This window comes from Lutra lutra, chromosome 1 (genome assembly GCF_902655055.1).
Source record: "Lutra lutra chromosome 1, mLutLut1.2, whole genome shotgun sequence".
NCBI classification, from domain to species: domain Eukaryota; kingdom Metazoa; phylum Chordata; class Mammalia; order Carnivora; family Mustelidae; genus Lutra; species Lutra lutra.
The window spans coordinates 44,522,905-44,594,993 of record NC_062278.1 but is presented as its reverse complement, the minus strand read 5'-3'; the positions used below and the strand labels follow the sequence as shown (position 1 = coordinate 44,594,993).

Sequence of the window (72,089 nt, the reverse complement as noted above, 5' to 3'; positions counted from 1 at the left end):
TTTACAGTTATCAGAGCATTTGTTCAGCGTCCTTATTACCTGGCAGTTGTAGTACTTATGCCAGACTTTTAATTTTGAGCCAAAATAAACTCTACATATTTAATGATTAACTTGTGGCAAAACTTACCTTAAAATGCATATTTGACAAGTCATATGTTGTATATATTTTATATGTGTATATGTTTAACTGTATTCAAAACAAAAATCTATAAATTTTATTTTAAATATTTTATTTATTTACTTATTTAATTATTTAGTGACAGAGCACAAGTGTAGGTCAGGGCAGAGGGAGAGAGGGAGAGAGAACTTCAAGCAGAATCTATGCAGAATATGGAGCTGATATGGGGCTCCAAATCTCATGAACCTGATATCATGACCTGAGCCAAAATCGAGTCAGATACTTAACCAACTGAACCACCCAGGTGCCCTCAAAATCTATAATTTTAAATTAAATTAAGACACTACATTTAAAATGTATCACATTTTAAAAAAAGGTTTTATTTATTTGACAGAGATCACTAATAGGCAGAGAGGCAGAGAGAGGGAGGAGAAGCAGGCTCCCTGCTGAGCAGAGAGCCAGATGCAGAGCTCAATCCCAGGACCCTGAGATCATCACCCCACCTTAACCCAACTAGCCACCCAGGTGTCCCAAATTCATCATATTTTAAGGTTATTTGTTGTATTTTATTTTTCTTTATAGAATCCATAATGATATTGGTCATCCAGTTTAGTCCAAATATTTGTCTAGACAGAATAGATCATTTTAAATCTTTTTCATGATCTTAATATTGCATGTCATGAAAAAGATTTAAAATGGATAATCAATCTGTTACAAAATCTAAAACTACACTGCTTCTGGAAGAAAACATAGTGGAAAATCTGTCGAATTTTGAGCTAGACAAAAAGTTTGGTTTTATATACAACACCAAAAAATAACCATTAATAGGAAAAAAAACCCTATATGATAAATGGTAAATAAATTTTTTTCTGGTAAAGATAGAGGTAAGAACTTTAAAAAAGTAGTGTAGAGGGGAACCTGGGTGGTTCAATCATTAAGCATCTGCCTTTGGCTAAGGTTCTGATCCCAGAGTCCTGGGATTGAGCCCCAAATCAGGCTCCCTGCTCAGCAGGAAGCCCGCTTCTCCCTCTCCCACTCCCCATGTTTGTGTTACTTTTCTTGCTGTGTCTCTCTGTCAAATAAATAAATAAATAATCTTTTAAAAAAAGTGATGTAGACTTGGAGGAAAAAATTATAAATCATATTCTGAAAAACATATCCAGTATATACAGAGAATTCTCAAAATGTAACACCAGATCACATTTTAAAGAATGGAAACCACAATAGCATACTATGGCACACCTGTTGGAAAATCTAAAAAACTAGTAATAACAATTACTGCTGAGGCTGCATATCTACATGAATTCTTATTCATTGCTGGTAAATTCAAATTCAAAACAGTCACTTTTGATAACTGGAAGTTTCTTACAAATCTAAAAATACCTTTATCATGCAATCCTAGGAGGTATCATAATCCTAGGTATATCTACCCAACTGATTTAAAAACATATATCCCGGGGCACCTGGGTGGCTCAGCAGGTTAAAGCCTCTGCCTTCGGCTCAGGTCACGATCCCAGGGTCCTGGGATTGAGCCCCACATCGGTCTCTCTGCTCGGCGGGGAGTCTGCTTCCCCCTCTCTCTCTCTGCCTGTCTCTTTGCCTACTTGTGATCTCTGTCTGTCAAATAAATAAATAAAATCTTTAAAAAAAAAAAAAACATATATCCCAAAATATGCACATCAATATTTAGAGCAGCTTGATTCATAATTGCCCAAACTGGAAGTAACTAAGATACCCTTGGATAAATGAAAAAAAAAAAAAAATGTATGTACAATGGACTGTTATTCAATGATAGAAAGATATGGTATATTAAGCCAAAAAATGATATAGATGAAATCTTAAATGCATATTACTAAGTGAAAGAAAGCAGTCTAATGAGGCTAAGTATCTTATAATTTTAATTATATACAGTCCAGAAAAGCAAAAACATAGAGACAATGATAACATTAGTGAGTGCCAGTAGACTGGGAGGAGGGATGACTAGGCAAAGCACAGGTTTTTTTGTTTTTTTTTTTTTTCAGGTCATGAAACTATACCATATAGTATTGTAATGATAAATACATCACACTATTCCTCATACAGTTTTGCAGCACAAAGAATGGAACCATAATGTATACAAATACAAAAAAAAAAAAGGTCACTTAGGAGGCCAGAGGATTCCAGGAAAAAATGTGCAGTGTTGAGGGAAGCTACCTATATTACAAATGTATGAAGCAACCTCTGAAGGGTCTGGAAGAAAACATTTTAACCTAAGAAAACTTGGAAATAAACAGGGTCTGTAAGACTGAAGACAAAGGGAATTGCACATAAGCACTGTACTCTGATAAATTTGTTTCTCATGAGATACAGGTTAAAATTCTGAAACTGCTATACACATATATACTGGAATTGAACAATTAAGTAAACCTAAGGGGGAATAGTGGGAGCTAGTTTTCTTACTGTTGGAGTGGTAGTTTATAGGCAAACAAGGACGGAAATCTTGAATGATCCATGAGGTAATGGATTAAAATTAAAAACATAAGAAGTGAACTTATTTAACTTTAGATACGGATGATCACGCAAAGAAGATTGGTAGATGCATATACACAGGTTAGTATACACGCATATAGTTTCTTTCTCTCTCAACTGAAAGCATCTACATAAAATGACACTATGATAGTAATAAGGATACCTAGTGATCAGCTTCTGATTTCTTATGGGAAGAGTAAAAAGAACTTCCAGTAAAAACAACCAGGACTCTTGCAAAAATCGCTTGTTCTAGTAATGGGGCATAAATATGCAAGATGAATCTGGACAATTGTACAGTTCCAGAATGTAGGAAAGTATTTTAAAAAATACACAAATGCAATGATAGAGATATATTAAAGTGACACAGAAACCAACTGAAGCAGCTGTTAATGGCCAAAGTTGGAACTATTTATTCAGCATACAAGAGTGGGAAATATTTTACAGTGGAAATATTTAACCATACAAACTCAGTCAGGAGACCAAGGTCAACTTCAACAATGGCAAGCCATATTAATAGTACGTACCCTTGATATGATGCACTAAAATGACACTTTCACCTCTGTGATCTTCCTCACAAAATTCCACAAGCTTAATTTCAGTATGAGAAAAACATCATACAATTCCCAATTTGGGGACATTCTATAACATAGCTAAGATATATTTTTCATAACTATCAAAGTCATCAGAAATTAAGAAAGTCTAAGAAATTTTGCAAACAAGAGGAGCTTAAGGATATATAGAGACTAAATATAATGCAACATCCTGAATGAGATCCTAGAACAGAGAAAGTATAATAGATAAAAACTAAGGAAATTTAAATGGGTTGTAGAATCTGGGTAATAATCACGTACCAGTATTGCATCATTAATTATAACAAAAGTAACATTAATATAAGGTATTAATAATAGGGGCAACTAGGCACAGATGTATAAAATATCCTTTACCATATTTGATGCTTCAGTAAATCCAAAACAGTTTTTTAAAAAAACATTTTATAAAATTGTCCAAAAAATTTGGGCAAATACTTCAAAAAATAACCCCCCAATACAAAGTTACCCAAGATAAATCAAAACATATTCGCATGAAAATCTTTACATAAATGTTTAGAGAAGAACTTATCGATAATTACCCCAAACTAGGGGCGCCTGGGTGGCTCACTGGGTTAAGCCGCTGCCTTCGGCTCAGGTCATGATCCCAGGTCCTGGGTTCGAGCCCCACATCGGGCTTTCTGATCAACAGGGAGCCTGCTTCCTCCTCTCTCTCTGCCTGCCTCTCTGCCTACTTGTGATTTCTCTCTGTCAAATAAATAAATAAAATCTTAAAAAAAAAAAATTACCCCAAACTGGAAATGACCCAGCTATCCATCAACTGGTGAAATGATAAAACTTGGTATATACAATGGAATACTTCTCAACAATAAAATGAAACATGCTCCTGTTTCACAAAACATATGGTACATCTAAACTACATTTTACTAAGCCAAAGTAGTCAGATCCAAAAGCTTATATATTGTATGATTTAACTTATATGTCATATGGAAAAGATAAAATTACAGAGGTGAAATATATTTCAATAATTGCTAGAGAGTAGTGTTGGTCAAAGGGATGTGCTACCTAGAGACAACATGAACATTTCAGCCTAATGGGATGGATGTTATGATTGTGGTAGTGGATATACAGCTCCATGTCTTTTTTAAAACCCACTGAAGTCTACTACAAGAGGTGAATTTTAATGTATACCAATTTAAAATATCAACTGGGATATGTGTGAGGAAAACAATAGTCATAATGCATGCCATCATAATTTAACATCATTACAAGTGAATCACTTGAATATGATGGAGGTACAGCAGATAATTAACCTCAGTAATTTTGAAAAGACTATTTTGATGTCATACTGTAAAGCTAAAGACAAAAAGAGAGTTGGCAACCAACCCTATTAGAAATATAACCCTGTTAATATATACATATATGTCTAACAGGGTTGTGGGTCAACAATCTTGAAATAATTTTATGTGGATTCTAAAACTGAGCAGGTAAATAAATACTTTGCAGGTTATGAATAATAGAATTAGTAATAAAATGTTTCTTTCCTTTTGATTAATAAGGTCCATATGCAAATTCAATATATTAAATAATTTCTCCCTAAGTCTCAAGAGTACACAAAATATTTATAGAAAGAATTTATCTCAAAATCGATTTACTTTCAGCATCAATAACTTTAAATCAGATTTAATAGTTCTGATGATAATAAAATGTGTTGAGAAGTTGGTTACATTAGTGATCAAACAAGCAGCCAAATGGGCACATATCTACATATGGATTCATTAGGTGTCCTATTCTTCTGATTTAACTTGATGTGCAATAACTTGAGAGTCAGTAGAAATACTGAATTTAATTAGAAAGGCATTTTGTGACTGATTGTTTATTCATAGACTAAAACTGTATTTTTACTCTACTATTTTCACAACATAAACAAGGTTTGAAAGTCTCAGCAAAAAAATTATTGTCTGACTCAAGAAAATTAATTATTCTCAATACAATGTTTAGTAAAGAATAGGAAATAAAAGTAAAAGCCGGCTGCCAAGCATCAATGGACACAAAAAAGAAAGGAGATTAATAATGTTCAATTTTTCATGTTAACTACTACACAAGTTAATAAATGAAATATGAATCCAGCATGTTAATATTATTATTGACTAAAATATTAATAGTACTAAAAGAAGAGCTTTTAAGAAATATAATCATGGAAAGGAAATAGTTCCTACCATTATTTTTCTTTCATTTTCATTTCAAATATAGGTCTCATTTTAACTATGGGTAGCTCCACGCAAATGTGATGTGAGGAAATATAGCTATTGCTACCACTATCATGCATAGAAGAAACCACTATGTGTTTGTACTGAAATAATAGAATTTGCTAATCTAAAAGTTATAGGACAGACATCCAGATCCACCTAAGATAGAGTAAGCACATTCCACCCAATCTTTCCCAATGACTAAAACAACAGCAAAATCCTGACAGGAATATATAAGCAACTATCTACAGATCCTGAAAAGTAAATAATTGCAGGGGAACTTTGAAGAAAAATAAAAACTCAGAGCACAACCAATACAATGGTAAATTCCCTGTTTTAGCTTTCTTTGCTTTGTTTCATTTCTCTTCTTTGCTTTTCTCATCCCATATCTCATGCCAGTCAGCCTGAATCCCAGAAGTGCATAACTACATAGCTGATACAGACAGAAGTATCTCCAAGAAAACAAAACAAAAACAAACCCTCTATCTTCTTATTATGGAAATTAGGAATGGACATTTTCTGTGCTATGACAAAAATGAGAGGAAATCACATCCCTCTCATCTCTTTTTCTCCTCAGATCTTCCTATTCCCTAAGACACAACAATAAATTAGACCAATTAATTACCCTACAATGGCCTCTAAATGTTTAAGCCAAAGGAAGAATCACATGTCTCTCACTTTAAGTCGAAAGCTAGAAATGTTTAAGCTTAGTGAGAAAGGTATATTGAAAGCTGAGACAGGCTTCTTATGCTAAACACTTAGCCAAGTAGTGAATGCAAAGGAAAAGTCCTTGAAGGAATTTTAAAATTGCTTTTCAGTGAACACATGAATGATAAGAAAATCAAACAGCTGAGACAGAGAAAGTATTTCTGGTTTCAATAGAAGATCAAGCCAGGTACAGCATTTCCTTAACCCAAAGCTTAGTCCAGAACAAAATCCAAACTTTCTTTCAATTCTAGGAAGGCTGAAAGAGATGAGGAAGTTTCAGAAGAAAAGTTTGAAGCTAGCAGAGGTTAGCTCATAAAGTTCAAAGAAAGAAGCTGTATTGTAACACAAAAGTACAAGTGCTGATGTAGAAGCTGCAGGAAGTTATCTGGAAGATCTCGGTAAGATAATGAAGGTGGCTACACTAAATGGTGGATTTTCAATGCACACAAAACAGCCTTCTATTGATAGAAGATACCTTTCATGTATCTTTAGATATATTTTCATAGCTTGAGAGGAGAAGTCAGTGCCTGGCATCAAAGTTTCAAAGGACAGACTAACTCTCTTGTTAGGGGTTACTACAGCTGGTGATTTTAAGTTGAAGCCAATGTTCATTTACCATTCCAAAAATCCCAGGGCTGTTAAGAATTATGCTAAACCTACTTTGCTTATGCTCTATAAATGAAACAACAAAGATTGGATGGCAGGGCATCTGTTTACAACATAGTTTAAGCTCACTGTTGAGACCTGCTACTCAGAAAATATTTCTTCCAAGTATCGCTACTTATTGACAATGTACCAGGTCACCCAAGAGCTCTGATGGAGATGTGCAAGGAAATGAATGTTGTTGTTGCTTATATATCTTTTTTTTAAATTTTTTTATTAACATATAATGTATTATTAGCTGCAGGGGTACAGGTTTGTGAATCACCAGATTTACACACTTCACAGTACTCACCATAGCACATACCTTCCCCAATGTCCATAACCCAACCACCCTCTTCCTCCCCCGCCCCACCAACCCTCAAGTTTGTTTTGTGAGATTGAGTCTCTTATGGTTTGTCTCCCTCCCGATCCCATCCTGTTTCATTTATTCCTTTCCTACCCCCCAAGCACCCCACATTGCCTCTCAACTTCCTCATATCAGGGAGATCATATGATGAATTTTTTTTGCTTTGTTTTTAGATTTTTTTTATTTATTTATTTGACAGACCGAGATCACAAGTAGTCAGAGAGGCAGGCAGAAAGAGAGAGGAGGAAGCAGGTTCCCTGCCGAGCAGAGAGCCCGATGTGGGGCTCGATCCTAGGACCCTGGGATCATGATGTGAGCCGAAGGCAGAGGCTTTAACCCACTGAGCCACCCAGGCGCCCCATGGATGTTGTTCTTAACACAATATCCATTCAGTAGTCCATGGATCAAGGAGTAATTTTGACTTTCAAGTTTTTTTTTATACATTTAGTAAAATTATAGCTGCCATAGATAGTGATTTCTCTGATAGATGTGGGCAAAGAAAATTTAAAAGCTTATGGAAAGGATTTACCATTCTAGATATCATAAAAGCCATTTGTGATTAATGGGAAGAAATAAAAATGTCATCAAGAGGAGTTTGGAAGACATTGATTCCAATCCCCTTGGATAACTTTGAAGGGTTCAAGACTTCCATGGAGAAAGTAGTTGCAGATGTGATAGAAATAGCAAGAGAATTAGAAGTGGAGTCTGGAAATTTTTATCATCATTAGCCATCAAGGAGATTCAAATCAAAACCACATTGAGGTACCACCTTACACCAGTTAGAATGGCCAAAATCAACAAGACAATAAACAACAGTGTTGGAGAGGATGTGGATAAAGGGAAATCCTCTTACTCTGTTGGTGGGAATGCAAGTTGGTGTAGCCACTTTGGAAAACAGTGTGGAGATCCCTCAAAAAATTAAAAATAGAGCTACCAATGGCTCTGCAATTGCACTACTGGGTATTTACTCCAAAGATACAGATGTAGTGAAAAGAAGGGTCATCTGTATGTACCCCAATGTTCATAGCAACAATTGCCACAGTTGCCAAACTGTGGAAAGAACCAAGATGCCCTTCAACAGATGAATGGATAAAGAAGATATGGTCCATATATACAATAGAGTATTATGCCTCCATCATAAAGGATGAATACCCAACTTTTGTATCAACATGGATGGGACTGGAGAAGAACATGCTGAGTGAAATAAGTCAAGCAGAGAAAGTCAATTATCATATGGTTTCACTTACTTGTGGAGCATAAGGAATAACACGACATTAGGAGGAGGAACAGAAAAGTGAATTGGGGAAAATTGGAGGGGGAGAGGAAGCGTGAGAGACTGTGGATTCTGAAAAACAAACTGAGGGTTTTGGAGGGAAGGGGGATAGGAGGTTGGGTGAGTCTGATGATGGGTATTAAGGAGGGCACATATTGCATGGAGCACTGGGTGAGGTGCATAAACAATGAATTTTGGAAGACACACACACAAAAATTTAAAAAAAGGAGTCTGAAAATGTGACTGAATTGTTGCAATCTCATAACAAAACTTAATGAGTTGCTTTTTATGAATGAGCAAAGGTAGTGGCTTCTTGAGATGGAATATACTATGGGTGAAGATGCTGTGTAGATTTTTGAAATAACAACAAACATGTAGAATATTACATAAACTTAGTTGATAAAATAGCAGCAGGGTTGGAGAGGACTGACACCAATTTTGGAAGAGGTTCTGCTGTGATAAAAATATCATAAATGTCACTGTGGATAAAAATGCTATCATCATATATCACAGAGAAGTCATTAATAAAAAGAGGAGTAAATTGATACAACAAACTTCAATTGTTCTTATTTTTTTTAATTGCTACAGCTACCCCAACCTTTACCTATAACCACCCTGATCGGTCAGCAGCCATCAACACTGATGCAAGACCCTCTACCAATAGAAAGATGATGACTCTTAAAGCTCAGGTATGTACATTATTTTTTTTCAGACATAGTGCTATTACAAACTTAATAGACAACAGTATGATGTAAATATAACTTTCATATGCAATGGGAAACCAACATTTAAAAAAAAATTTTTTTAAGATTTTATTTATTCGAGAGAGAGAGGGAGAGAGAGTAAAAGAGAACATGAGAGGATAATCTGGGGAAGGGACAGAAGGAGAAGCAGACTCCCCACTGGGCAGGGAGCCCAATGCAGAGCTGGATCCAGGACCTGAGGTAAAGAAAGACACTTAAATGACTGAGCCACCCAGGTGCCCTTGGATTTTCTTAGAGAAAGAGAGCTTGCATGAGCACAAGCTGGGTAGGGGGGGACAATGGGGAGAGAGGAAACAGGCGCCCCACCAAGCAGAAAGAATCCCACAAGGGCTCCCTCCCAGGACCCTGAGATCATGACCTGAGCTGAAGTCAGATGCCCTCCAAAATTAATTTGACTCTCCTTATTGTGATAATCACTTTACTACTCTGAGATAAATTATGAAGTCGGTGGCAGCATGATCAAGAAGCATTCATAAAGAACTCCTCAAACTCAATACACACAAAACAGATAATCATATCAAAAAATGGGCAGAAGATATGAACAGACACTTCTCCAATGAAGACATACAAATGGCTATCAGACACATGAAAAAATGTTCATCATCACTAGCCATCAGGGAGATTCAAATTAAAACCACATTGAGATATCACCTTACACCAGTTAGAATGGCCAAAATTAGCAAGACAGGAAACAACATATGTTGGAGGGGATGTGGAGAAAGGGGAACCCTCTTACACTGTTGGTGGGAATGCAAGTTGGTGCAGCCTCTTTGGAGAACAATGTGGAGATTCCTCAAGAAATTAAAAATAGAACTTCCCTATGACCCTGCAATTGCACTACTGGGTATTTACCCCAAAGATACAGATGTAATGAAAAGAAGGGCCATCTGTACCCCAATGTTTATGGCAACAATGGCCACAGTTGCCAAACTGTGGAAAGAACCAAGATGCCCTTCAACGGACAAATGGATAAGGAAGATGTGGTCCATATACACTATGGAGTATTATGCCTCCATCAGAAAGGATGAATACCCAACTTTTGTAGCAACATGGATGGGACTGGAAGAGATTATGCTAAGTGAAATAAGTCAAGCAGAGAGAGTCAGTTATCATATGGTTTCACTTATTTGTGGAGCATAACAAATAGCATGGAGGACATGGGGAGTTAAGGGAAGGGAGTTGGGGGAAATTGGAATGGGAGGTGAACAATGAGAGACTATGGACTCTGAAAAACAATCTGAAGGGTTTGAAGAGGTAGGGGGGTGGGAAGTTGGGGGAACCAGGTGGTGGGTATTAGAGAGGGCACGGATTGCATGGAGCACTGGGTGTGGTACAAAAACAATGAATACTGTTATGCTGAAAATAAATTAAAAAAATGATTAATTAAAAAAAAAGCATTCACATATCACTTTATGAGGACCAAAGCGTCAATCTACCAAGAAGACAGCATTTCTAAATGTGTATGAACCAAACAACAAAGTTGAAACATATGTAGAGCAAAGCTGAAATAACTGGGGAAAACAAAACAAAACAAAACAAAAAAACAAACAAACTGTTATAACTGAAAGTAGTATACAAATCCAAATTTTAAGTTGAATAGTTCAGCACTTCCCTGTCAACAGTTAACTAAGCATAAAATTTGAGGAGTGTATTAGCCAGATTTTCCAGAGAAACAGAAATAACAGGTTATGTGTGTATAGATAAGATTAGATATAGATATGTGTGTATGCATATGTATATATACATAGATGTGTGTGTGTGTATGTGTGTGTGTGTGTTTGTGTATATATATATATATATATGTATAGACAGAGATTTATTTATTTCAATAAATTGTCTCAGCAATTATGGATGCTTGGAAAGTTATAAAATCTGTTAGGGTAGACCAAAAGACTAGCAACTCAGGAAAGAATTATAAGTCCAGTACAAAAACAGTCTGCTAGCAGAATTCCTTCTGGCTAGGAGATCAATCTTTGTTCTATTAAGTCTTAAAACTGATTGGATAAGGAACAGCCACAAAATGGGAAGTAATCTGTTTTACTCCAAGTCCACTTATGTCAATACTTGCAAATTAAAAAATACTTTCACAGAAATATCTACAATAATGTTTGTCTATATATATAGGTGTCATGGCCTGCACAAGCTGACACAAAAAATTAACCATCGCAAAGTGTGTAGGATAACAATTTTTGTTTTTATTTATTTGATTTGGTATTTGCAAATTATTTTAAATTGCTAATTAGTTTAAATCCCTTATGTAGGGGTGTCTGGGTGTCTCAGTGGGTTAAGCCTCTGCCTTCAGCTCAGGTCATGATTCCAGGGTCCTGCTTCCCCCTCTCTCTCTGCCTTTCTCTCTGCCTACTTATGATCTCTGTCTGTCAAATAAATAAATAAAATCTTAAAAAAAAAATAAATCCCTTATGTAATAGTCTAAAACTTACATCGTTCACAGCTTGTATGTATCTTCTTTTTTTTTAATATTTTATTTATTTATTTGTCAGAGAGAGAGAGAGTGTGTGAGAGGGCGAGCACAGGAAGACAGAGTGGCAGGCAGAAGCAGAGGTAGAAGCAGGCTCCCTGCCGAGCAAGGAGCCTGATGTGGGACTTGATCCCAGGAAGCTGGGATCATGACCTGAGCTGAAGGCAGCCACTTAACCAAATGAGCCACCCAGGCGTCACTTGTATGTATCTTCTGAAGTTCATGGTATTTAGATAATGGGGTTCAAGTGGAATGTAAGACTTACCTCCCCATAGGATATAAAATTAATACACAAAAATTGAAAAACAGATAAAAATAAAACATAAAAATAAATGCATAAATAAATATAAAAATAAATAAAAGAATAAAATAAAAATTAAAATAAAATATATAATAAAATAAGTAAAAATTATAAATAATAAAACCTTAAAAAAATAGAAAAACATTTCTATATCTTGAAAACAAAATATCAGAAAGAGAAACTAAGACAAAAAAATTGCATCTACAATGGTACAAAAAAGAGTAAAATACCTAGGAATAAACTTAAGTAACCAGGTGAAAGACTGGTAGTCTGAAAACTATGACACTGGTGAAAGAAATTGAAGATGACAAAAATGGAAATACAGCCTATGCTCATGAATTGAAATGATTAATATTGTTAAAATGTCTGTACTACCCAAAACAATCTACGAATTCAGTGCAATCCCTCTCAAAATACTAACATAATTTTTCCTATGGCTAAAACAAAAAATTCTAAAATTTTTATGGAATCACATAAGACCCCCAAATAGCCAATAAGAAAGAACAAAGTTGGAGCTACCACAATCCCAGATTTCAAGATATATCACAAAGCTATAGTAATTAAAACAGTATGGTATCTTTACAAAAACTGACACATAGATCAATAGAACAGAATAGAAAGCCAAGAAATAAACTCACACATGTATAGTCAATTAATTTATGACAAAGCAGGTATGAATAATGCAGTTAAAAGTGGTTAAGGCACCTGAATAGACATTTTCCAAAGAAGACATACAAATGGCTGACAGACACATGAAAAGATGCCCAATATCTCTAAGCATCAGGGAAATGCAAATCAAAACTACAGTAAGATATCACCTTATACCTGTCAGAATGACTAGAATAAAAAAAAATTAAAAAAAGAAAAAGGAAAGAACAAGTGTTGGAGGAAAAGAAATCCTTGTGCACACTGTTGTTAGGAATGTAAATTGATGCAGCCACTCTGGAAAACATTATGCAGATTTCCTTTAAAAACAGAAACAGAAATGATATATATCCAGTAATTCCACTAATTCCACTAATGGGTATTCCCCTCCCCCAATAAAAACATTAATTCAGAAATATCTGTGTACCCCTGTTTTATTGCAGCATTATCTACAATAGCCAAGATATGGAAGCAGCCCAAGTGTCCAGATAAATGGATAAAGATGTAGTATATATCCACAATGGAATATTATTCATCTGTAGAAAAAGATAAGTTCTTGCCATTTGCAACAACATGGATCGGATTAGAGGGTTTTACTTTAAGTGAAATAAGATAGAGAAAAACAAATACCAAATGATTTCATTTATATGTGAAATCTAAAAACCAAAACAAAACAATAAGAAGCAGAATCAGACAGTAAACATAGAGAAAAAAGGGATGATTGCCAGAGAGGAGGGAATGGGAGAATGCAAAATGGGTGACGAAGAGTGAGAGATACAGGTTTCCAATTATGGAATGAATGAGTGATCAGGATAAAAGGTAGAGCATAGAAAATATAGTCAATTGGTGTTTGTTACATCATTGCATAATAAGATATGGTAGCTACACTTAACGGTGAACATAACAACAGATAGACTTGCCATCGGATCACTATGTCATACATGTGAAACATAGCACTGTTTTTCAACTATAATTCACAGACACACACACACAGACACACACACACACACACACACACACACACCCCTTCCCTCCCTTTATATTTCTTTGCCCTTTCTGGTTTATAGTAGTCAAATATTTTCTCTATAGATAGTTACAGCCACATTAGGCAGTATTATATTTAAACATCAACCATAATACATAAAGTTCAAAAGGAAAAAGGAAAATATATTTTCCCTAAGTTTTGCTTAAACTGTGTTTTTGTTCTTTTATGTCCCAACATTATTTCTCTTATTGTTTCTTTCTACCTAAGAATTTTCTTAAGCCATTTATTACCCTAAAGGACTGTATTTTAAGGTAAATCTGCTGATCATAAATTCTGTTTTCCTTCATCTGATAATTTATGACTTCTCTTCATTTCCCAAAGAGTATTTTCACTGGATATAAGATTCTGGATTGACAGTTCTTTTAGTATCTGAAAAGTGTGTGCTGCTGCCTCTGGCTTCCATAGTTTCTGGTGAGAGATCTATCAGTCAAATAGTATTTCTGCTTATAGGTACTGTGTCAATTTTCACTGCCTGTTGTCATGAAATTTTTTTGTCCTTAGTTAGGTAGTTAATTATGATGTATTTTGTCATAGATTACTTTGTGCTTAACCTGTTTGTAGTTCTTTCAATTTCTCAAATCTGTAGTTTTATATCTCTTGACAAAATTTTGAAGTTATTAGCCATTATATCCAGGTACTTTTGCAGTCTCAATCTCTTTTGCCTCTACTTCTGGAAATCTAAGAACATAAATATTAAATCTTTTGTTATCTCTCCATTTATCTCCCTTGTTCATATTGTGTAATTTTGTTGTCTTTTTCTTTCACTGATTTTTTGTTGTTGCTCCATCTATCTGCTATTGTGCCTGTCTACAAAGCTTTTTATTTGGATATTATATATTTCAGTTTTAAATTTTCTATTTGATTGTTTTTTATTTCTATTTCTATATTGAAACATTCTTTTTCTTTGTTAAGATTCTATTTTTTTTTAATTTTGTTTCAAGCATATTCACAATGGAAGCATGTTCAAACTGAAACATTTTCAGCATGACTGGTTTTAAATATTTGTTGGATTAATTTTTGGCATCTTTGCATCTTTGTGTTGGCATCAATTGATTATCTTTTATAATTTTCTCATTTAGTTTGAGATTTTCTTGGCTCTTGAGGTGGTGAGTGATTTTCTATGGAAAGTTGGACACTTTCATGTTATGCTATGAGAGTCTTTAAATCTTCATTTTAACTATCTTTCTCTGACTTTAGTTTAGCAAGGGAAGGAGGACTGCTTCATTCTTGCTAGGTGTCCTTAGATGATACCTAGGTGGAGTTCCCTCAGAATTTTTTGCTGGGGCAGAAGTTTTAATTTCTTACATAGTCTCTACTGATACTATATTTAGAGTGGCTTGTTGCTATTTTTTATCAGGTAATTTTGGAAGTTCTAAGCGTCCACGAGGCCTTGTCTGACATCAACCAGCATAGAAGGGTAGGGAAACTTTTCTACTGCACCTTTGGGGTGGATATCTAGGCTACTTATGTGGTCTTCAATGACACTGCAGCATGGGGGAAGGAAACACTTATCACCACCAGAAGAAACATCTTATCATCGGGTGCTGATAAGTCTTGGTATCCTACTTAGCTCTCATTGCAGCTTCATGAGGGTGAATGTCCAGGCTTCCCATTCTAGCTTTTTCTGGTCTGTATGGACCACTGTTTTTCTATGGTGTTTGGCTAGAGTAAACTGGTAATTTTTTTAAAATGTTTGATCTTATTAGCCTCCCCCTTTCATGGTCTTTTGGCTAGAGAAAGCAGGCTTTTGTTAATTGTTTTTTTTCTTTAAATTTGTGTAGCAATTTCTTTTGATGAACTTCAAATGTACTTCAACTTGAAAAGAGAAAGAGTAGTCTTATGATGAAATAGTGCTGAAACAATGACAATTTTTTACATAATCATATGCAAAACAACATCACATATGTAATATAAAACTATAAACTTTTATTGAAAGCTTAGAGGAATAAAACTATAAAAAGGTTAGGGAACAGGTTTTAGATTAAAAAAAAGCATAGTTTATGTGAGAAAAATATAAAAATTGAACTTTATATAAAGTTAAACCTTTTGCTCTTTGATAACATTAGTGAGAATAAAAATTAAGCTGCACATCAAGAGAATATATTTGAAATAATTTAAAAATTACTTATATTCAGAATATATAAAGGGATTTCAGAACTAAGCCATTAAAAAAACCCATACAACCCAACAGAAAAATGAACAAAAATTTTAAATAAACACTTCATCAAAAATGTATGCAGTTTGCAAGTAAACAGATGACAGGATGCTTAAAATGAGTCACTAGAAAGATGCGAATTAAAACCACAATGACATACCTATTAGATTAGCTAAAATAAAGAAAAAAAAGTAAAAATCAAACTGATAGCTAACAAACAAGTACTAGTTAGGATGCAGAGAACAGACATAGAAGTGAAATGGCTTAAAGGCAATTGTCTTTTTCTGTTTCATCTATTGAACCAATAGAAGCTCAAGAATAAGGGAGTTGTTTCCATATTTAGAGGGAATGAAAAAAGAAAATAGCTCTTGCTTAGATTGTAGTATATCCAAAATGCTGAGAGCAGCTACAAGTCTCTGAAAGATATTCCTTATTCAGGAACACCTGCCTCAGAAAGTCCATTTAGCGAACTCATTTACAATCACCGTGAATGCAAAGCTGTTATTCTCTCACTCATATGCTTGCTTGAGAGCATAATATTGAAATGAACATTTAAATAATGAAAATAGTAATTGTTAATGCAATATGCAGTTTTAGGATCATTGATGGATTACAGGATCTTGTAGAAAATATATCACTGTCAGATAATTTTATATTTAGACCATAAAGACAACCAAATGCAATACTGGTGCAAAAGCATGAGTATATAAGAATTTGGTAGATGTCCCAGTTAATTTGCCTGTTCCTAAAAATATTTTAGATTTTTTTTCAAGAGTATAGATGTTTTTCATGGCCTTGTGTTATTCTACCTAATGCTTCTAAGAAAAAACAAAGCCAGTGATTTACTGATTTACAAATATTTGAGTATATAGTGTGTTTGTGTGTGCGCGCACACGTTTGTATGTGCACAGAGCTGCTAATTTAGTGTTATTGTAACAAAGTTATAGCGTGTTTGATTTGTCAAAATAGAGACAGGAATAATGCAATAAAATGTGAAACATAAGGCTATGGAACACTAAATTTAGGTAAAAGGAGAGCAAAATAATTTACAGCTCAATATTTTCTGTCCACAAATAATTCTTCTTTCACAGTTTAGCAGGGTTTATAATGTAGACAAGTGATTCATAAAGCAGAAATTGGTTTTGCTATGAAAATAGACACCATTCCTGCTAAGACACTCCAGGAATAGTGAATTGAAAGGGAAGCCGATCTATTTTTTTGTGAAAATTCATGTTGTGTTTTGCAAAAATCTAATAGAGAAATATGAACTTGAAAATAATTCCCTTTTGACAACATCCTCACCTTGGATATGACAAGCACACTGAAATGAATGGAATGTGTTTCCATACGTGTTAATTAGATTTGTCACCACACACTGTTCATCTTTATAGGGGTTTAGTGTCTACCAGGAATACCAACTTTCAACATTTGATATATTGATCTTGTTCTTTAATCTCTCACCTTAACTCTTATCTTTAGCATGATATTTTTCTCTTATTACATTTGCTATTGCTGTGAATTCTGGTATATAGATAAAAATGACTCTAGAAAAGTAAGATGATTAAAATGGACAGATGTCTTTTTTTTTTTTTTACTACTCTCACTCAAAAAAAAAAAAAAGCTCAAAAGCAAAATAATTCATTAGAAAAACTCCCATAGTCACCTGTTGGTATGGGATAAAAATGGAAATTCCCATTATAAAGCTCTTATAAGTCAAGTGCCTAATAATTCATTATTTCCACAGTAGAGAAGATAATGATAAATGTGTGTGAAATATATATATATATATATATATATATATATGAATGATATAGATAGATGTAGATAATGTATCTTTCTTTTCTTTTATTAAATATAAATACCTTTTCCAAAGGAAGGAGAAGGTTTTAAAAATACAATTAATTCTCAATAAATAAATGATGAATAGCATGTCAGGTTTTTCCAAAAGGAGAGCCTTAGGAAAAGAATTATATGCTGATAGTTTATCTAGGAAGTGATTCTAAGAAGCACACATGGATGAGGGAGAGTGAGACAAGAGGAGACACCAACATAAGGTTGTATTAGACTTGTTGTGGGGTCTCTTAAACACAGAAATCTTCCATCTTAAGGACTGAAGCTGGAGTATTTGTCCACCAGCTTCTGTTGCCAGTGTATGAAGTGTTCTTGTTCCCACTGACTTTCCTGTGCTTCCAGGTTACATTGTGAGGCAAAAATCAGAACAAGATATGGTACAAGATTGCATCAGCAGATATGCAGCTCGAGGTGCATCTGAGTAGGTCTGAAACTGCACAGATTGTTGCTAAAATAAGAGATAACCCAAAGGCTTTGATATGCCTGATTAAATACATTCCATAGAATGGCCATTATTTGACCACTTCTTTCTGAGAGTTCCACTTTTGGATTCAGGATACCATGCTATGACAACTATGAAGGAAAATAAACCGAGTGGAAAAGACAGATTTCATTGGCTCTTTGCTTTGTGAAATACCTTTGTTGCTTGGTTGGTTTAAATGAGATCAGTAATGATAGTTAAAATAGAATTTTAGTGTTAGACTATTTAAATTATTTTCCTTAGTGTCATTCTCCTCATTCAACCCACTTTGCTAAAAAAAAAAAAAAAATAGGTTAATTGTCTCTTGCATTTGCTAAGTTACAATTTTAAATGCTGTTGCTGAAACAATAACTTTAGGTATACAGACTTGGTAAAATAGGAAAGGTAGGAAATGAATCAAATTTGCTCTATACAGGATCAGAATTTGTTTAAAGTGATTTTTAATTTATTACTCAGCTTTTTCCCAGACTGCCAGATTTTAACAAAAATCACTATACCATCTTTTATTTTTTTAATCATAATAGAATCATGGCTGCACACTTAAGCACATAGTGAGATATGTGTTTAATTCTATTCAGCTGAAAGTGAGTAGAAACACTCTGAACGGCTTTTGGTGCAGGGCTCTTAACATAACAGGTGTGTACTTTTCATGAACTTTCTTTCTCCTTCCTGGAAGCTCACTCACAGATAGTAAGAAGAATCTATGGAATGCTGGAGCCATATAACAGAAGGAACTTAGATCCCTGAATAAGTGGTCTAATACACAGAGAGTTTTCTCACTGGCCTAGGCAACTCACCTTGGAATTATTATATAACAAGCAATAAATATGGTCTTCTTGAAAGTGTATTATTTTGGAATGAATGGATAAATGAATGAATGAACCAACAAATTCATTTGTTCATTTGTTCATTTATTTATTTAGGACGTCTTATTCTGTTACCATCCTGGGACACCAATATGAGATTTTTTTTTTAATCAAGATTATTGTTATTTACACTAGTGTTTATCATTTAATTATACATTTTATGTTCCTTTTCTTAGTTAATCCTCAGATAATCATGAATCAAGGATTTATTATTAGTCTTATTTGATAAATGAGGTAACTGAGGGTCTATGGTGTTAAGAAATGTGTCTAATATTACACAGGTCAGAAGAATTTTACGTAAAATTCAATTTCAACATTCCTTATACCAAAAACATTTCTCCTAATAGAAAGTTTATAGAAGGGGCGCCTGGGTGGCTCAGTGAGTTAAAGCCTCCGCTTTTGGCTCAGGTCATGACCCCAGGGTCCTGGGATTGAGCCCCGCATTGGGCTCTCTTTTCGGCTCAGGTCATGATCCCAGGGTCCTGGGATTGAGCCTGGCATTGGGCTCTCTGCTCAGCAGGGAGCCTGCTTTCCTTCCTCTCTCTGCCTGCCTCTCTGTCTACTTGTGTTCTCTGTCAAATAAATTTTTAAAAAAATTAATAAAAAAAGAAAGTTTATAGAAATTTTTCTTTAAGATAACTATAATTTTTTAAAATCAAGTTTGAGCTTATTTTTTTCTAGATTTTACATCATCTATCCCCCTCATGAATACTCATCTTATCTTCAAATAAATGGATATGCTTTCCCTATGCCTTTGTAAAAATTACCCTCACAAACCCCAGAGATGACTCACAAACCAGATTCACTATTTTATTCTTATTTTCTATAAAATGTAGATAAAACTTATCCATTAGAAAGTATTTCTTAACAGAATAACATAGTCTCACAAAATCTATATTCACTCAGTTAATGTTAGAGGATAGCATTGTGTGGTGGTTAGGAATTGATTCTGAGCCAAAATGCCCAGATTTAAATTTTGACTCTAATACTGACTACCTGTATCAAATTCTTAGAAAAAGTTATGACATGCAATAAGTGCTCAATAAATGTTAACAGTAATTTGCACTTTTTAACGGTAATTTATACAGCCATGCATATAAATTTGGGATTTAAACAAGGCTCATATAGGTTTATATGTTTCCAATCAGTACAGTATTTATGAAGCAGTTACCATTTATTAAACTCTGTGTCTATTGCTAGGGGTAAAACACACACACACACACACACACACACACACACACACACACACAACTACCCCCACCACCACCACCAAGAAGAAATAAACAAATTCAACAAATCTTTGCCATAGACTTTTTGGTTTTGATTTATATGTACACAGGTATATTGTATAGATGGAGGTTTCTGTGATTTGTCCTGCGTAACTGACCACACAGATCTGTACATATGCAGGCAGGTTAAAGAATGTTGTTTGTAAGACGTGTGCTGCATAAGCGATCTCAGAGCCTGGTTACTTGATGTTAGCTGGCCTCCAGATCAGAACTGGACCTTCTGGTCTGGACACCAAATGCTGTAAATCTGGCCTTGCATCCCCTCCTGCTCCAGGGTGGCCTGGCCCACTGCCCCTCCTACAATGGAATCTAGGAGAGGAGGCAAACACACCTACCCCAAGCTCCTTGAAAATGTAAAGACCTGACAACACAGAAATGCAGCTTCCTTCAAGCTGCATGAGGGCAAACAAATGTTTAACTTCAGACCCCATCATCTGCCTTATAAACACAGCGCTTATGGGGATGGTCAGTTAGAAGTCTCCCAAGGGAAGGATGTTCCACCCAGACTTCTCAACTAGGAGTCCAGCCTGGCTCTCTCCATGGGGCTCCCCCAGCTAATGAGGTTGGATGTTTTAAGTACCCGATTTGCTGTATTCCTGTCTTATTCCCCTTTACTGATTACTTTGCCTCATCTCTGTGTAGATTTCCCTCTTCTGTTTCTATTAGATTTTTATAATATCAATAAAGTGTTTTTTCCCCTCTGAAACTGAGACTATGGCTGCTGTGAATCTTTTCTTCAGAATAATAGGGGAAAAGTTATTTGTTTCTTTCTAATAACCAACATCGGGCTTTCTTTACAATGTCTAAAAGAAAGAAACAAATATCCTAGCATTCATACAAAGATAAATTGACTGTTTAGGTAGATAAAATTTAGGATTACAATATCAGAGACAGAATGAAAGAAAAAATATAAAAAATACACTGTTACATATCAAATAATAATTGACATTCACATGGTATTTCATAACATATATAGTATCTTCTTAATACTCAGCTGGTCTTCTCACAGTTCAAAAATGAGGTATATATTAATATTTTCTTTTCTTTGAAAGCAAATGAGATTAAAAATCATATAATAATAATATGCATGGGGGGAGGAGTCAAGATGGCGGAGAAGTAGCAGGCTGAGACTACTTCAGGTAGTGGGAGATCAGCTAGATAGCTTATCTAAAGATTGCAAACACCTACAAATCCAACAGGAGATCGAAGAGAAGAACTGCAATTCTAGAAACAGAAAATCAACCACTTTCTGAAAGGTAGGACTGGCGGAGAAGTGAATTCAAAGCGACGGGAAGATAGACCGCGGGGAGAGGGGCCAGCTCCCAGGAAGTGGCAGAGCAACGGAGCACAAAATCGGGACTTTTAAAAGTCTGTTCTGCTGAGGGACATCGCTCCAGAGTCTTAACCGGGGTGAAGCCTGTGCAGGGTCAGCGTGGCCTCAGGTCCTGCAGGGTCACAGAAGGATCGGGGGTGTCTGAGTGTCACAGAGCTTACAGGTATTAGAACGGGGAAGCCGGCTACAGAGAAGAGCTGAGGAGTGAGCTCTAAACTCAGGGTTACCTTGAACCGGTCACAGGCTCGGTCAGCTCGGAGCGCAGCCAGAGGCAGGGTGAAGGGAGTAATTGGGCGCTGTTCTCTGAGGGCGCATTGAGGAGTGGGGCCCCGGGTTCTCGGCTCCTCCAGGCCAGAGAACGGGAGGCCGCCATCTTCCTGTCCTCCGGAACTCTACAGAAAGCGCTCAGGGAACAAAAGCTCCCGAAAGTAAACCCGAGTGGATTACTCAGCCCAGCCCCTGGTAAGGGCGATACAACTCCGCCTGGAGCAAAGACGATTGAGAATCACTACAATAGGCCCCTCCCCAAGAAGAGCAACAAGAAATCCAGCCAGGACCAAGTTCACCTACCAAGGAGTGCAGTTTCAATACCAAGGAGAGCAGCGGAATTCCAGAGGAGGAGAAAGCAAAGCTGGAACTCATGGCTTTCTCCCCATGATTCTTTAGCCTTGCAGTTAATTTTTTTTTTCTTTTTCAATTTTTTTCTCTTCTGCTGCTAAGTTTTTTTAACTTTTACCCTTTTCATTTTTAACGTTCTTTAACTAGTTTATCTAATATATTTTTTCCTTTTTATATTTTTTCGTTATTCATTTTCTTCTTTTAATTGTTTCATTTTTTTTTCTTTCTGAACCTCTTTTTATCCCCTTTCTCCCCCCTCACGATTTGGGAACTCTTCTGATTTGGCTAAAGCATATTTTCCTGGGGTTGTTGCCACCCTTAAGTATTTTACTTGCTCCTTCCTATACTCTTATCTGGACAAAATGACAAGGCGGAAAAATTCACCACAAAAAAAAAAAAAAGAACAAGAGGCAGTACCAAAGGCTAGGGACCTAATCAATACAGACATTGGTAATATGACAGATCTAGAGTTCAGAGTGACGATGCTCAAGGTTTTAGCAGGGCTCGAAAAAGGCATGGAAGATATTAGAGAAACCCTCTCGGGAGACATAAAAGCCCTCTCTGGAGAAATAAAAGAACTAAAATCTAACCAAGTTGAAATCAAAAAAGCTATTAATGAGGTGCAATAAAAAATGGAGGCTCTCACTGCTAGGATAAATGAGGCAGAAGAAAGAATTAGCGATATAGAAGACCAAATGACAGAGAATAAAGAAGCTGAGCAAAAGAGGGACAAACAGCTACTGGACCACGAGGGGAGAATTCGAGAGATAAGTGACACCATAAGACGAAACAACATTAGAATAATTGGGATTCCAGAAGAAGAGGAAACAGAGAGGGGAGCAGAAGGTATACTGGAGAGAATTATTGGAGAGAATTTCCCCAATATGGCAAAGGGAACAAGCACCAAAATCCAGGAGGTTCAGAGAACCCCCCCTCAAAATCAATAAGAATAGGTCCACACCCCATCACCTAATAGTAAAATTTACAAGTCTTAGTGACAAAGAAAAGATCCTGAAAGCAGCCCGGGAAAAGAAGTCTGTAACGTACAATGGTAAAAATATTAGATTGGCAGCAGACTTATCCACAGAGACCTGGCAGGCCAGAAAGAGCTGGCATGATATATTCAGAGTACTAAACGAGAAAAACATGCAGCCAAGAATACTATATCCAGCTAGGCTATCATTGAAAATAGAAGGAGAGATTAAAAGCTTCCAGGACAAACAAAAACTGAAAGAATTTGCAAATAACAAACCAGCTCTACAGGAAATATTAATCTAAAAAAACAAGGCATATACCTTAATTTAAAATATTTTGTTGTCCAGAAATGCTAACCATAATTTGATCTTTCAGGGAATGGTAATTACTAATCATGGATCACCATAACAAAGGTAATCATTTTAAAATTTTTTGATAAATTGTAATGGTAATGGTAATGGTAAATGGTAATTAATTAATTGAATTAATGCAATTCCTATCAAAGTACCATCCTTTTTTGTAAAGAAATGGAACAAATAATCCTAAAATTTATATGGAACTAGAAAAGACCTCGAATAGCCAAAGCAATATTGAAGAAGAAAGCCAAAGTTGGTGGCATCACAATTCCGGATTTCAAGCTCTATTACAAAGCTGTCATCATCAAGACAGCATGGTACTGGCACAAAAACAGACACATAGATCAATGGAACAGAATAGAGAGCCCAGAAATAGACCCTCAACTCTATGATCAACTCATCTTCAACAAAGCAGAAAAGAATGTCCAGTGGAAAAAAGACAGCCTCTTCAATAAATGGTGTTGGGAAAATTGGACAGCCACATGCAGAAAAATGAAATTGGATCATTTCCTTACACCACACATGAAAATAGACTCAAAATGGACGAAGGACCTCAGTGTGAGAAAGGAATCCATCAAAATCCTTGAGGAGAACACAGGCAGCAACCTCTTCGACCTCAGCCACAGCAACATCTTCCTAGGAACATCGCCAAAGGCAAGGGAAGCAAGGGCAAAAATGAACTATTGGGATTTTATCAAGTTCAAAAGCTTTTGCACAGCAAAGGAAACAGTGAACAAAACCAAAAGACAACTGACAGAATGGGAGAAGATATTTGGAAATGACATATCAGATAAAGGGCTAGTGTCCAAAATCTATAAAGAACTTAGCAAACTCAACACCCAAAGAACAAATAATCCAATCAAGAAATGGGCAGAAGACATGAACAGACATTTCTGCAAAGAAGACATCCAGATGGCCAACAGACACATGAAAATGTGCTCCACATCACTTGGCATCGGGGAAATACAAATCAAAACCATAATGAGATATCACCTCACACCAGTCAGAATGGCTAAAATTAACAAGTCAGGAAATGACAGATGCTGGCGAGGATGCGGAGAAAGGGGAACCCTCCTACACTGTTGGTGGGAATGCAAGCTGGTGCAACCACTCTGAAAAACAGCCTGGAGGTTCCTCAAAATGTTGAAAATAGAACTACCCTATGACCCTGCAATTGCACTGCTGGGCATTTACCCTAAAGATACAAACGTAGTGATCCGAAGGGGTACGTGCACCCGAATGTTTATAGCAGCAATGTCTACAATAGCCAAACTATGGAAAGAACCTAGATGTCCATCAACAGATGAATGGATAAATAAGATGTGGTATATATACACAATGGAATACTATGCAGCCATCAAAAGAAATGTAATCTTGCCATTTGTGACGACGTGGATGGAACTAGAGGGTATCATGCTTAACGAAATAAGTCAATCGGAGAAAGACAACTATCATATGATCTCCCTGATATGAGGGAGAGAAGGTGCAACATGGGGGGTAAAGGGGGTAGGAGAAGAGTAAATGAAACAAGATGGGATTGGGAGGGAGACAAACCATAAGTGACTCTTAATCTCACAAAACAAACTGAGGGTTGATGGGGGGAGGGGGGCTGGGAGAGGGGGGTTGGTGTTATGGACATTGGGGAGGGTATGTGCTATGGTGAATGCTGTGAAATATGTAAACCTGGCGATTCACTCCTGTACCCCTGGGGATAAAAATATATTATATGTTTAAAAAAATAAATAAATAAAATAAAAAATTTTAAAAAATTATAATAATAATATGCACACATATATGAAATTTGTAGGTGGTAGGACTTGGAATAAAATCCAGTACCATAACATAATAGTCTTTCCAGCAAACATCTAGAGAATTTTGAATAAAAAAAGAAATCTAAGGGTCATTTTTGTCATTTTTATATTTAGCTAAATGACTGTAACAAAGTAACATGATAACAGTGTGCTGGTTAAGTTTATTTTATAGTAATTTTTATAATTATTAATATTTTATATTTGTTTATAACTGTTTGTAACTGAAATTTGCCCAACTCCTTAATAGAATAATTTGTTAAATAAATAAATATTTTTTAAGTTGTTGAAAATATACAATTAAAATATTATATAAAATACCTTCCATACCTATTGGTGATAATAAAATGTTTTATTTTTCTATAACATATGATGACTGGCAGCATAATGAGTCACAACATATGTAAATGTTTTATAGTAAATAGAGAATATATATAGTTACAGAGATGTATTATTTCTTAATATAAATTTACAGGGGAGGACAAAGACATACTTATGTTTAGCATAACTACTATCAAAGCATAAGTGAAGCTCCCTACTTTGTGATTAAGTTTAGACTAAGTTTAGTTGCTTAATGCCCATTGAAATTGTCAATAGAAAATGACTGTGGATAGGAGGCTGTCCAAGAAGGTAGCATAAGAAAACTCTGAACTCAATTCCTCCACGGACACACTAAATCTATACCCACAGAGAGGAATTTCTCCTGAAGAAGAGCCGATGTTGACTAAACAGTTTTTGCATAACAAGCAACAGAGGTTACGCATAGAAAAAGATAGGAGAGATGAAAACATGGTAGTGATGGCATCTCCACCCCCAATGTTATGACCTGAAGTAGGGAAGGATATCACTGAGGGGCCTGTGTGCAGACTTGCCCACACTCAGTCACAGGAGGGGGAAAAAAAAGTGGTTTAAAGGGCAACTGGACCATAAATAAAGGAAATCATTTTACTAATTCTAGAGTGTCTGCCAAACAGGTAGGGAACAGCTGGAACTCTCTCCAGGGTCAGAGGCTCCAGCAAGCATCATTTTTTTTTTTTTAATATTTCCCTTTTACCTTAATAGTGTAGACAGGAGCAGGGTCCAGGTACTCTAGCCAGGCTTTGAGGGCTGCCCCAGAAAGCCAGGGGCTCCTAGTTCACATCAGCTAGAGCCAACCTACCAATGTGACCCTGGCACAGCATACTGTGGAGACCTCTCAATACTAGACTGGATGATAAAAATCACATGATGATCTCATTAGGTACAGAAAAAAACATTTGACAAGATTCAACATGCATTTATGATAAAAACCATCAACAAAGTGGGTAGAGAACGAACATACCTCAATATAATAAAGGCTATGAATGAAAAACCCACAGAGACCATCATATTTAATGGTAAAAAACTAAACAGTTTTCCTCTAAGATCATGAAGAAGACAAGGATGCCCAGACTTGCCATTTGTATTCAACATAGGATGGGAAGTCCTAGGCACAGCAAACAGACAAGAAAAATGTAAAAGACATCCAAATTAGAAAGGAAGAAATAAAACTCTCACTATTTGGATGTAACATTGTATTATATATATATAAAATCATAAAGATTCTATCAAAAAACTGTTAGGACTAATAATTGAATTCATTCAACTGGCAGCATACAAAATTAACATGCAGAAATTGGCTGAATTTCTATATCCTAACAATGAGCTACCAGCAAGAAAAATTTTGAAAACAATCCCATTTACAACTTCATCAAAAAGAATTCAATACCTTGGAAAAAAATTAGCCAAGGAGATAGCACACCTCTACAGATACACCCCAGAGATACCGAGGGTTTAATTCCAAACCACTGTGATTAAATGGGTATTGAAACAAAGTGAATAAAATAAACAATTTGCTTTCCCACTACATGAAAAAGTTATGTTTACACTATGCTGTAAGCTATTAAGTGTGCAATAGCTTTATGTCTAAAAAAACAAGGCATATACCTTAATTTAAAATATTTTGTTGTCCAGAAATGCTAACCATAATTTGATCTTTCAGGGAATGGTAATTACTAATCATGGATCACCATAACAAAGGTAATCATTTTAAAATTTTTTGATAAATTGTAAGAATTACCAAAGTATGATATAGAGACACAAAGTGAGCAAATACTGCTGGAAAAATGACACCAATAGACCTGCTTAATGCAGGATTGCCACAAACCTTCAATTGTGCTAAATACAGTATCTCTGAAGTGCAATAAAGAAAAATACAATAATGGGGCGCCTGGGTGGTTCAGTGGGTTAAGCCGCTGCCTTCGGCTCAGGTCATGATCTCAGGATCCTGGGATCGAGTCCTGCATCGGGCTCTCTGCTCAGCAAGAAGCCTGCTTCCCTCTCTCTCTCTGCCTGGCTCTCTGTCTACTTGTGACCTCTCTCTGTCAAATAAATAAATAAAATCTTTAAAAAAAAAAAAGAAAAATACAATAATATGAGGTATACCTGTATGCTGAAAATTAGATGATCTTGATAAGAGATGCTGACTACACAAATAAATGGAAAGATACACTGTGCTCATGCATTGGAAGAAATAATATTAAAATGTTTATACTTCTGAAAGCAATCTACAGATTCAATACAATTAGCATCAAAATACCAATGGCATTTTTTACAGGACAAAGAAAAAGTATCCTAAAATGTGTGTGGAACCAGAAAAGATACCAAATAACTAAAGCAATTTTTGGGGAAAAAAAAAAACTATATGTATAGTGCTCTCTGATTTCAAGCTGCTTCAAAGCTATAGAAATCGAAGCAGTGTGGGACTGGCACAAAAACAGACACATAAACCAATGGAATAAAGAGCCTGGAAATAAACCCTCATGTACATGACCAATTAATCTATGACAAAGGATACAAGAATATTTAGTGGGGTAAAGTAGTCTCTTCTATAAATAGTACTGGGAAAACTGGATAGCTATGTGCAAAAAGAATCAAACTGGACCACTACTTTATAACTTTAAAACATAAGTTCAAAATGGATTAAAGACTTGAATGTAAGATCTGAAACCATAAAACTCTTAGAAGAAAACATAGGCAGTAAACTTTTTAACACCTGTGTGAGCACTACTTTTTGGACCTAGCATTTAACTATTTAACAAAAATTAACATAAAAAATTATATTACATCAAACTACAAAGCTTTTGTACAGAGAAGGAAACAACAAAATGAAAAGACAAACTATTGAATGGGAGAAGATATTTACAAACTATACATCCATTAAGGGGTTAATATCCAAAATATATAAAGAACTTGCACAGCTTCATATCAAAAAACAAACAACCTGATTAAAAAAATGGGGAGAAAATTTGAATAGATACTTTTTCAAAGAAACCATACAGATGGTCAACAGACACATGAAAAAATTCTCAATAGCACTAATAATCAAGGAAATGCAAATCAAAATCACAGTGAGATACCACCTCTCCCCTCTCAGATTGACTATTATCAAAATGACAAAAAGTAAGTGCTGGCAAAAATGTGGAGAAAAAAAAAACCTCATATGCTATTTGTAGCAGTGTAAATTGACTCAGCTACTATGGAAAATAGTATGGAAGTTTCTCAAAAAATTTAAAATAAAGCTAACACACAATCCAGCAATTCCACTTCTGAGCACTTATAAAAAGGAAATAAAAACACCAATCCAAAAAGGCATATGCACCCTTGTGTTCATTGCAGCATTATTTACAATACCCAAGACATGAAAGTAACCTAAATGTGCATCATTAGACAAATGGATAAGCAAGATGTGTGTGGGGGTGTGTGTGTATGTGTGTGTTTGTGTGTGTGTGTGTGTGTGTGCTTGTGTATAGAATGAAGTATTAGTTAGCTGTATAAAAAAAAAAGAAGAGATTCTGACATTTGAGACAACATGGATAGATATAGAGAATATTTATGTTAAGTGAAATAAGTCAGATAGAGAAAGACAAATACCGTATGATTTCAGTTGTATGTGGAGTTTAAAAATAAACAAGACAGAAACAGACTCATAGATATAGGAAACTGGTGCTTACCAAAAGTTAGGGGATGGGTAAATAGGTAAAGAGGATTAAGAGTACAAACTTCCAGTTTTAAAGTAAATAAATCATAGGGATATAATATATAGCATAGGGGATACAGTCAATGATAGTGTAATAACTGTATGGTGACAGGTGGAAACTAGACTTATGGAGATCATTTCATTATGGATAAAAATATTGACTTACTATGACGCACTATTGACATAAACTAATAGGATACTATATGTCATTATACTTCAGTAAAAAATAGAAAATGACTGTAAATGATAAACTGCATCCATCATTCTGGACAAATGAAAACTAATATGGGTTTCTTTTTTTTTTTTTTTTAAGATTTTATTTATTTATTTGACAGAGATCAAAAGTAGGCAGAGAAGCAGGCAGAGAAGCAGGCAGAGAGAGATAGGAGGAAGCAGGCTCTCTGCTGAGCAGAGAGCCCGATGCGGGGCTCGATCCCAGGACCCTGGGATCATGACCTGAGCTGAAGGCAGAGGCTTTAACCCACTGAGCCACCCAGGCGCTCCTGGGTTTCTTTTTAAAATAGATTTTGTAGGGGCACCTGGGTGGTACAGTTGGTTAAGCATCTGACTCTTGGTTTTGGCTTAGGTCATGATCTCAGTGTTGTAAGATGAAGCCCCATGTGAGACTCGATGCTCAGTGCAAAGTCTGTTTGCATTCTACCTCTCCCTCTGCCCCTCCTACTCATGCTCACTTCCTCACTCTCTTAAATAAATAAATCTTTAAAAAAAAATAGATTTTGCTAACACACACCCATGAAAGTGAAAAAAAAAAAAGGAACAAATTCCATGAGGTCATTCTGAAATTATTTATAATATATGCAATAGATAAACTTCAACCAATACTGTTTTTTGATACCAACTGTGCTGTTTTCTTTTAATTTATAAAATATATTAAAAATTTTGCTGTTTATATTGATAAGTATAGCCTACATAATAAAAAATGACAATAACTCTTTTTTTTTTTGCCTCAAAATGTGGCATTCATTCAAAGAAAAAGAAAAACAAAAATAATAAGATATCCATCCCTTGACTCCCTTCTCTCCCCTATCCTGCTCCTCTTCAGCCTTCCACAGACTGAACCCTGGGTAGGGCTAGATACCAAGACAACCCCTCAAAGGAAATCAGCAACACTGACAAGAATCTCCTCAAAAAAGATGTTGTAGAAGGTCTCAACATCTTGAAGAGTCTTCCTGTCGTCTTCTGCCGCCATGTTAATAGCAACACCCTTATAGCCATATCTGTCCACAATGACTGATTCTGTGGATATAGTTTTCCTGTTTGTGGGAAGGTCATAGTTGATGACAAAAGAAACCTGCTGTACATCAATGACTCTGGCAGTCTGTGTGCCATCAATACTCTGCTAGAGCCAGAGCAGAACTCCCTCATGATAACATCTTGTTCCGTTTGGTCTGTATCTCTGTACATGGTGGACATGGTGAAGTCACAGGTGTGCATCTTCCCAGTGAGCCAATCAACCTTCCCTCAGTTTTTGAAGAGTATGACTGCCTGAGTGATGATCAGAGTTTCATACAAGTCACACAGTGTGTTCAGCTTCCACTCCTCTCATTCCACATTGATATAGAACCCCCAAGGTCAACTCCTCTTTTTTGACCAGAATATGAATGGGGTTGAGCTTCTGCACCTCAGCAAGTACATTGGTCCCCCCAAGGCAGGCATGGCAAGAGACACCTATGTAATCCTCTAAGGCCATGATTACCTTTTGTATCTCCTGAGCCAACTCTCTATTGGGTGCTAGGACCAAGGCCTGTGTAGCCTTTAGATCCAATTCAATCTGTTACAGAATCATCATGGAAAAGTGGCTTTTATCACAGTCCTAGATTGGGCTTGAGTAATCACATCATAACCTTTGATACAAGGAAGAATGGCTTGCTGCTGGATGGCAGAAGGCTTCCAGAACCATAGGCACAGATACCATTGAGAAGGGACTCAGAGAGGTTCATGTCATCAAAGCTATCAAGAATTTCATTCCAGTTACTCTCAATGATCCCTTTGGGCTCTAAATGGGGACATTGTCTCTGGATCAAAAATCCCGACTCAAAGACATGATCCTTAGAAATTCAATCAACATATTTCTTAATATTGAATTGAAGGAAAATAAAAACAGAAGAAATACATTTCTCATGATGAATGGCAGAGTATCATTAAACAGATTCTTAGAACTCACATAAATTTGCTAAAACTCTACACCAATGATTAATTAACTGTCTCCTACCAACTAAATGTTGATATAGGTGTTGCTATTAAGCACCAATTTTCATCTTAGTAACATTTTTCTCATATTCTCTACCAGATTATTTTTAAATGTTTTACAAAAATTAGAGATGACAAAATTATAGGCAAGTCACATTTCACTGATTGTGAAGATTCAACTCTTCTTATTTTAGGTTTATTATTTATGTTTTTCTTTATCAATGAATTAATTTTTTAAATAACTTTTCTCAGATGCCCATGTAACATATAACCACTGACTTGTAAGAACTTCTTTTAAAATTGTCACTTTATGGTAGACATTTTGAATACCCTTTATTTACATATGACATAAGCATGGCAAAATTTCAACATTACAAATGCACATGTAATATGTTGTACCAGTTCCCCTCAATAAAGGTAAGTGTGTTTATAAAATAATGGTGCCTATTTTCAGAAAAGATAAGTGTGTCATATATATATATATATATTCCTATTTATCTATTGAGGCATCTCTCTAGACATAACTATTGATAGAGTTTGAATGAAATGGTATCTTAAAATATACATCTTCATATGAATTAATTTTTTCACTTTACAATATATTTTGAGTATTTCAAATATGTTCTGATGTGGATAAATCACTATTAATGATAAAATATTCTATTCTTGGAGTGCTTGGGTGGCTTAGTTGGTTAAGGGGTATGGGACTCTTGATTTTGGCTCAGGTCATGATCTCAGGTTTGTGGATCCAGCCTAATGTCAGGCTTCACTCTCAGCAGGAAATCTGCTGATATTCTATCTCTCCCTATCCCCTCCTAAAGTAAATATTTTTTTAAATATTTCATCCTTGATATGCTGTATTTCTATAAATTATTTAATTAGCTTACTGACATTTGAATAATACTATTCAAGAATTTCCTACCACGAATATGTCTTGCAATATGTCTAATTACTAATTGTTTTTAAAAAATGTTTTGGTTAAAAATTAAACTACAACCTAGATTAAAACAATAACAAGGTTTTGTATTATACTGTGTTTATGTGTGTATGTATGTATGTGTATGTATGTGTGTGTTTATAGGAGAAAAGGATTAAAAAAGGAGATAAAATTAAATAGGTACTAATGTCTTTGCAGAAAGTAAAATTGATCATATAAACTTCAACTTTGATTTAAAAATTTGATTAATATTACCTGTCAAATGTGTACCTAAAATTAATAAGAAAATTTTAAAGTAGGATATGTAGGTTTAAATATCTTAACAAAATGAACCAATGAAAACTAAAATCACCAAAATGTAGGAAATGGAATGTATAAAACAAGTAAATAAAATAATGACAAATAGGACGACATAAAACAAAAATAAATGCTTTCAAATTCATCAAAAATAGTATGCATATAAATGGTTTAAGCCTACTGATTAAAGCATACTACCTTCGCATTAGAATCTTACTGTCTCCTCTCTAAGGTTATATATATTTTTGCACAATAGCATTTAAAACAAAATGATGCAAAAAGTTTAAAAATAAACAGAATGGAAAGATCAACTAAGTATACATGTCAAAATTAAAGTGGGTATCATATTATTTATGTTGGAAGAACTAATTAAGTTTTTAAGATGTATAGCTCTGAAAAAAAATAAACAATGAATGTTAGAACACTGAAAAAAATTAAGAAAACAGTAAAATGTGTATATATATAAGTATATATATAAGATTAATGAATATATTTGTATGTATATATATACATATAGATGTATATATATATAATTTTCCACACAAACTGCCAATCCCATTCCTGTGTCCTTTTGATATGAATACATTCATATTTGATCAGTTCCTTGTGTGCATTTTTCATTCTCTCTATTTTCCCTGTTCTCAGACTTGGAAATAGCTATTTCTTTAAGTCTCACCTCTTCATTATACTGGAGAATGGTTTTTAGAATCAAGAGCTGGGTGTACATGTACACATTACTCCTGGGAGGTCACTGTTTCTAGATTATTTTAGTAGTGAAAAACCAGGGAATATATACACTTTAAATTACAACTTACATTCTTATTTCTAATTCGAATTTAACAATAAGGTTTTTATTTATTTCCTTTAGTACTTTTGTGCTATAAAAGATATTTTATTTAATGCTTTTATTTTATAAAAAATAGTTCCAAATAACTTCAGTATATTTACATACTTTTTTATAACATACATTATGGGATAATTTTAAATTCACTTATAATACATTTACTGTAGTTTAAAAGAATGTACTTTAATGTAGTTTTAAATACATTGTCAACATTATTACCAACAACAAACCTATTATGCATTTTTACTAAAAATGTACCAAAAGTATATAGTTCATTTTGTTTACATATATAAATAGATATATTTAAATCTATATAGAGAACTGTATTAAAATTACTTGAAATATTATTTATGCTTTACCGCTGTAAATGTAGAGTTGGATTTACTTTTATTTTTAAAGATTTTATTTATTTATTTGACAGACAGAGATCACAAATAGGCAGAGAGGCAAGCAGAGAGAGAGGAGGAAGCAGGCTCCCCGCTGAGCAGAGAGCCTGATGTGGGGGGCTTAATCCCAGGACCCTGGGATCATGACCTGAGTCGAAGTCCTACTTTTTTTCCCCTAAGAGTTATTTATTTATTTGAAAGAGAAAGCACCTAAGCACTATGGGGGTAAGAGGGACAGAGGGTTGGGGAGAGAGAATCTCAAACAGACTCCCCACTGAGCAGGGAGCCTGACACAGGGCTGGATCTCACAACCCTGAGATAGGACACAAGCTGAAACAAAGAGTTGGTCATTCAACCTATGATGCCACCCAGGCACCCCTATTTTTCCTACCTTTAAGGTATTTTCCTATTTTTGTGGGTAAATATCACCTTTGGAAATGTAAAAGAAATATGGTTCAATGTCAAAATCATATAAATATATCTGCTTCTCTATTCCCCTTTTTCTAAGTTTTATATAAAATTAAGTAGTTTATATTTCATTCTTGTTTATCTTGAGAAATTAAACAAATATGTACGTTAATGTTATTTACCTCTACAGTAAAGAGCAAGAGTTTACTATATTAGCTTTTCCTCCCCCTCTCCACGCCCCCAGAGTTACTCAATCTGACTTCATTAAGTTCTTCCTTATTCTTTCTCACAATAAATTGATAGATGTTCTGTAGATGAGAGTACCACAATTTAGACTCTAATGACAGGTTCTTTCTTTTATTCCCAATCTCCCTACAAAAATAAACAGAATAATTAGGTCTTGTTTATTATCATTTAAAACACACACACACACACACACACACACACACACACACAGGCATACCAAAAGATTCACACATGTAGAATATGGGTCTTGATCATTATATAAATATTTATATGGAAAAATTCTAAAGGATTTTATGGGTTCCAAACCAGTTTTCATTATTTCCTTCCTTAAAAAAAATAAGACATGATAAAAAGCATGTCTATATCAATAACATTTCTTCTGGTCTACTCTTGATCTTGAGTGTTTTACTGCCTGATAAGAGAGAATATAATTCTTACAGCATTCTCATTTCTGAGTTTTTGCTTATACCTTGGCAAAAAACATATTTTTTAGTTGTGTGTGTGTATGTGTGTGCCCAAAGGGAATGACCAAAATTTGTCTCTTTATTCTTTTATAATCAGCTATACTTTCTTTTCTTAGTGATCAATGTTCTGGTTTTACAGTGTTCTCAGTATATACTAAAGGAATAGGTTAGAGTGAAAGAAGAATTTTTTCCTAGCCTGTGTGCTGTAACTAAGAATCAGTCTTCATTTTTCTGTTACATAGTGGTGTATATGATAGGCTATTATAAGAGCTAATTCTAAAGATGCTTTCAAGAATGTATTCAAGTGCCAGCTCTTGCCCTTATTGGCTGTGTTATCCCAACCATTTTATTTTACTCCTCTAACCTTTGGCTTCATTGTCTATAATACAGAGAAAACATAAGAATATAATGGTTATTGTATTTATATAATTATTTGTATAGTATTTAATTTATATAATATATAATAATATGACTAGACAATCGTTAGAATTAAATGGGATTATATACACCAGATAAGAAATAGTTTGAGCCATAAGAAGTGGTCATGTTAGAGTTTATTTGTACAGTTGTTATATTAGTTGTAATTAAAGAACACTATGAACACTGTTAGTAATAGCCAGAAAGCTACATGGTAACTTTATGTTAGATTTTAGTTAGCTAGTTATGTTAATATGATTAATATGAAAATGTTTATGACATAAATTTTTCTGAAATATAAGAAGTTGCAAATTTACATGTAGTGTTCAATGTAAAAATAAAACAATATTAAAGGAACATAAAATATCACTAAATAACTTTGAAAATTGTGTAATATTCCTCATGTGTGTACTTTAGCATGCAAATTTATTTTATTTAAGCAATAGGTATTAATATTATAATGAAATAGTAAACACATTAAAAGAAAAACTTACCCAGAAAATCATACCACGTTTTTAAATAGTGAACTTAGGAAATAATTCATCCTTTTTTTCTCCAAAACACAAACATGTTTTTAAAAACTTAAACTATTACTTATTAAGAACATGAAAGTGATCTGCAGATTTTACATAACAACGTATGCAGACCACCATATTTTGAAGGAACATCTAAAGCCTTCTCAAGTGAAATATCAAGGTTAACTGTTTAAGCCATCTAAGCCATCCCCTCCTTGCTGACTACACAATATTTATCTCAACAGATTTCAGCTTTATAATGCTTGTGAGAAGTTTGTGGCTTCATTACCTGGATTTACAATAGTGTGCAACAGAGGCTTAAATTGCACTATGAGCCATGACAGCTGGCAAAAATATGCCAGAGGACAAGTTTGTCAAACCTAGAAACCTAGAAGCTTAGTGGAGTCAAAGAAAAACATAAAAGTTGAAGAGCCTAGAGACAAAAAAAGAAGAAGAGGAGGACAGCTAAGTCTCTAGATGCCTGCATTGCCATTACATGGGCCTGTGGACAGAAGAGTAGTGTTAACTGAAATCATTCAAAATATGTGCAAAGTCTATATATTAGTTGCATGTGTCCAGTGGATTTGTGTCTATATTTTATACTTCTATATTTTATGCCTATATTTGATCAATTGATTTGATTGTGTCAATTTGATTGTGAATTTACTCATTAAGAAAGAGAAACTTCTGTTTCTCTTTCTTAAATAATTCCCATGAAAATAAAATGGGTGAACACAAATTTTCAGTTAGCCTTTGTCTCAGAAATTTAAAGAAGGGTGAAGATCATCATTTATATTTTTATATCATTTATAGGAAACTGTACTTCTAAGAAATAAAGGATATTCTCTGAAGTAGAGAGGCAAAAGTAAATTATGAAGTACAGTTTCTTTCCCTAATTTGAAGACAATCAGAATATCCTACTGTGGCTGCCAATGAAATATTCTCATTAAAAATAAACTGGCAGGAGGAGTCAAGATGGTGGAGAAGTAGCAAGCTGAGACTACATCAGGTAGCAGGAGATCAGCTAGATAGCTTATCTAAAGATTGTAAACACCTACAAATCCAACAGGAGATCAAAGAGAAGAATAGCAATTCTAGAAACAGAAAATCAACCACTTTCTGAAAGGTAGGACTGGAGGAGAAGTGAATCCAAAGCAAATGGAAGATAGACGGCAGGGGGAGGGGCTGGCTCCCGGCAAGCGGCAGAGCAATGGAGCACAAAATCAGGACTTTTAAAAGTCTGTTCCACTGAGGGACATCGCTCCAGAGGCTAAACTGGGTGAAGCCCATGTGAGGTCAGTGTGGCCTCAGGTCCCGCAGGGTCACAGAAGGATCGGGGGTATCTGAGTGTTGCAGAGCTTGCAGGTATTAGAACGGGGAAGCCGGCTACAGAGACAGAGCCGAGGAGTGAGCTCTCAGCTCAGGGTTACCTTGAACTGGCCGCAGGTTCGATGAGCTCGGAGCATAGCCGGAGGCCAGGGAGACGGGAGTAATTGGACACTATTCTCTGAGGGCGCACTGAGTAGTGGGGCCTTGAGCTCTCAGCTCCTCCAGGCTGGAGACTGGGAGGACACCATTTTCATTCCCGTCCTCCAGAACTCTACAGAAAGCATTCAGGGAACAAAAGCTCCTGAAAGCAAACCGGAGTGATTACTCAGCCCGGCCCCTGGTAAGGGTGGTGCAATTCCACCTGGGGCAAAGACACTTGAGAATCACTACAACAGGCCCCTCCCCCAGAAGATCAACAAGAAATCCAGCCAGGACCAATTTCACCTACTAAGGAGTGCAGGTTCAATACCAGGGAGAGCAGCGGAATTACAGAGGAGGAGAAAGCAAAGCAGGGAACTCATGGCTTTCTCCCCATGATTCTTTAGTCTTGCAATTAATTTAATTATTTTCTTTTTCAAATTTTTTTTCTCCTTCTGCTAATTTTTTTAAATTTTTACCCTTTTTTTTAACGTTTTTGAACTAGTTTATCTAATATATATATATATTTTTCCTTTTTTATATTTTTTCTATATTCATATTCTTTTTTTAATTGTTTCTTTTTTTTTTTCTGAACCTCTTTTTATCCCCTTTTTCCCCCGCCATGATTTGGGATCTCTTCTGATTTGGTTAAAGCATATTTCCTGGGGTCTTTGCCACCCTTTTAGAATTATACTTGCTCCTTCATATATACTTATCTGGACAAAATGACAAGGCGGAAAAATTCACCACAAAAAAAAGAACAAGAGGCAGTACCAAAGACTAGGGACCTAATCAATACAGACATTGGTAATATGTCAGATCTAGCTAGTTATGTTCAGAAGTTCAGAGTTCAGAATGAGGATTCTCAAGGTTCTAGCTGGGCTTGAAAAAGGCATGGAAAATATTAGAGAAACCCTCTCAGGAGATATAAAAGCCCTTTCTGGAGAAATAAAAGAACTAAAATCTAACCAAGTTGAAATCAAAAAAGCTATTAATGAGGTGCAATAAAAAATGGAGGCTCTCACTGCTAGGATAATGAGGCAGAAGAAAGAATTAGCGATATAGAAGACCAAATCACAGAGAATAAAAAAGCTGAGCAAAAGAGGTACAAACAGATACTGGACCATGAGGGGAGAATATGAGAGACAAGTGACACCATAAGATGAAACAATATTAGAATAATTGTGATTCCAGAAGAAGAAGAAAGAGAGAGGGGAGCAGAAGGTATGTTGGATAGAATTATTGGAGAGAATTTCCCTAATATGGCTAGGGAACAAGCATCAAAATCCAGGAAGTGCAGAGAACCCCCCTCAAAATCAATAAGAATAGGTCCACACCCCATCACCTAATAGTCAAATTTATAAGTCTTAGTGACCCAAAGAGAAAATCCTGAAAGCAGCCCGGGAAAAGAAGTCTGTAACATACAATGGTAAAAATATTAGATTGGCAGCAGACTTATCCACAGAGACCTGGAAGGCCAGAAAGAGCTGGCATGATATATTCAGAGCACTAAACGAGAAAAACATGCAGCCAAGAATACTATATCCAGCTAGGCTATCATTGAAAATAGAAGGAGAGATTAAAAGCTTACAGGACAAACAAAAACTGAAAGAATTTGTAAACACCAAACCAGCTCTACAGGAAATATTGAAAGGGGTCCTCTAAAAAAAGAGAGAGCCTAAAAGTAGTAGGTCAGAAAGGAACAGAGACAATATACAATAACAGTCACTTTACAGGCAATACAATGGCACTAAATTCATATATCTCAATAGTTACCCTAAATGTTAATGGGCTAAATGCCCCAATCAAAAGACACAGGGTATCAGAATGGAAAAAAGAAAAAAAACCATCTATATCTTGCCTACAAGAAACTCATTTTAGACCCGAAGAAACCTCCAGATTTAAAGTGAGGGGGTGGAAAACAATGTACCACACTAATGGACATCAGAAGAAAGCAGGGGTGGCAATCCTTATATCAGATCAATTAGATTTTAAGCCAAAGACTATAATAAGAGATGAGGAAGGACACTATATCATACTCAAAGGATCTGTCCAACAAGAAGATCTAACAATTTTAAATATCTATGCCCCTAATGTGAGAGCAGCCAACTATATAAACCAATTAATAACAAAATCAAAGAAACACAACAATAATAATACAATAATAGTAGGGGACTTTAACACTCCCCTCACTGAAATGGACAGATCATCCAAGCAAAAGATCAACAAGGAAATAAAGGCCTTAAATGACACACTGGACCAGATGGACATCACAGATATATTCATTTCATCCCAAAGCAACAGAATACACATTCTTCTCTAGTGCCCATGGAACATTCGCCAGAATAGATCACATCCTCGGTCCTAAATCAGGTCTCAACCAGTATCAAAAGATTGGGATCATTCCCTGCATATTTTCAGACCACAATGCTCTGAAGCTAGAACTCAATCACAAGAGGAAATTTGGAAAGAACCCAAATACATGGAGACTAAACAGCATCCTTCTAAAGAATGAATGGGTTAACCAGGATATTAAAGAAGAATTGAAAAAATTCATAGAAACAAATGATAATGAAAACACAATGGTTCTAAATCTGTGGGACACAGCAAAGGCAGTCCTGAGAGGAAAATATATAGTGGTACAAGCCTTTCTCAAGAAACAAGAAAGGTCTCAGGTACACAACCTAACCCTACACCTAAAGGGGCAGGAGAAAGAAAAAGAAAGAAAACCTAAACCCAGCAGGAGAAGAGAAATCATAAGGATCAGAGCAGAAATCAAGGAAATAAAATCCAAAAAAACAACAGAGCAAATCAACGAAACTAGGAGCTGGTTCTTTGAAAGAATTAATAAGATTGATAAACCCCTGGCCAGACTTATCAAAAAGAAAAGAGAAAGGACCCAAATAAATAAAATCATGAATGAAAGAGGAGAGATCACAACTAACACCAAATAAATACAGACAAGTATAAGAACATACTATGAGCAAGTCTACACCAACAAATTTGACAATCTGGAAGAAATGGATACATTCCTAAAGACATATAAACTACCACAACTGATCCAGGAAGCAATAGAAAACCTGAACAGACCCATAACCAGTAAGGAGATTGAAACAGTCATCAAAAATCTCCAAACAAACAAAAGCCCAGGGCCAGACAGCTTCCCAGGGGAATTCTACCAAACATTTAAAGAAGAACTAATTCCTATTCTCCTGAAACTGTTCCAAAAAATAGAAATGGAAGGAAAACTTCCAAACTCATTTTATGAGGCCAGCATCACCTTGATCCCAAAACCAGACAAGGATCCCATCAAAAAAGAGAACTACAGACCAATATCCTTGATGAACACAGATGCAAAAATTCTCACCAAAATACTACCCAATAGGATTCAACAGTACATTAAAAGGATAATTCAATAGATGCTGAAAAAGCATTTGACAAAGTACAGCATCCTTTCCTGATCAAAACTCTTCAAAGTGTAGGGATAGAGGGCACATACCTCAATATTATCAAAGCCATCTATGAAAAACCCACCGCAAATATCATTCTCAATGGAGAAAAACTGAAAGCTTTTCTGCTAAGGTCAGGAACACGGCAGGGATGTCCGTTATCACCACTGCTGTTCAACATAGTAGTAGAAGTCCTAGCCTCAGCAATCAGACAACAAAAGGAAATTAAAGGCATCCAAATCGGCAAAGAAGAAGTCCAACTATCACTCTTTGCAGATGATATGATACTATATGTGGAAAACCCAAAAGACTCCACTCCAAAACTGCTAGAACTTGTACAGGAATTCAGTAAAGTGTCAGGATATAAAATCAATGCACAGAAATCAGTTGCATTTCTCTATACCAACAGCAAGACAGAAGAAAGAGAAATTAAGGAGTCAATCCCATTTATAATTGCACCCAAAACTATAAGATACCTAGGAATAAACCTAACCAAAGAGACTAAGAATCTATACTCAGAAAACTATAAAGTACTCATGAAAGAAATTGAGGAAGACACAAAGAAATGGAAAAATGTTCCATGATCCTGGATTGGAAGAACATAAATTGTGAAAATGTCTATGCAACCTAAAGCAATCTACACATTTAATGCAATTCCTATTAAAATACCATCCATTTTTTTCAAAGAAATGGAACAAATGATCCTAACATTTATATGGAACCAGAAAAGACCTCGAATAGCCAGAGTAATGTTCAAAAAGAAAGCCAACATTGGTGGCATCACAATTCCAGACTTCAAGCTCTATTACAAAGCTGTCATCATCACAGCATGGTACTGGCACAAAAACAGACACATAGATCAGTGGAACAGAATAGAGAGCCCAGAAATAGACCCTCAACTCTATGGTCAACTAATCTTCAACAAAGCAGGAAAGAATGTCCAATGGAAAAAAGACAGCCTCTCCAACAAATCGTGTTGGGAGAATTGGACAGCCACATGCAGAAAAATAAAATAAAATAAAATAAAATTGGACCATTTCCTTACATTTCCTTAGACTCAAAATGGATGAAGGACCTCAGTGTGAGAAAGGAATCCATCAAAAATCCCTGAGGAGAACACAGGCAGCAACCTCTTCAACCTCGGCCACAGCAACATCTTCCTAGGCACATCGCCAAAGGTAAGGGAAGCAAGGGCAAAAATGAACTATTGGGATTTCATCAAGATCAAAAGCTTTTTACAGCTAAGGAAACAGTTAACAAAACCAAAAGACAACTGACAGAATGGGAGAAGATATTTGCAAACGACATATCAGATAAAGGGCTAGTGTCCAAAATCTATAAAGAACTTAGCAAACTCAACACCCAAAGAACAAATAATCCAATCAAGAAATGGGCAGAAGACCTGAACAGACATTTCTGCAAAGAAGACATCCAGATGGCCAACAGACACATGAAAAAGTGCTCCATATCACTTGGCATCAGGGAAATACAAATCAAAATCACAATGAGATATCACCTCACACCAGTCAGAATGGCTAAAATTAACAAGTCAGGAAATGACAGATGCTGGCGAGGATGCGGAGAGAGGGGAACCCTCCTACACTGTTGGTGGGAATGCAAGCTGGTGCAACCACTCTGGAAAACAGCATGGAGGTTCCTCAAAATGTTGAAAATAGAACTACCCTATGACCCAGCAGTTGTACTAATGGGTATTTACCGTAAAGTACAAACATAGTGATCCGAAGGGGCACGTTCTCCTGAGTGTTTATAGCAGCAATGTCTACAATAGCCAAACTATGGAAAGAACCTAGATGTCCATCAATGGATGAATGGATAAAGAAGATATGGTATATATACAGAATGGAATACTATGCAGCCATCAAAAGAAATGAAATCTTGCCATTTGTGACGACGTGGATGGAACTAGAGGGTATCATGCTCAGCGAAATAAGTCTATCGGAGGAAGACAACTATCATATGATCTCCCTGATATGAGGAAGTGGAGATGCAACATGGGGGGGTTAAGGGGGTAGGAGAAGAATAAATGAAACAAGATGGGATTGGGAGGAAGACAAACCATAAGTGACTCTTAATCTCACAAAACAAACTGAGGGTTGATGGGGAGAGGTGGGTTGGGAGAGGGTTTGGTGTTATGGACATTGGGGAGGGTATGTGCTATGGTGAGTGCTGTGAAGTGTATAAACCTGGCGATTCACAGATCTGTATATAATAAACATATATGTTTATAAAAAAGAAAAAATTAAGAAAAAAGAATTTTTTTCAGTGCACCACTTAAAAGAAAATAAATAAATAAATAAACTGGCAGTAAAAGTGAACTTACTTATATTTACTTTGGGTATAAAACAGCAGTATACTTTAAATAGATATGGCATTGTTCTCTCTTTACATTTAACTGAAAACAATCTAAAATATTATGACATGATAGTAATCATGATAAACAGAGTTAAGCACACTCATGAACATATGTAGGACAAATATTTCATTTAGTTTTTGTTCTTTTGAGACTCATTAGAAGCAAATACTATTGGTATTACTTGATTTTTTTCTGAACACACATATTTAGACACATACTTTTTGAGGTTTATTAATATATCAGATGCTTCATATTTATTCACAAGTCAGTAGCAAAATATAAAGCAAAAGGATTTTTTTTTTTTACATACACTGGCATTCTACTTGTGTAGTTGAAAAATAGAATAAACAGATATTAAAGTGCTATTATATACTATGTCAGTTGTAGGGAATTTTATACTTTAATTTGCTACAGAAACTATCTGTAAATAACTAGAGATTAATATAACAACAGATACGAATTACTAGCAAAGGAAATGAAACATGAACATATGCACATAGCTAAGGACAATGGAAGATAGCTTTTGTGTTAGGTTCTCCAAACAAAACAGAATGTGTGTATATATATAGAAAAGGAGGGTGAGAGTAGAAGAAGAGTCTTTGTAGGAATTGGCTCACACAGTTGTGGATGCTGATAAGTGCAAAATCTGTAGTGTTTCCCAGATGCCCAGAGACCAGGGAAGAGTTTATGTTGCAGTTTGAGTCTGAAGACAGTCTGGAGGCAGACTTTAGACAGGTGACTTTGGTCTTTTTTTTTTTTTTTTTTTAAGAATTTCAAATTACTGCATAAGGCCTGCCTACACTATCGAGAGTAACTTGCTTTAGGCAATGCAAAGAGAACTAAATATTAATCTCCACTAGGAAATGCCATCATGACAACATCTGAGTAGTATTCAAATATCTGGGTTCTTTGACCAATTGGACAAATAAAATTAACCATCACACTCTCTCCTTGGGTTGCTTTTTCTGTTCATTGGTTGGTAGATCTTTTTAACTAGTTTATGAAAGATGTTGCAACTATAAGTAATTGGTAGACAACTTTCAGATTTAGGTCACTACTCACTATTTCTTACCTATCTGTAGTATACTCAGTAACTTATTTTGTAAAGTTGAGTTCTTCCATAATTATTTCATCTTTAGACATAGCTAACCAAATCAAGGACACAGTACTAATTTTCACAAGCACACTTAATGTTGTGATCTTTAAAATCTTACATTCAAAAAAAAATCTTACATTCATGAGAAATAACAGACATTATTCTGGAAGTTTTATTTCTTTTTTCAGTAATGACTTACACCAAAAACCCTAATTATATTATTAGGATAATACCACAAAAATACACTATTCTTTTTCTGCTGTCGATAAAAGTATACTATTCTTTTTTCACCATTGAAAATTGTCATTAATTATGAAGGGGATTTTCCAAGAATGTCTATATATGAAAAATATTTCTCAGAAAATATGAAAAACTGTCCAGTTAAACAAAACAATTGGTTGAAAAACTCACTTTAAAAATACAGGGACATTCAATCAATAAATGTATGGATAAAGAAGATGGGTGTGTGTGTGTGTGTATGTGTGTGTGTGTGTGTGTCTGTGTGTGTGTCTATCATGGACTATTATTCAGCTATAAAAAAGAATGAGAGCTTATCATTTGCAACAACATACATGGATATAGAAGATATTATGCTAAGTGAAATAAGTGAGACAAAGATAAATACTATATGATTTCACCTATAATAAAACAAACAGCAGAAAATATCCATAAATACAAAGAAAATCTGATGGTTGCCAGAGGGGAAGGTAGTAGGGATGTGCAGAATGGATGATGGAGAGTGGGAGAAACAGGCTTTCAGTTAGGAAATGAATAAATCATGGGGATAAATGGTACAGCTTAGAGAATATAGTCAATGGTATTGTAATAGCATTACATGGTGACTTGTGGTGAGCATAACATATACAGATTTGTCAACTCACTATGTAATATACCTGATGCAACATAACATTATGTGTCAGCTATACTTAAACTAAAAAATAAAAACTCATAGAAAAAGACAATAAATAGGGATATTAATATATGATTAAAAAGACCAAACAGTTAGCAACTAGCCTCTCCTAATAACTATAACAACTAATTCAATACTGCATGATAAGGAAAGCAATAGTGTTATCACCAAAAGAAGGAAAAACTGTCAGATGTTTCTGTAAACTCAGTTTTAAGCCTAGAAACCTTTCTGGAGTACAGCAAATCCAAATAGAGCAGAAAATCATACTAAGTTAAATCCAAAGAGATTAATTTATGGTTTTGAGGCTATCGGCTTTATGGGACAAAAACTGAAGAAGAAATTATACAATGAAGGGACTCCAGGAATATGCACAGCATTGTCTTGACTCTTTAGCTAAACAGTAAGCTGAGAAGTTGTAAGAGGAGATTTTGGAAGGCTAACCGCTCCACAACCGAAAGAAAAAAAGAAAAAGAAAGGAGAAAAAAAGGAAAGAAAAAAAAAACTAATTAAATAAATTTACCAAAGAAGAGCTGTTGCAGAGATGTGAGCTGAACAATTGTTTGGGTTTGAACACAGGTGCTAGATGTTCAAATCCCATGAGCTAGAGTGGAGAGATCTCATTTTATACTCCAGGTATTCAGCAAACTCTCAGAAAGGCAATGCATTAAAAATAAGACATAAAGCCCTAGAAAAAGTAACTTCAGTCTCATCTCAGAAAAATCTAAAAAGAAGCTCAAAACAATCAAGCTCATCTGCAAATAATCAACTACTGGCCAGAATAAAACTTTACCTTCTTTTAAGAGAACAAAAATCCAAAGATTAATAGCCTAAGAAATGCAATGTTCTGTACAAAATAGCAAATTATTGATTTTAAAAAGGGGAGAAAAACCAATCAAAAGACACAAACTCAGAAATGATAAGCATGATGGATTTTGCTGACACAGCTGCTTTTTATAATTATGTTTAAGGATTCAAAGGCAAGGGGAATTAAAGGAGAAAATAGAAGACTTCAATACAATACAATATAATACAATACAATATATAAGAAAGGGAACCAAAATAAATTACTGGGCTGGAAACATATTCATATAAGGCCAAACAATAAATCCTCTTGAAAAAATGAACTTTAGATGAGCTATTTCAGAATAAATAGAAACCGAACTTGAAACCACTTAAAGACATATTTAAACATCAGAAAAACATGGGTGAATTTCAAAAATCATGCTATGTCAAAAAAACTAACACAATCATATAAACATTATTATATCATTTATACAAGATTATACAAAAGGTGAAATTATAGGGACAAAAAGGTGATCAGTGGTTCCCAACAATGAGAAGGAAAGCTAGAGGAGACATGAATTGTGAAGGAGCCCAAGGATATATTTTAGTTGGTTGGAAATACTTTGTATCATGATTGATGAGATAATAACTATATATAATTGCCAAAATTCATCAAAGGTACTCTTAAAGTGTGAAATTTAATCTGATTTATTTTTTATATTGTCATTTTTTTTTTCAGCTAAAACAACGTTTATATCATTCAGAAACTGAGATTATACCTCTCCTTTTGTAAGAATTGAAGCTCACTCTTTTCCAGGCATGTATTTTCTGTTTCCTTATCACTTTCATGTATATTGGCTACTGATGTGCTTCCACCCCTAATTAGCAATTGCATCTTCTTATCAAAGGTCCCACCCTTCAGGCTGCCTGATCATATTCTACCTGTTTTAACAGATAGGTAAGCCAGCATCCCCTCAGCTTTTTGTAACCCAGTGATTGACAAATATGTCAGCTCCTCTCTATATTGTCAGAGCCACTATGAAATGCTTACTTAGATTATTTACTTGCACTATTTACTTACACTATTTACTTACTTACACTATTCCAAGAGATCTCAGCACAACAGAACTAAAATTTTCCTATAAAAGAATTTATCTTTACTGAACTTGCCCCAGTTGAGCAATTTCCTTACTCTCCTGATTTTTACTAGAAACTTCTTAATTACTTATGCATAAATGTTTGTCCATGTATCTTCATTGATTTAATCCAACCAAGGAAAAGAAGACATTCTTTGGTACTATTCAAGCATCTCCCAGTTGAAAGAAGAAAATCCAATTAGATTCGGATGAAGTTTAAAATAAAAAAGAAATGTGTTGGAGAAGCTCCTGGACTGTCAAGACTCTCATAATCTCTTATGTCTTTTTTTTTTTTTAAACCTAATTTTTTTTTAACCTAAATTTTCTTCTATTGCATAAAGTTACCACTACACAATTTATGGGGAGATGAAGAAGAAGAAGAAAATATGTCCCCAGAGAATATCTAAAACCAACCCTTCAAGATCTAAAGTGATAGTGAAGGGCTTTATTACTAAGCTGCTCTATCATAGGGAGGTAAAATAAACGTTTTCTGTGTTTATTTGTTTTAAATATTGTTTTCACTTTCTAGTGCATTTCTATAGAAAAATAACATACTGAGATACACTTGAGATACTGGTTTTATTAAAGAACAGGGAACATACTGCATTGTATATGGCAGGCATTTATTAAATATTGGTTAATTTCTTTAATATCTTGTTGAATCATAATAAAAAGTGATCTAAAAGAAAAAAAATGATGAAACTCCTCTAGTAGAAATCTGTTAAGTAAAAAGATATTCATAGTATTTATCACTTTAAAAAACAAATACATTTTACATGATTCTTAGATTGTAGAATCGAAGTTTTTTTAGCCAATGTCCAGGCACTGACCTTCCTAAAGTGAGAAAAGAACAGCAATAAAACAACAAAGTTGAGTTTTACTTGGTTGTTTGATTTCATTTTGTACTAAAATAGTGTTTTTGAGTGTGTTTACTTCACCTGATTATGGAGCAGACTATCAATATTGAATATCGTGGGGATTTTTTTGGGTCAAAATGCATGACACATCTGCATTATATGAAATGTAGTTCTCTTGAAATTTTTGTCTATCACATTCCTATTTTTCATGACCAAATGTTTCACAAGGTGTCTAAATAATTATTTTCTATTGATGATAATCAAACAAATAAGAGAAAAATGGAGAATGTTAAAATACCTCTGCTTAGGAAGAGGAAATGACAAGCAGTAGAGCTCTCTTTTTGAAGTAACACTAACTACAGGGGCGCCTGGGTGGCTCAGTCGGTTAAGCGTCTGCCTTTGGATCTGTCGTTATCCCAGGGTCCTGGAATAGAGACTCTCATCATGCTCCCTGCTCAGCTGGGAATCTGCTTCTTCCTCTCCCTCTGCCTGCCTGCCACTCCCTTTGCCTATGCTCTCTCCCTCCCTTTCTCCTCAAATAAAAAATTAAAATCTTTAAAAAAAAAATAATACAAACCACACCACTACTGGGATTATGTTTATAAATATATACCAAATGCTCATGAGGTTTTCTGATATGGCATCAAAATCCATAACCACAAAAAATAAGAAATATTAATATTGTGAAATTCTTCCTGAATGGCCTAATGTGAAATTGAAGTATGTGATCTTTTGGAGGTAAATAATTGTGAAGACGCTGATTATGACAATAATGATAGTAGCCAACAAGGGAGAAAGCAGGAAAGGAAAAGGTAGCAATGAAGGAGGATGAAATTAGGAGGGAGAATAGGAGAGGATAAGGAAGAAAATGTAGGAAATGTGGAGAAAGGGGATGTAGGAAATAGGTGTCAGGGGAAGCAAAAAGAAAAATAAATAATTATTTTATTAATTTTATTAAAATTAGTTGAACACTTTAGTAAGTACTATATTGGTCTTTAAGAGTTTAGAAATTTACCTTTAATTTCACTTGTACTTTTCTTGATTTCTTTGTATATGAGGGCTTTTTAAAGTAAGGAACAAGACAATGTATTTAATAATATTCTAGTTTTAAAATGACAGTGTCATATGATAAATATCAACATATATATCTGGACCCATATATATAGTACACACACATTCATTCAAATAGACTTAGATATTCTTACCCATATGTGTATGTGCATTATATAGACATTGAAATAAATGATTTTCTTTCCATAATAAACCACATTTTCCTTCATTATAATTTAAAAATCTCACATAAATGTGCACACAGATTTTTTAAAAAAATTACTTATATTATATGCCATGAAAACTGGATTTGCTAAATCTTCTCTCATTATGTTCATATATATAGACAGTGTAGGACTTCACCCTTAGCAGCCTCTGTTTAATGTTTTTTATTGTTTTTGGCATTGATAATCAGCAGGTTAATTCCTTGGGAGTATTGACAATATGTGGCAATATAATACTCAGGGATTAATGACATACCCTGGGGTAGCCTTATAGGAAAAGTACCTATAAATTAAGTAAAACTTGGAATAAGTGGTACCAGGAAAGTAATGCAAATTGAAAACTGATAAAAATCCTAGCAAATGGCTACTTTACAAGATAAATACATAACTAAGTTAGCATGAGATATAAAAAATGCATTAGAAGAAAATAAAATTTCCCATGAAATATGTAAAATGTATGTCACTTTTATCTTCAGAGAGACCTGCATAGTTCTATTCTCCCTGATAGTTCAATGACATAAGTGCTATTAAATATAAGGGCAAGGAATGCTGGGTATGTAGGCAATTTTTTTTTTTAAATGCAGTCAGTATTCAACACTCTAAGCTTCCAAGCTAAGTACAAAGTTTAAAGATTCTCCAGAACTTGGGGATTCTTCATCAGCAAAACCTTTGCATTACTCCTTGGGGGTGGGGGATATCTCAAACCATTGAGGTATTGATTAATGTATTTACAAGACCAAAGACATAGCTGTACTTGGGCCTACACTGAAGATTGTTCTGCTCTTACTAGGAAAGCTAACAGGTTTGTGTGGAGTCTCAAAAGATCTGAATAAGCAGGGAAGCCTGCGTGGCTCAGTTGTTAAGCGGCTGCCTTCCGCTCAGGTCAAGATCCCAGCGGCCTGGGATGGAGTCCCACATCGGGCTCCTTGCTTGTCAGGGAACCTGCTTCTCCCTCTGCCTCTGCCTGCCATTCTGTCTGCCTGTGCTCGCTCTCTCTCCCTCTCTCTCTCTGACAAATAAATAAATAAAATCTTTAAAAAAAAAAAAAAGATCTGAATAAGCAAATGCATGTTCCTGTTCATTTCCTCCAAAGCCTTTCTACCAGATTCAGGTTACATTCTCAGTGACCTGCTTATTCCCAAGTCTTTGATCTCAAGGATAAGATTTTTATTTCATTGAACAAATGTAAAATTATTAGAAATTAAAACACACATTTAATCAGATTATGTCACAGATTTAATTGTACCATTTAAGACAAACAATTTTTTAGCCTAAAAATATTGAATGTAAATATAGATGTGCTTTTTGCCAAGGATGATAGTAGTATTTGTATGTAGCTCAACTTCTCATTTTTCTTATATATTAAGACAAAATATACTAATTCTAAATATCATAACAAATTAAAATTCTATTTTTTCTCCTAGAAAATAAAAATATAAATCTACTTATAGTTTAGAAGAAATCATGTGCCATTCTAAATCCAATCCAACAGCAGAAAACTACTCAGGTTTAACAACTAGTCTCAAAAAAGGGTGTCAAACCAAAAATCATACAAAAATAAAGGACTAGGGGCGCCTGGGTGGCTCAGTGGGTTAAGCCGCTGCCTTCGGCTCAGGTCATGATCCCAGGTCCTGGGTTCAAGGCCCGCATCGGGCTTTCTGCTCATCGGGGAGCCTGCTTCCTCCTCTCTCTCTGCCTGCCTCTCTGCCTGCTTGTGATTTCTCTCTGTCAAATAAATAAATAAAATCTTAAAAAAAAAATAAAGGACTAATGTGTACAAAGAATGTGTTTATCTGAAAAAATATAAAACTATAAAGATTCTATAAATTGGCAAAGGATCCTACATGCAAAAATTAAAATTATAAACTGTAATAGTGATTAGACACTAAATCTCTTATAAAATTGAATTTTTTTAAAAAAAGGAAGGGAGATGATTTGCCCAGAAAATATAATAAATCTATAAATGAACAGGTGCATGTGTGTGCACACACATACACAAACAGAAATAGTCACACAATATTGTGTTTTCTTTCTATGGTCTTTCTAGAGTAGTATCAGTGTCTTCATTTTTCTTTTCATTAGAAATAATTCTAAGCACCTGAACAAACTGAATATTTGAGGTATGTTTGACAAAACTCTTTTGAAGAAAAAAAGTTTGCAAAATATTAATAATCAGCATGTACCTATAGTGTCTCTAAAAACATTGTCTATTTTAATAAACAGAAATGTTTGTGTTTTTTAAATCTAAAACATCATATGTCATAGTTATCAAACATCCTTGAGTTAAATTTTCATGTGGTAGGGAGGCTTAGAATAGAGGGAGAGAGTATTGTTAGACTTTGAGTACAGTTACTTAGGGTCCATAGTTGTCACAATCCAGTAAAAGTCATTAGTGAGAAGAAAATAATGTGAGAAGAAAATTGTTTTAAAGAAGGAATTAAGGAATGGATGAGTAAACAAGATTAGAAGAGTCAGGGAAAGTTTTGAGTTTCAAAATATAGCTTCAGAAAATTCCAAAACATTAAATAAAGCCAATATTTTAGATTAGTAATTTCCAAGAATTGTGATCAATATATAAAAAATCTGTATTATATAACATAATTTTAAAGCAGTTTTATTTCTTTTATTTTGCTGTGTCCAATCATCCTTATATTTGAGATTCTTTGCCATATTTTAAATTTTGCTTTGAAGACTTTTGGAAGTTCCATTTCTGTATCTTTAACAAAGACAAACTTACTCCTGAGAATAATGGGGGAAAAAAGGAAAACTTTGGCTGTGCCTTTTTTTAATGATAACACATTCTGGATAATTGAAATATTTAATTTGGAAGAAAAAGTTGACAGGTAGCAACATTTGTGCAGCACTCACAAAAACATACATAATGGATGCCAAACAGTAAAACAACTTCAATAATTACTGTGCAAAGCATTTTGTATACTATGATGTTCAGTAAAAGAGAAAAGAAATATAGAAAACCTATATTTTTTAAAATATATATTCATAATGAAAATATTGATACCCTTAAGCTAACTTTGTCACTTTCTGAATTCCATTTTTATGTGTCATTTATTTAAATGCCCTGTATACAACTTGCTCTCAAAATTTTATGAGTTTATTATCAGAATGTAATTTATTCATTTATTTGCATAAAACATGGAAGTTGTGCTTATGATCTATATTAATGCAGCCAATGTTAAATAGCTGATTGTATGACAGCTATAGTGGTACTAAAATGTGTTGCTACAAGAAGAAAATATTCATTAAATTTTCTAATATTTGTGTAAAGTAAGTCTATTATATGAATTATACAAAGACACAAAATATCATATCTCTAAGTTATTTTACTAATCATATTTCTGAGGTAGCACTGCAAAGCAGCTTTGGTACTCAGAAAATTGAATATAAATGCTCTCCTCAGACCTTTTGTAATCAAAGAAACAGAGTAGCAGATAGGTGAAAGATTGAGTCTACAAAATATTTTCTAGAAACAATAAAAAGTGCAAGACTTAAAATGATATGAACACTTACACCATACAGTACATTTTGTGCTTTTATACTATGTCCTTACTAGAGTTGTTTTCATGAAATATAAAGATTTTGTATGCTTTCGAATATATGGCATCATTAAATGCTTTAAAATATCATATAAAATAATGGTTATTCCTACATTTTGCCAAACATGTGTATAAAATTTTTTTTAAAGTACAGTTAATCATGCAACTGTTATTAAGTAGGTGGTAATTTGGCTTCATGCAGATAAACCATCTGGTTGATTGACTGAAATTTCAAACTTTTCATAGTTCCCATAGCATATAAATGTGTCAAAGATTCTCAACATTTAAAAAAAAAAAAAGGCAGCTTTGCTGTCATGTTTTAAAATACAGTGATGCACACAGTATAGGACTCTATAAAAGCTTTTTAAAATAATATATATTTACCAGGTTTCACTGAGATTTTTTCTTCTTATTTTGTACATATGATTACTCAGAAAATTTGACAGTTTGTTTTCTGTAATTTTATTCTATGTATGTTTAATCCCTCTTCACTTTCTGCTTTGGACTTGACCTATATGCATTGGTGACCGCCTTGATGTTAAAATTGTTATACAGTTTGAATGACTCACTACTATTCCACTAAACAGAGAATTTAAACTCAACATATCTTTAAGTATTCATCCTTCTATATTCTGGAAAAGACCTTTTATTTCTACTACTTCATATGTCTAATTATATTTGTCTAATTATAGTTATTATATATATTTATGTATTTAATGTGTTATATGTATACAATATTATATAATACATGTCATATATAACATGTTGCATGTATAATATATAAGGCATATATACATGTATATATGCCATATATGTGTATTAACATATATGCAATATACATGCATGTAAAATCCCCACCAAAAATCTGAGAATATAAAAGAGAATCAGGGAATATAAGCTAACAGAAACATATGAGAAATAATCACAATTAACTTTCTGTAAATATACACTCAACTTTCTGGAAATATACACTCAAGCAAGGTTTGTTTGCATATGTATGCACATGTGCACAGACAAACATGTATGTATTTCAATTTTGAACTAAATTAGACTAATAAAATATAGAATTTCAGAATGTATTTTTCCAAGTTTTTATTTAAATTCCAATTAGTTGACTTCTAGTATAATAGTTTCTTACTTAAAATGTTAAGGTTTTGAGGTAATAATTCCTTTGAAATCTTATTTTTTTACCCTTAACGTGTGGGAAATATATAGCTTAATATTTGTAGGTAGTCATAGAACATTTAAGAATATTTTTAAGTAATTTCCATATTCTTTTACAGGGATAATGGAGGCAGAACTTATGTCAAAGTAAAATGGTTTTCACACAATATACATGTTTCAATTTAGAAAACACTTTCCTTCTCTTACTAATTATCTGCATATTTTAAGTATGCACATTCTATTCCAATAAAGTATATTCCTTCACATGAGAAATGAGTTATGTCTCATTCCTCTTTGCATTCCTTTGTAAAGTGTATATTAGTTGATATAGTTTTTATTGAATCAAAAAGTACCACTTTGATCAAGTCATTGGATTTATGTGTACAAATGAGGATCAGATACATTCTATTTCTTTTATTATTCCAAGTATAATCCGTGAGTACCTGCTTTTGGCACTGCACCTGTTTGTTTTTATTGTGGAACTAACAGAATTGTCTCTGTTTATACTATTTTGTTAATCCTACTGTGTCTGTTTTTAAATAGTGAATAGTTGCTGTTTTTAATAATTACTGTTTTTTTTTAAACTGGATATTTACTGTTTAGTTATCAATAAAAATCAAAGCACATTAATATACTGAAACTAAGATAGCATTGGAAGTCAAGGAAAATGTCAGAGTCAGAGGATCCTGAGTTCACTTCCTCTCACAGACATACTGTTACAACTACATATAATGTAACTCACTCTGAAAATGACCTGAAGACTAACAGAACAACCGTTCCACAGCTAAAGATACAAAAAGAAAGCCACAGTGAGAAGGGTAGGAGGGGGCAGAGACATGATTGGGAACTATACCCCTTGTGTAGTGACCCACAAGCAGGAATGGTATCACAAGCATGGAGATTCTCCCTGAAGAGCAAGAAAATCAAGCCCTACATCAGGCACATCCCACCCTGGGGATCTGTACCAGGAAGACAAGTCCCATAATGCCTGGCTTTGAAAATCAATGGGGCTTAACTCCATGAAACCAAAGGTTTATAGGAAATTCAGACTTTGCTCTTAATGGGCCAGCACACTATATCACTTAATCTGAGACCCAGCATAGAAGCAGCATTTTCAAAAGGTTATAAGTGAAGGTCATTTGTTGACTAATTTTAAGATGTGCCAGATGGGCAGGGAACTATAGGAACTTTCTCCAGGAATGGAAGTGCTATTGGGCATTTCTTTGCCTTCCTTTCAGGCTAATTGGCCTGACGATGGTGGATGCCCATCTGACACTTCCCATTTAACTTGCTGGTGCTACTCACTCACCCTAGTTACCATGCAAACCCAGCCCACATAAGCAAACACACCTTTGAAAGTGCATACTCTCCTGCCACATCCAGTGGGCAGCAGCAGTCAGGACCAACGTCCCCCCACAGTAACTACCACCCCACCACACCCAGTGGACAGTCCTGGGCAGGACCAGTGCCACTACAAAGAACAGTCTGTATTCAGGAAGGGTGTTAGAGTTCTGCCAACCTGCATACCTGCCAACAGTTACAGCCAGGCCTCTCAGTGAGCTGTACCAGGAGATAATCCTACCAACCAGCATGTCTGCACCAGCTACAGATGGGCCTCTAGCCAGTCATACTGGGGGCCAGCTGTGCTGACCATGTTTTACCAAAATAGTCACAATTCATTGTTATACCGAGACAGGCTCACCCACCAGCATGCCTGCTGTAGTTGGGCCTCTCAGCCACCTGTGCCAAAGGCCATCCCTGCCAACCAGTGGGCATACAGTAGTCACAACTAGTCATTGTATCCAACTAGGCTGGCCCATTCTCATACACCAGCATACACATGTAGTAGTCACAGCTCAGTCACAACAGGAAGGCATGAAAGCCTAACACAAGGCATTCCTGGAACATCTGATTCTGGTAACTAGGGAGGATTCTACCACTGGACCCCACAGGATGACTTATACATAAGGGCACTATCTTCAAGGCCAGGAGTAAATAGCTGACCTATTTAATGCATAGAACAAACAGAGAAACAAAATGCTGTGACAGAGAAATATGTTTCAAACAAAACAGAAAAAAATCTCAGGAAAAGAACTAAACAGAAATAATCAAATTACCTCATCAAGAGTTCAAAGTAGTGTCATAAAAATGCTCACTAAACTTGAAGAAGAGTGGATAAACTCAGTGTGAACTTCAACAAAGAGAAAATATTTAAAAAGAACTAATCAGAGTTGAAAAATAGAGTAACTAAAATAATATACCAGAGGGATTCAACAATAGATTAGAGGATACAGAAAAATGGATTGGCAAATCTGGAAGACCTGATAATGAAAAGCAACCAAACTGAACAGCAAAAATAAAACAGAATTTAAAAGATAAAGGTAGATTAAGGAACTTCTAGGACAAAATCAGCCTGCTAACATTCACATTTAAGGCATCCCAGAAGGCAGAAACCTTGTTTGAAGAAAAGAATAGCTGAAAACTTCCCTAAACTGGGGGAGGAAACAGGTATTTAATAGTAGCACAGTAAACCCCAAATGAGACATATGCAAGGAGGTCCACACCAAGATACACAATAGTTAAAATGTGAAAGTGTAAGATTAAAAAAAGAATTTTAAAAGCAGTAAGACAAAAAGCAATGTGTTTTACATAAGGGAAACTCCAAAAGGCTCTCAGCTTACTTTTCATCAGAAACTTTGCAGGCCAATAGAGGGTGGCATAATACATTCTAAGTACTTAAAGGAAAAACAAAAAACAAACAAACAACAAAAACAAACAAACAAAAACTAAACTAAACCCAAAATATTCTACCTGGCAAGGTTATCATTCAGAATTGAATGAGAGATAAAGAGTTACCCAGTTAAAGGTTAAGGACATTTATCACGGCTAAACCAGCCATGCAAAATGTTCTTCCATCAACATTTTGTTGGTTGTTCTAGGTCTTTTGACTCTTCATATATACTTCAGCATCAGTTTATAGATTATCGTAAAATAGCTTGCTGAAATTTTAATTGGGATTGCACTGAATTTATAAAGGAAGAACTTGCATTTGGAAATATTGAGCCTTCTTACCTATGAACATTGAATATTTCTCCGTTAATTCAGTTCTTTAGTTTGTTCATCAGAATTTTGTGGTTTTCCTCATATAGATCTTTGACATATTTTGTTAGATTTATACTTAAATATTTCTTTTGGGGAGTTTTAATGTAAATAGCATTGTGTTTTTAATTTTAAATTCCACTTACTCACTGTTGACATGCAGAAAAGCAATTGAGCTTATTAACTTTATATCCTACAATCTTGTTATAATTATTAATTGGTTTCAGGAGGTTTTAGAGTAATCTTTCATATTTTCTACAAAATCATGGAGATATCTTTTTTTTTTAAAGATTTTATTTATTTATTTGACAGAGCGAGATCACAAGTAGCCAGAGAGGCAGGCAGAGAGAGAGAGGGAAGCAGGCTCCCTGCTGAGCAGAGAGCCCGATGCGGAACTCAATCCCAGGACCCTGAGATCATGCCCTGAGCTGAAGGCAGCGGCCCAACCCACTGAGCCACCCAGGTGCCCGTGGAGTTATCTTTGAATGAAGTTTTATTTTTCGAATCTGTACACCACTTATTTCTTTATCTTTTTATGTTAGCTAGAATTTCTAGTACAATGCTGAATAGGATTGGTGAGAGAAGACATCATTGCTTAGTTCCTGATATTGGGAATATTTTGAGTGTCTCACCAGTTAGTATTATGTCATAGTTTGTTTTTGTCAATATTCTGTATCAAATTAAAGAAGTTCTCTTCTATCCCCTCTTTGCTGAGATGTTTTATCATGAATAGGTGTTGGTTTTGTCAATTGCTTTTTCTGTATCTATTAATGTGATCACGTGACTTTTTTAGCCTGTTAATTGACTTTTGGATATTGAACCAGGCTTGTATACCTAGAATAAATCCCAGCATAGTATACTTTTAAGTAGGTATTTACTATATATTTTCATATTATTGGGAATATAAATAGAACAAGAAAATGAGCTATTATTTGTATATTTACTATGACCCAGGCATTATGCTATTAAACATGGTACATCCATATTTTAATAAATTATTATTATTAGTCTGGTATTAGTATTCTCAAATTTTCATAGAACCATAAAACTGAAAAGTTTATTTGAAAAATGTTAAATTAAGAAATTTAATGCGAAGATGATATTTAAAGCCCAGTTTTATCTTATTACACAATTTTTTCTAGTCTGTGTTAAAAATATTGATTAAATTAGTCTGGTATATTTGCACTCAAGTGGTATGTCTTTTTTGTTTTACATGTTAAGTCACATAAATACATGTGCATATACATGAGGTTTCATATATGCTGAGTTAAATACATACAAAGAATAAAGATAACTTTAAACACAATTTTTAGATACTATTTTAATAGACCATGTTCAAGCAAATGTTTGCTCCTGCTGCTACTAGTGTCTTTGTTATTGTTGTTGTGTTAATATCACTATGAGGACAATAAAAGTAAATCCTGCTTCCATTTGTGGTTTAAACTAAAGATCTTTAAAGTACCTCCTCCCCTTCTGATTTTCTCTTGTTTAGTAAAGACATGTAAATAATGTCACATCTCTTTGGTAGGAAAGATGTTTTACTGTCCCTCTCCACCCCACCCCCTGACCACCAAAAGATATGCACTGCAAAATGCATCTCTTCTATGTTTAGAAATTAGGATATTTATTTTAGCAAAAAGTAATTGCTTCTTCATACTGTATACTCTAATAGAATTTTCAGTCCAAAACCAATTTAAGTCAGCAACATATTGAACTGTAATTAAAGATTTATGATTCCATTAAAAGGTAATGTTATAGTTAATCCCTAATAATAAAATACTTCATAAAAGTTCAGTGTTATACACAATGCAAAATACGAATGTCAAGTTGTCCCAAATATTTACTGGGCTTGTGATTCCATAAAAAATGTTCACACTTGAATTTCAATAATATATTGCACTAGCTTTAGATTTAATTGTGGAATTATGACTATCTTTAAATATTTGGGCAGCCTTTATTTTCTGGGATAGGAATGATTTATGTAGATAACTGGATACTCTGAAAAACATTGCGATGCTTTACTTCTTTTCTGTGCATTTTTATTCCTACAATAATGATGAATTTCTGGTCAAGATGACACAGTATGTTCAGATTACAATGTCCACTCTTAACATTAAATAAAAATAAACCATTAAAAGTATAGGTAATTAAAAAGAGATAATAAGGAAGAAAAAATAAAAATGGACAGAATGCATACAGTTTTGAAACTATAGGTCTTTGACCCATAAATATAGAGTGATGCCCAAGGATTTGGCTCCAGGGATATGTGCACCATGTGATATGAGAACAAGAGTCAGGCTCCCTACTTGAATGTAAGCATTATTTGTCAAGTTCCCTATCTTTAGCAAATGAGGCTAGCCATATTACTAATGGACCACCTTCCCAATAGGATTGCCACATTTAGCAAATAGAAATACGAGTTAAAAGGGCATGCCTTGGGGTACCTGGATGGCTCAGTTAGTTGAGCATCTGCCTTCAGCTCTGGTCATGACCCCAGGGTCCTGAGATTGAGAGCTGCATCAGGCTCCCTGCTTGGTGGGGAGCCTGCTTTGCCCTTTCCTTCTGCCTGCCATTCTGTCTACTTGTACTCTCTATCTCTCTGTCAAATAAATAAATAAAATCATAAAAAAAGGGCACACTTCTACAAAAATATTATTCAGTTTGCTTTAAATTCAAATTTTACTGGGCAGCCTGTATTTTATCTGGCAACTGTACTCTGAAGCTACAGATTAAAGAAAAATGAACAGCTTCAGAACTGAGAAAAGGTGATGGAAACTTCATGTTTAAATTGTCTCCCCAATACCATCATACATTCCATAAGCCCAATATTTTATTAATTTTATAAAGCTGCAAAATTTCACCATAAGACTCAAGTCCAAAGTCCAAAGGACTAGTGGGCCAGGGAATAGACACCAGCAAATTGTTGGTTAGGAGATAGCAAAGGAAAATCAAAACAAAGAAAAAAAAAACATAAATATATTAAAAAAGAAAGGACTTGGGGCAAGATGGTGGAGAAGTAGGAGACCCTGTTTCAACAGGTCCCCTGAAGTGAGCTAAGTATCTACCAGAACACTCTGAACACCCATGAAATCAGCCTGAGATGTAAGATTATACACTTCTGGATCTCTATAGTGGCAGGAGATCGTCAGTGGAGAGGTAAGTGATTGGGAGTGCTCAGACTGATATCAAAAGATAAACAGAAAGGAGAGGGAGCCACCGGAAGGAACCCATTGTAAAGTAATACCCCAATACAAAAGTGCCCTGTGCTTGGGGACCAGCATTAACTTAGAGTCTCCTTAAAAGCACTCAAAAGGAACAAAGGGTCTTAAAGGGCAACTGGAGGAATTGGGCAGCCACAGGCACAGACCTAAGCCCATGGTCCCAGGGCCAGTGCCCACCATTGCCAGAAAGAGCCAGGGGTGGGTGGGGGGAAGCTCCAGTCCATGGTCCCTGATCCTATGGCTTTCTACTGCTTGCACCACTGCTGCGGCTGCATGCATCTCTGCCCACGCCTGAGAGAGCCCTGCACAGGCTCCTGCCTGAGGTCCCTGGACCTGCAGCATTCTGTGACTACCACCTTCCATGACCTAGGTGGCAGCCAGGTCTGAATGGACCCAGCATGGGTGTGGTCTCCAGACAATAATCCAGGCAATGGAAGCCACCAGGAGCAATGGTTTTAGTGGCATGCTAAATGGTTTTAGTGGCATGCTAAATGCTCATGGTTTTAGTGGCACAGGGGTGCAGAGAAAAGCGGGGCAATGGGTGATCCCTGAGGTGGTGGCTGGGAATGTGCACCACCTGTGGGAGGTTTTGGTGTTCAGCAGAGTTTGCAGAGGAGGAGTCTGTGTATTCTGGACCATCCAGAGGGGAGCAGACTGAGGCTTCTCTCTGAACCAGAGGTCTGGGTGCTAACAGTTTGCTTTGTTCTGATCTTCTGAAAAGCCACAAAAACCTGCCAAAGAACAAAAACCTCAAGAGAACAAAAACCTGAAAAACTGATTTCCACAGAGCCCAACCCCTTGATAACCTTCAGAGCAACTCAGCCCAGGCTAGACTGGCTGAAAAACAATGCAGCCGGACCCTTCCCCAGAAGACAAGCCAAAAGAACAAGAGGACAATAACCACAAGGTCCCCATAAAACTGTACAGCCCAACATCAGGGGAAAGCAATATATTAAGCTCCCGGTATTGCTCCCAAACCGGTATATTTCACAGATACAACTTTTTTTTTTTAAATTCATTCTCACAATTCTTATTTTTTAACCTATTTACCACTATAACTAGATAGTTAATACAACATATTACATAATAACATTTTAACTTGAACTATTTACATACATATTCCTGTATTTCTTTTACTTTTTCTTTAATATATATAGATATAAGCTTCAAGGCAATTCTTTTTTCCCTATTCAATACTACCCCTATATATAAACTACTTATAATTTCCCTGTATCCCTGAAAGGTTAAGTCCTTTAATAAAGATAACAAGATACACCCAGAAAGAACTGATGTAAACTTCCTCACCCACATTGAGGGATTATAATCACCTTCCCATCTTATTCATCTGTCAGTGTCTCTGTGTATTACTTTTTCTTTTGTAATACATAAATCTTACTCTTGAGGTTCATTTTGTCAGTCTTTTTGTTTGTTTATTTTTGTTTATGTACCTTATAAATCTTATTTTGGGGGCTCATTTTGACAGGGTTTTTCTCTTTTTTTTCCCCTCTCTTTTTCTCTCTTTTTGGTTGTGACTTCCAATTGCTCTAAAACTTTCCAAGGGGCACTTTGAGTAGATTGTGGTTGATACATTCAACTATACAACCCCTCAACCACCTCTCATCAAAATGACTAGGAGGAGGAACACCCAACAGAGGAAAAATTCAGAGACTGTGACCTCTGCCACAGAACTATTGGATATGGACATAAAAAATATGTCAGAAATGGAATTCAGGGCAACACTTATCCAGGCAATGGCTAGCTTGGAGAATACCATCAGTGACAACATAGAATCTCTAAGGGTGGAAATGAGAGCTGATCTGACAGAAGTTAAAAATGCTATGAGATCCAATCTAATCTAAATACTCTAACAGCTAGGGCAACTGAGGCAGAATATTGAATCAGTGACATAGAAGAAAAACTGATAGAAAAGAAGGATCAGGAAGAGGCCTGGCCAAACAGCTTAGAAGCCATGAAAACAGAATTAGGGAAATAAATGATGCCATGAAACATTCCAATGTCAGAATTATTGGGATTCCTGAGGGAGTGGAGAAAGAGAGAATCTAGAAGATATAGTTGAACAAATACTGGATTAAAATTTCCCTATTCTGAGGAATGGAACAGGTGTTCTTGTCCTAGAGGCAGAGAGGATACCCCACAAGATAAATGAGTCTAGAAGACATCCAGAAACTAAATTGTGAAATTCATGAATCATAAATTCAGACAGGAGGTCTTAAGGGCAGGTAGGAAGAAGAGATTCCTTACAGAAGAAGGACTATCAGAATAACATCAGACCTGACCACAGAAACATGGCAAGACAGAAAGGGCTGGCAAGACATATTCAGGGCACTAAATGTGAAGGACATGCAGCCAAGAATATTTTGTACAGCAAAGCTGACATTCAGAATGGATGGAGAGATAAAGAGCTTCCAAGACCAGCAAGCTTTAAAAGAGTATATGACCACCAAGCTGGCACTACAAGAAATATTAAGGGAGGTTCTATAAAAGAAGAAAGAACCCAAAAGTAACATAGAACAGATATTTACAGAGACAATCTTTAGAAACAAGGGCTTTACACACAACATGATGTCAATAAAAACTTATCTTTCAATAATCACTCTCTATGTGAACGGCCTAAATGCTCCCATAAAATTGTGCAGGGTTGCAGATTGGATAAAATGGCAGGATCCATCCATATGCTGTCTACAAGAAACATATTTTGAAACTAAAGTTACATCCAGATGAAAATGAAGGGATGGAGAAGCATCTTTCATGCCAATGGGCCTCAAAAGAAAGCTGGGGTAGCAATTCTCATATCAGATAAAGTAGATTTTAAACTAAAGACTGTAGTCAGAGATAAAGAAGGACACTACATCACTCTTAAAGAGTCTATTCACCAAGAAGATCTAATAATTGTAAATATTGATGATCCCAATATGGGAGCAGCCAACTACATAAGCCAACTGTTAATCAAGCTAAAGAGTCATATTTATATGAATACATTAATAGCAGGGGATCTAAACATGCCATTCTCAGTAATAGATCATACAAACAGAAAATCAATAAAGAAACAAGAGCTTTGAATGACAAATTGGACCAGATGGACCCATATATAGAACATTCCACCCTAAAACAACAGAATATTTATTCTTCTCAAGCGCACATGGAACTTTCTCCAGAATAGACCACACACTGGGTCACAAATCAGGCCTCAACCAATACCAAAAGACTGAGATTACTCCCTGCATATTCTCAGACTATAATGCTTTGAAACTGAAAGTCAACCACAACAAAAAGTTTAGAAGGAATTCAAACATGTGGAAGCTAAAGACCATTCTGCTCAAGAATGTTTGGACTAACCAGGAAATCAAATAAGAACTTAAACTATTCATGGAAACCATGAGAATGAAGACACATCAATCCAAAACCTATGGGATACAGCAAAGGCAGTCCTAAGGGGGAAATATATAGCCATCTAAGCCTCTCAAAAAAATTGAAAAATCCCGAATACACCAGCTCTTTTACACTTTAAAGAACTGGAAAATCAACAACAAATTAAGTCAACCCCACAGACAAGAAGGGAAATAATTAAGATTAGAGCAGAGATCAATAAGTTAGAAACTAGAGATACTAGAACACATCAAGGAAACGAGAAGTTGGTTCTTTGAAAGAATTAATAAGATCAATAAATCACTGACCAAACTTATCCAAACAAAAAGAGAAAGGACTCAAATTAATAAAATTATGAATGAAAGGGGAGAGATCACGACTAACACCAAGGAAATAGAAACAATCATCAGAAATTATTATCAACAGTTATATGCCAATAAGTTAAGCAACCTAGAAGAAATGGATGCATTCCTGGAAACCTATAAACTCCCAAGACTGAAACAGGAAGAAATTGACAACCTGAATAGACCAATATCTAGCAACGAGTTTGAAGCAGTGATTAAAAACCTCCAAAAAATAAGAGTCCAGGACCTGATGGATTCCCTGGGGAATTCTACCAAACATTCAAAGAAGAAATAATACCTATTCCCCTGATGCTGTTTCAAAAAATAGAAACAAGAGGAAAACTTCCAGACTCTTTCTATGAAGCCAGCATTACATTGATCCCCAAACGAGGCAAAAACCCCATCAAAAAGGAGAATTTCAGACCAATACCCCTGATAAATAAGGATGGCAAGATTCTCAACAACATCCTAGCTAATAGGATCTATTAATTAATTATAAATTATGATTAATTATCAATTAATTAATAATTAATTAAAATCTGCCATAATAAAAAAGATTATCCACCATGACCATGTGGGATTTATACCTGGGATGCAAGGATTATTCAACATTCTCAAATCAACCAATATGATAGAACAAATCTATAAGAGAAGAGAGAAGAACCACAAGATCCTCTCAAATGATGCAGAAAAAGTATTTGATGATATACAGCAACCGTTCCTGATTAAAACTCTTCAAAGTATAGGGATAGAGGGAACATTTCTCAACTTCATAAAATCTATCTATGAAAAACCCACAATGAATATCATTCTCAGTGGGGAAAACCTGGCAGCCTTCCCATTGAATCAGGAATACAGCAAGGATGCCCCCTCTCGTCATTGCTGTTCAGTATAGTACTAGAAGTCCCAGCAATAGCAATCAGACAACAACAACAACAACAAAATGAGGTATTCAAATTGGCAAGTAAGAACTCAAACTTTTCTCTTCACAGACAACATGATACTTTATATGGAAAACCCAAAAGACTCCACACCCAATCTACTAGAACTCATACAGCAATTTGGTAATGTGGCAGGATACAAAAATCAATGTACAGAAATCCGTTGCTTTCTTTTACAGTAAGAATGAAAATATAGAAAAGGAAATTAGAGAATCAATTCCATTTACTATAGCACCAAGAAATATAAGATACCTGGGAATAAACCTAACAAAAGAGGTAAAGGATCTGTACTAAAAGAACCACAGAACACTCATGAAAGAAATTGAAGAAGACACAAAAGGATGGAAAAGCATTCCATGCTCATGGATCAGGAGAATAAACATTGTTAAAATGTCTATACAGCCTAGAACAATCTGTACTTTCGATGACATCCCGATCAAATTCCACCAACATTTTTCAAAGTGCTGGAACAAACAATCCTAAAATTTGTTTGGAACAAGAAAAGACACCAAATTGCTAAGGACATGTTGAAAAAGAAAAACAAAGCTGGAGCATCACGTTGCCTGATTTCAAGCTTTACTACAAAGCTGGGATCACCAAGACAGCATAGTACTGGCACAAAAAATACACATAGACCAATGGAGCAGAATATAGAGTCCAGATATGGACCCTCAACTCTATGGTCAAATAATCTTCGACAAAGCAGGAAAAAGTATGCAATGGAAAAAAGACAGTCTCTTCAATAAATGGTGCTGGGAACACTGGACAGCTGTGTATAGAAGAATGAAACTCGACCATTCTCTCACACCATATACAAAGATAAACTCAAAATGGATGAAAGACCTGAATGTGAGTCAGAAATCTATCAAAATCCTAGAGGAGAATATGGGCAGTAACCTCTTTGACATCAACCACAGCAACTTCTTTCAAGAGACATCTCCAAAGGCAAAGGAAACAAAAGCAAAAATGAACTTTTGGGACTTCATCAAGGTCAAAAGCTTCCACAGAGCAAAGGAAACAGTCAACAAAACAAAGAGGCAACCCATGCAATGGGAGGAGTTATTCACAAATGACACTACAGACAAAGGACTGATATCCAAGATGTATAAAGAACTCTTCAAACTCAACACATACAAAACAGTTAATCATGTCAAAAAATGGGCAGAAGACCTGAACAGACACTTTTCCAAAGAAGACATAAAATGGCTAACAGACACATGAAAAAATGTTCATCATCATTAGCAATCAGGGAGATTCAAATCAAAACCTCATTGAGATACCACCTTATACCAGTTAGAAAGGCCCAAATTAATGGGACAGGAAACAACAAATGTTGGAGAGGATGTGGAGAAAGGGGAACCCTCTTAAACTTCTGGTGGATAGCAAGTTGGTGCAGCCACTTTTGAAAACAGTGTGGAGATCCCTCAAAAAATTAAAAATAGGGCTACCTTATGACACTGCAATTGCACTACTGGGTATTTACCCCAAAGATACAGATGTAGTGAAAAAAAGGGCCACATGTACACCAGTGTTCATAGGAGCAATGGCCATAGTCACCAAACTGTGGAAAAAGTTATCTGTCCAACAGATGAATGGATAAAGAAAATATGATACATATATACAATGGAATATTATGCAACCATCAGAAAGGATGGATACCCAACTTTTGTATCAACATGGACAGGACTGGAGGAGATTATGCTGAGTGAAATAAGTCAAGCAGAGAAAGTCAATTATCATATGGTTTCACTTACTTGTGTAGCATAAGGAATAACATGGAGGACATTAGGAGGAGGAAAGGAAAAGTGAATTGGGGGAAATCAGAGCAGGGATGAAGCATGAAAGACTGTGGACTCTGAGATACAAACTGAAGGTTTGGAGGGGAGGGTGGTGGGGGATGGGTGAGCCTGGTGGTGGTTATAAGGAGCGCACATATTGCATGGAAAACTGGGTATGGTGCATAAACAATGACTCTTGGAACACTGAAAAAAATAAAATTAAATTAATATGTTAAAAAAAAAAACAAGAAAACTCCTTTTCCAAATGATACTACATACCAAATTTCAGTAAACAAAAATATAATGGTAATGAATAGAAACAAATTAAAAACTGTTAAATAAATATAGATTAAAATATAATTTTATAAAGTGGTCTAATGAAGAGATTAAATTCAGCATGTTTGTGATGCTCAAATAGTTATATGAAAAAATATTAAATGAAAATTAGTAAATAAAAGATTAAAATAAGAATTTATGACAATGGAAAAATTTTAAATTTTGGAAACACTAAAAACCATATATATTATCCTTGAAATGGAAACGCAATAGATAGTACAAAATAGATATGACATTAATGAAGAAAAGCTTAGTAACTTGTCAAACACTACTAAGGAGTTTGCCACCAATACACCAAAATATTAAGAAGTTTGCATGGGTATAATGTTAAGAATGATCAGTGGTATGACATGTAGAGACTGAAATAGACTTTTAAGTTTCACAAGAAAAAAATGGAAGAAATATCAGAATGGTAATATTTGAAGATATAATCAATGTGATTTTATGATCATCGAAGAAAAAATAAGTTCTGTTTTTAAATTATACTTATGCTTTGAAGGATAAATAAAATATATCTACCTATGTCCAGCATATGAAAAACTTCTGGAAGAAAAAAGAATCCAGTTTTTTTTTTGTTTTTTTTTTTGTTTTTGTTTTTAAGTTGTAAGAATAAAACAACATCATTTGCAGAAAAAAAAATTAGCTCAATGAAAATAGCAGATTGTTTTTAACCAGCTATAAAGAATATCTGAGGAAATACTGAGGAAAAATAGCTAACAAACTAGAATATTATCTACACTGTAATTCAAAAGAGGTTAATATTAAGACAATGACCAAAGTAGCTACCTAACAACCATCACTAACTATAACACAAAACAAAACTAACATATAAGGATCTTCTTCAGCCAGAATAAAGAATAGAAACACTGAACAATTTAAAAAAAATCTTATATGGGATTCAAGAGTAGAACTATAACTTAAGGATTTTAAGAGGCATGTGCCTGTCTCATTGTTTTTTCAGAAATCTTTCAAAAATGTATGTAACCTTTTACATATTGTGAGATAAGTCTGCTTAATGGAGGCAAATGGAGGTAATGGTTCAGAATGATCTCAAGAGAAGATGTCCATGGTTGAAAATGTATACTACTATAAGTAAGGCAAATTCTCCAAATTAAGTGATGCAGCTTAAAATTCAAAGACAAAATTGGAACAGGGAATATATATTATGGCTAGTAGCAGAACTTTCCTCTTTCTAATCTCATTTGGCCCAGAGAAGAAGCTGGAAGGTAGCTCTGTATGAGCAATTATGCAGAGAAGCTATCTGCAGAAAGTAGGTTTTTCAGGGAGATGGGTTGGGAAAGGAGAACCATGCTGCACTTGTGAGTAGACCATAAGCAGTTGATGGTTGTTGTTTGGCAGAGACTGTATTCGAATAGATAACCTTGTTATGCAAGAAATTCTTTGCATACTATAATATGATGCTAGTCCTCTATAAAAATCAAGTTCAGGAAGTAATTACAACATTCTAATCTAAGTAAAGTGTAAAATACGTGAGCCTGGCAGTGGGTATTATGGAAGGCACATATTGGATGGAGCAATGGGTATGGTACATAAACAATGAATTTTGGAACACTGAAAAAAATGGGGGAAAAAAAGTGTAAAATACCAAGCATAGGATCTACAAAATGTAAGGAGAGGAAAAAAAGGAGAGAAACCAGATGGTTACACTTAATCCGATTTTTTTTTTTTAACCAGAGTAACCTCCCCCCATGATTTATTTGCAGAAGATATGTTCCAAGACCCCCAGTGGATGCCTGAAACCACAGATAGTACCAAACTCTATGTATATGTCTTCTTCCATTTTACATACAAACCTACAATAATGTTTAATTCATAAATTAAGCACAGTAAGAAATCAATAATAACTAATAATAGAACTATTATAACTATATACTGTAATAAAAGTTAAGTTAATATCATATTTTTAAAAATATCTTATTATAGGGGCACCTAAGTAGCTCAGTCAGTTAAGTGTCTGCCTTAGGCTCAGATCATCATCCCAGGGTCCTGGGATCAAGTGATGTATTGGACTCCCTGCTAGCTGGGGAGCCTGCTTCTCCCTCTCCGTCTGCCTGCCACTCAGCCTACTTGTACTCCCCCTCTCTCTGTCAAATAAATAAATAAAATCTTTTTTAAAAAAATTATATTGTACTCACTTGTCTACTTGTAGTGATGTGAGATGATAAAATGCTTGCATGATGAGATAAAGTTAGTGAGTAATGTAGGCACTGTAATGTACTGTTAGCTCACACTGACCTTCTGACAATACATCAGTATTATCTGATTTCAGACGATGCTGAGCGCATGAGGGATTACTGTACAGAGAAATGTAAACACCGACCAAAAATGTTATCATTTTATTTTTTAAAAATATATGATATATCAGTATGTCATATTATTTTTGTGATATTAGAGTATACAAAATTTCAGGAACAACATATTGAACTATAGAAATAAACTAGATACTGGTTGACCTCTGAAAAGTATCATAAGAGAAAAATGAACTATCTTAGAAGAAAAAGAAAAATTACTTTGAGGTAGAACAAAAGATGGAAGACAGGGCAAGAAAGAGAGAAGTAAAAAAATCTGCAAAATAAAAAATAACATTTAAAAAAGGTGAAACAATGAAATTTAAGAAAACTAATGAAAAAAAATGGTAAAATTACCAAATTAAAGGATATATTGGATCTTAGGAAAAAATAAAACAGTGATCAGTTTGGAATTATTTTAATAAAGTTAACTGATTTCAAAGCTTATCAAAGAATCAAATGACAAAGTACAATATCATTTTACCTATAAATACAAAACAAGAGCCTAACCTAAGAGTTTTCAACATCAACAGTAAATTATAAAGGACTCTAGCAATGCCGCAAATCCCACACCAAAAAATAGAAAATATAAACAAATAGTTATATGAACATACAAATTATTAAAGACAAATTAACAAATCTATATAGTCGAATATTCATTGGGTCAAAGAAAGCCTTCCTCATGAACCTTGAAAAAAAATATTAACAGATGAACTTCTAACAAACAAATAATAGTAAAATGACTGCAAAAATATTTGCATTAATATTGAATAAATATTATTATGTGTTATACTAGGAAGAATACCAACACAAACCCCATGCTCCATACCCATGTTTAATACTTTCCCTTGAGCGTAGACAGACCTGAAATTTGCTTCTACCCAGTAAAATATGACACATTTTGGGAATATTATTCTGACCTTCTATTTAGTTCCATGGCAAAAGTGAAGGAACTTTACAGATGAAATTAAACTCAACTATAATCAGTTGAGTTGTATGTAGACATACAAGTCTACCTTGTATGAGCCTGATCAAATCAGGTGAGCTTCTAAAAGTAGACTTTGGGGTAAGAGATAGAAGTCAGAGACTCTCTTTTCTGAGGCAAACTTTATCTAGCTGATGGAAAATGAATCTTACCAACAATAAAGTTAGAAGAGGATGCCAAGTTCTTTGGTTAACATTGAAATAATTCTCTCCTATTCAATTGTGTGTGCTTGCAATAATTTATAATTATAGTGGAATGATGAAAACATGGCTTTCTATCATATTTATCTTCTAATATAGATTCCTATACATCAATTCATATTCCATATTATTCTCTCTCTTCCTTATTTTTGTGTTTGTTTTGATCAGGCTCTTCAATCTCTGAGTTATGTATTCCTTTTTTTTTTTTAGGATTTTTATTTATTTATTTGTCAGAGAGAGAAAGAAAGAACAAGCAGGGAGAGCAGCAGGCAGAGGCAGAGGAAGAAGCAGGCTCCCCACCAAGCATAGAGCCCAATGCAGTACTCCATCTCAGGACCCCGGGATTATGACCTGAGTCAAAGGTAGCCACTTAACTGACTGAGCCACCCAGGCCTCCCTGTATTCCTTTTTTGCAATAGTAAATTGGTATAACAGCTTGAGACTTGAAAAACCATATGAAATATTAACTACTTACAAATGAATTCCTTAAATTCATAATTTATAATTCAGATTTTCATGATTTGCCTCACTTTATGACAATGCTTTATGTCAGAAACACTGAAGCATGAAGAACTGATCCACTGAATAGGAAAATGTGCTGGATACTTTTAGATCTGTATGCTCAAATTTCAGAAGTTTTTGAATGTCACAGGTAGAGAATGCATGATGCCTTTGATATTCCTAAAATGTTCAAAGACAATAAATATCTAATAGAAGAAAATGGGCCCTCTGTTGACACACCACTGATACTATGTAAATGTCTTCATACAGTATCTCATTAAGATTTCAAATGTTTCTAGAGCCATAGTCATTATTTGTTATCCTTCAGAGGAATATGGGATTTTAAATTGTGTCAGAGCAGCTGTTCAAAGAAGCCACTTGAGTAGTAAGGGTTATTACTGACAGTCTCAGCACGATGATTGCATTACCGTGTGCTGGAATATGATTTTGAAAAATGAGGAATACTCTATTTAGGCAAAGAGGAATGACTTGCTGTTTGTTTCTGAATAATTCAGTCTGCTGTATGTTAGGTTGGAATAGATACATGAATCTTATAAAGATTACTGATATCTTGGTAGAAAGTCTCATCAAAGCAAACTATAGGCTATCTGAGGTTTTTATATATTTATCAAACAACTGATAGAAACATTCCCTTTTAAAAATAAAAAGATGAGGTTTAAGGACATAAAATCCTCACACCTGGTTGTTATCAGTGGTACTTTATTATCATTATTAATCATATCTTATTTTATTTCTAGAATGA

The 72,089-nt window shown here is 34.9% G+C and overlaps 1 pseudogene; it reads right to left on the bottom strand.

The window, feature by feature from the left end:
* Positions 1 to 30,547: 30,547 nt before the first annotated feature.
* LOC125094886 (eukaryotic initiation factor 4A-I-like) lies at positions 30,548 to 37,627 on the bottom strand (annotated as a pseudogene).
* Between the last annotated feature and the right edge of the window lie 34,462 nt (positions 37,628 to 72,089).